At 39.2% G+C, this 72,089-nt stretch overlaps 1 protein-coding gene across 10 annotated transcripts; it reads left to right on the top strand.

The window, feature by feature from the left end:
• Window positions 1-11,837: 11,837 nt before the first annotated feature.
• LOC128809601 (anoctamin-5-like) lies at window positions 11,838-70,430 on the top strand. Of its 10 annotated transcripts, XM_053981708.1 has the most exons (23): window positions 11,838-12,026; window positions 21,836-21,880; window positions 24,150-24,214; window positions 30,696-30,743; window positions 36,271-36,315; window positions 37,340-37,453; window positions 43,684-43,752; window positions 44,727-45,011; window positions 45,353-45,466; window positions 47,002-47,117; window positions 48,450-48,584; window positions 49,814-49,919; window positions 50,009-50,069; window positions 52,056-52,207; window positions 54,940-55,014; window positions 55,667-55,889; window positions 58,256-58,425; window positions 59,016-59,113; window positions 61,764-61,894; window positions 63,475-63,680; window positions 64,524-64,705; window positions 65,763-65,868; window positions 66,704-70,430. In XM_053981708.1, the coding sequence occupies exons 1-23, from the start codon at window positions 11,966-11,968 to the stop codon at window positions 66,923-66,925; spliced, it is 2,829 nt and encodes a 942-aa protein (XP_053837683.1). In that variant the 5' UTR covers window positions 11,838-11,965; the 3' UTR covers window positions 66,926-70,430. The 10 variants fall into 10 exon arrangements, with proteins under 10 accessions (XP_053837683.1, XP_053837673.1, XP_053837674.1 ...); XM_053981698.1 differs by lacking the exon at window positions 36,271-36,315; XM_053981699.1 differs by lacking the exons at window positions 21,836-21,880; window positions 36,271-36,315.
• Window positions 70,431-72,089: the final 1,659 nt, after the last annotated feature.

Below are 72,089 nucleotides of genomic sequence, written 5' to 3'. Positions count from 1 at the left end.
AGTGTGAGACTGTAACAGGAAATGGGCAAAATAAAAGCTGTAAAGTATGAAGGAAAGCAGAGAGAGAACTTGTTTTTCTCAGATCATATTTTTACATACAGAGAGGAAAACATTTTCATTCTGAAATATTAAGAAAAACAATAAGAAAAAAAGTCTCAGAGGAAACTTTTGGATTAATACCTTGTTCTGTGGTCTGTCTTTCCTGTCCCCTTTCATTTTCCAACTACACTTTCAACATCTAAATGCGTCTTTTAGACATATATGTCTAACGAGCCCTAGCTATTGAGTGTGCCCATCACATATAAGAATCACTACCTTGGTAGATACCTCTGGTATCTAAGTCTCGTTCAGGCTCTGTACTGGAAGATATTTTTATTTAAGCCTCTTGCCATCAGAAGAAAAGTCTTACTTCTTGTCACATCAACGACACAGCAGCACAGCTGGAAGGTAGTCTAGAACCAAAGCTGCTAAAGACCAAGGCTGACTAGACCACATCAAAGCAGTGCCTTTTGAATTCACAAGAGTGAAAAATTAGAAGAGAATTAGCAGGAGAACAGGTTAGGTTGTTATAACTGGATGACATTTACTTGTACATGAGGTAGTTCAGGATAAGAAAGTACAAATGAAGGTAGGAAAGAAAAACTAAGTTAAGGTCAGGTTACTCTGACAGGAGTTAAATACATCATTATTAGGGACTGTAACATTAAGGCAATTGTGATCCCCTTCCTGTTCATGGTTCCTGCTGGTTATTTTGATTTTGAAACAGCCAGGGTCCTAGCCAAGCCATTTGTTTGGATTTGGCTCAGATATGTCTACACACTGCTGAACCAACTTATTTCCCTGGCAAAATGATAGCATCTTGAAATGTATCACTGGAAACAATTTGTTGCACAAAGCCAAGCTCACTTGGCCAAGTTCACAACATGTAATAAAACTGAGGACAGTCTCTGCACATTTTTCATGCAACTCACCCTAAACCCTATTTCATGACAATCCTTGCCTGCTAGATAAGCAACTGCTGAGGTGTATACAGTAAAAACACGGGGTAATATTCCTGTTGTTAATAATTTTATAATTGAGACTTGAATTGATAGATTATCATTAGACGGTTTCAATCAAATTAATTATGAGTGTTGACCAGGGGAACTGTTCTGGAAGAGTAGTTGATGACAATGCTTATTCTATCACTGTCTGGGCCTGTTTTTTTACCTGTTTTAAAACCAACCAGTGTTAGGAATCCACACAGGTAAAGTTTCAAATCCAGCTGCTCACACAGCATGCAGTCATGGTCACTGCTCTTGATTCAACATATTAACACAGTGAGGAATATTAACTGTGTGTCAAGAGTTTCTTGTGAGAGAAAATCAATAGAAAGAATTACTAAATCCCAAGCTCTAAAAACAATGAATGACACTAACAAGAAAAAAAAGTAGTGGAAGAATACAGGAGATATGAAATGGGTTTCTCAAAATGTATAAAAAGTGCCCATGAAGCAGCATAGGAGACTGACCATGCTTCAGGAAAGGACTGTATTAAAGTTTCTGGTCTTTGGAGGAGGAAGCTCTCTTCTATAGTTCAGTAATATGTACCACAGTAAAAAAATAGTAATAATCAATTCTCCACTACCTGATAAGACTGCTAAAAGGATCAGTGTTAAGGAAGATTGATTAAAGCACATGCTGCAACTGCTGTTAACCCTGAAAACATGCAGTTGCACTGTATTAGAGAATATGAGGCCCAATTTAGCAGCAAAGCAGGATCTTGGAAATTAGTTCAGAACAAAGATTATCAGATGTCTACAAAAAGCATTATAGCAGAAGAAGGAAAAAAAGATTTTAAAGGTAAGTTCTGGGGCATGCAGATAGAAAAACAATGATGGATTCACAGACCATTAGCATTTAAGGGCTGTAGTATGGAGATACTAAAACATAGTTAGAAATATTATTTTAAAATAACATGGATGGTCATAAATACAAGGTAGAAGAGAAATGCTCTGCCTGTTTCAGCTTTCATTTGAGCATGACAGGAAATGTGTTGGGAGGATATCAATTTTACAAATAGAAACAGAGGGATGAAGCTTAAGAATGTCATTACTTTTTGAAAGTACAAAGGAAATGAAGAAAAAAAGGCAAAATTAGGCAGGCCAAGGCAAAGTTAGCTGATGAAGATGGTGCCTCGCTGGCTAATGATTGGTAACAGCAGCAATTACTGACAGTTCTAAAAAATGTCATTTCATTTTAGTTCTCAATGTGTCAGACTCAGGAAAATTAAATCACATCAGAAGCCACAGACTTATTACTGAAAGGTCAACTTTCATTAAACTTTTCCTTAAAAGTTTTAGTGAAGAGATTAAATAAACCTACTCCATTAACTTGAGTCAGACAAGTTTTAGAGGAACATCAGAAAAAAATGGGCTAAGAACTATTGTACTTAGAGACACTAAGAGACATAAGGCTTTGCCTCTATTTCTAAAGATTGCTTGTAAATCAAAATGTAAATGGCCTTGAATATTCATATAATTCAAGACTCATATCAAAACACACAGGTGTGCTTTAAACTGAAAAATGAAGTAGCATCATTTGCCTTAATTCATGTAGGAATGGTTCAGGAAAGCCAGTGTTATCCCTCCTATGTAACATCACATTGACTCCTGTAATGCACCCTTTGGAACAGATGGAGCAGGGGATGAGCGAATTCAGAGCCAGAATCAGCCCACCACACTAGCAAATCTTGATATTGTAGCTTCTTCAGTAACTCACAGAAGAGCATGGAGAAAAAGATGATCACTGATTTTTTGTGCAACTGACTGGTTTTAAAAGCCCAGCCAAAAAGTGCTGTCTGTTTTATACTAGCTCATTTCTTGATCCATGCAGTTTAAAAGTGTGAAGCCCAGACTATGTCTCTGAGAAGCTGTATATGATTGTGCTGGAGAACAGTGAGAAAACTGAGGTTTGATCCAAAAAAAAAAAACAATGACGACTAGACTTAAAGGCCTAGCTTGGGGAAACAACCAACAGTTCTTGAAAAATAGACCTACTAACATACTTGCAGTACCGCAGTTTGCTTATCAGATTATACAAATATCACTTTCTCTCCTTTACAATACATTGGGCTATCAACAAGTACCTGTCTGTTCATCTTTTATGTTCAAAGATGGGCATAAGCCCAGTAAACTCAAACATTTGACAGGTGCACCAATGCCAGTTATTTTAGCAGACTGACTTACCTGAAGCTATAACTCAAAGGAAACCATCCAAAAGTATAGGATAAGTAACTAATTCAGCAGTCAGGAAAAATCTTCAACAATTAACACAGAAAGACTCGAGGATTTCAGAATTTTGGAAATTATCCAATTTGCCTCTTTTCACCTTTGAACTGGTATGAAACAGTAGAACTTTTAAAATGAGAGAAACAAAAAATGACAAATGAGACTCTTCCTCATATATTACACAATTGAATGGATATCCAAGAGGAAATAGTTAGAAGGCCCAACTAGTTTGTCTTCTGCTAAACAATGCAATTTACAATTCATGAAAAGAACTGTATTATGGACAGTAGCAATGACCTCAAGAAAAGATATTTGACTCTTATTAGAAATACATAGCTCCTGTAATGTATTCAGACAACTGACAGGAAAGGAGAATTAAGATTCTGAGAGGCAGCCACACAAAAAATGTTCCAATGGCAAATTGGCTCTACAGATACTACAGAATTATGTGCTGGCCTCTTTGTGTTACACTCTGGCTTTCCTACCTGAAGTCAGAGGTAAACAGCAAAAAAAGAAATGTTATTGATGCCACTGGTAGGCCTCTTTGAAAGGAGATGAATCACCTTGCATTTTGAGGGCTTTTAGGTATTCCCCTGAAATTTTAAATTAACATTTTAATTTAATATTACATTTTTCTTATTTATTGCTTCCATTCTTTTTCACTCCATTCCTCACAGACTCTGCTTTTTCTGTTTAGAATCTGTACATAAATTATTAGGTTATATTGATTTCATCCTACTATTCATACTTCTGATCTTAAAGTACTGATTTTTAGATAATTTTTTTTTAATTTGCCACCTTGCTTTTTGCTCAATGCTTCCAATTCTGTTTGATGTGGCTGAGGGTGCCTATGTGTTTAATGACTCCTGCTGCTCCTGGATGCTAATCATGCTTGCAGAGCTCACTCAACTGATCTGTACACCCAGCTGAGCTCTGTACAAGACGGACAGGCCAGCTGGAGCAGCCCTGACAACTCTGTCTAAGGGCCCCCTTGGGTGGGGAAATAAGTGCTGCATTACTCAGACAGGATCTGGAATAGATTTCAGCTATGGCTAGGGACTGGGAAAAGGCTGGAAACCATACAGGCTCTGTACCTCACACAGTTGCATGGTGAAATTGCAAAAAATGAGAAGGAAACTGAAGGGCTGCAGCAACCAAGAGCTTGCACTCCTGTTTTATTAGAATGAGAAACAAGACTTGTATTGAGTAGTACTGGATCAAGGCTGACATCATTCATCATCATATTTAATTTACCTCCTATGCTGCCTTCCAGCATATATCAGCATTTTGACATCCATTGGGATACAGGCCAGCACAGGCCAGACAACAGCTCCTTGAAGCATGCAGCTGTGTTAGGAGATGGTATCAGCCAGTGAACACCCCCAAGATGCTGCTGCAAACCTAGGGTAGGGTAGGGTATTGCAGAAACACCTTAGTCACCTTCCTTTTTCTCTATAACCATCCAACAGGCTTCCCCAAGACAGACAGCCCTGCACACCTTCATCTTGCTTGCTCATAGAAATGTTATTTTTCTCCTTGTCTCTAATCTCCATAGAAAATTGCACTTTTTTTCCCTGACCCATCTATCGTCACTAATTTCTGATTAGAAGTGCTACCTGTAAACCTATGACTAGACCACTCCATAAGATAGAGGCTGTTGCAGCTTCATGTCTCTGCTTTTGCATGGGACAAGGAGAATGGGACTGATGGCAAAAAAAGGTCAGATTTGGAAGCTGCATGAGTTTTTAAAGGATGAAAACCTTCAACCAAGGCATTGGAGCTAAACTGCAGAGTCTACTGAAGAAAATGAGCTGAAAAGAGGTATGTAGCTTAATAATTTGATATCCAGGAAGCCAACATGGAAAGGATGCTTCCTTCTTTTTTGTTGTTTATAGGAGTGCTATATATGTGCACTGCAATGAATGGAAGCTTTGAAAACCAAATTGATTATTGACCAATTTATATTGTCTATCAAATATACATAATTTAACAGTCATGTATAACAGCAAATGTGAAATATGTTCTTAAAGCTTATATTAGAACTACTGCTATAACTTTCATCTCTTCATGGAGAATGTTAAAAACAGCAGAGAAGAACAGGGTCACTCAATACTGTCCTTATGAATAGACAATCACTTGTACAATTATTTCTATTATTATCAACAACCTGCCAGCTACATAAGTTGTGCTTGAATATTGCAGAAAGTAACTTACTAATATGCATACTGAGGGGTTTACATTTTTCTATAAATTCTTACCAAAAAGCTGATCTCCTGATATAATTTAATACACTTTGTAATAAAGTGTAAAGTTGTAAAAAATATGTAATCAAGGACTGTTTAAAATGGGCATTTATGAGAGATGTACAAGTCATTAAAAGCTGCGTACAAGAAATTGTGGTTAAAAAATTTACTCGTGATGACAGAATTTTGTGTGTATCTCTTACGTAACTGTAGGGTTTTCATTCTCTTGTACTTTTATGGAATCTTTATCATTCAGTTCTACTCTACTGTCTAAGGTATTAATGCACACTGAACTAAACTGATTTTGTTAATATATTTGCTAGAGCTATTGAGCTCCCTGCATCATTTCAACGCTCTGACTTTCACATGTCGGACTCAGTGACTTACTCTATAATCCTCTGTGTTAAAAAATACTGTAATTTGACTTTATTCAAACTAGTTATCACATTGGGATAATCAACAGACAACAGATAAAAAGCCAAAATGAAGCACTAAGTGCCAGCATCCCTAGCGTCACAAGAGAAAAGACTATCATCAGACTATCACCAGAGGGCACTAAACCCTGAGAAACCAAATTGACTATAAAAGGACAAGTGCAAATATTCATGATTTCACCAGAACGACACAGGAATTTAGTAAGATGATGCAATTTCTTGTCTTAACATTGCAATTTAAGAGCCAAAACTGATGGAGTGGCCTTCTCCCAACCCCACCCTATTCGGTGATCTGTTCTGTGAGTATACCTACATCAGTGCACGACCCATCACAATTAAACACCAAAGTTCACTTAGGTTGTTTAGGAGCAGTTTAGCAAAATCAATGGAACTATGTCCATGACAACATGACGAGAGCGAAGTATGAAGCTTCACATTTTGTTACTGAGCAGTTTTTGTACATATTCAACCATCCTTAAGAATCTCTCTACCAGCAAGAAAGAGATTCATTCTCTCCACTCCCCAAAACACATGAAAGCAATTTTTTCTCGTAGGGTTGGGGGTTTTTGCTTGTTTTGGTGGGTTTTGTTTGTTTGTTTGTTTTTGTTTGTTTTATTGCTTGTTTGTTTAGGGTTTGTTTGTTGGGGGTTGGGGTTTTGTTTGTTTCTGTTTGTTTTGTTATATTTTGGGGTTTTTTTTGGGGTTTTGGGGGGGTTGGTTTGTTTTTGGGTTTTGGGGTTTGGTTTTTGAGGGGAGTTGTGGGGTTTTTTTCAGAGGGTTGTTTGGTTTTGGTTTTGGTTTTTTTTTGTTGTTGTTGTTGTTTGGATTTCTTTGAGCGGTGGGCTGGGGGGGGCGTCCGGGGTGATGGGGGTGGGTGGGGGGGGTGGAGGGTGAGATGGTTTCTTTGAACTATCTCTTTAGGAAGGCTTTGATGGCAGATGTAAACCGGGCAATCCAGTTAAGCGAGTGTAACTGCGAGATTACAGAACTAAAACGTCTGTCTGTTCCCGAAAGGGGATCCAGGCTGCCGGTAAGGTCTCCTGATCTCCAGCAGCCCCCTCTGGGCCGCTGCTGCTCACGCAGAGGGCACAGAGCGGTGCCCGCGTCTCAGCATTTGCTCCTCCCGCAGTCGGCGCGGCTGGGCTGACCTGGGACCACGCCCGCGCGCTTTTCTTCCCCTGGAGACACTGCACACCGACTACTTGGTTTTAGTTCTGCTATTGTCAGTGTGTAGCAACTCTGGCCAAGAAAAACACGTATCTTTAAAGTATCTGGCCAAGAAAAACACGTATCTGTTTGTTTAGACACTATAAGTGTTTATGGCTGTCTGCGCTGCATTCTGCAATTTCAGCTGACTGAAAAGTGATGACGTAGAAAAAAAATGCAGTGACTAATGATGAACTTCTTGCATACTTTGTAAAATTTTTACTTCCCTTGAGAAGCGTTGGCACTCTGCTGCGTCTCACCACAGCTCTTAATGACACTCCCTTTCCGTTTCCTGATAGATTTAGGGCTGTGTGGTAGCAGGCACAAAGAAATAGCTGTCTCTCGATACACAAATTCACATGCCCATCAGCAAGCCTTGCTGTGTTTCTGAGCCCCTGACCATGGTGTTCAAGTAGCTGGGTTTCCCCGAGGAACTGCGTGTAACAGGAAACAAGAGAGGGATCTCAAACAGCCACTGAGTAATGTGGAAGGAAGAGTTTGTGGAGCACAGACAGAAACACTTACAAGCTGCGAATTCCCTTGGGCTTTCCCTTTCGACAAATTACATTCTTTCCTTTGCAGTGGCAAGCTCCAAGGCGAGCACAGGGTACCTCATCCATCCCTGCCTCCTGCCTAGCTGGCTGCTCCCTCTCCACACCGACAGCAGCCCTGGCTGGTGTGGCAGCCTGACACCAGGAGAGGCTGATCCCCTCCACTCACAGTAGCTGTCCTGTGATCTCCCACGCTTAGACGTGTTGAAACTTTAACAGGTGTTATTGCCTAGGTGTGTTGATTTGCACAGCCTGGGTTTTGGTAGCATGGGGGGCACAGAGGTGGCTCCTGTGAGAAGCTGCTGGAAGCTCCCACCATGTCCAGCAGAGCCAATGGCTGATGGCTCTGAAGATGGACATGCTGCTGGACAAGACTGGGACAACTAGAGAGGCTGGTAACATCTCTGTGATGACATATTTAAGAAGCAAATCACAAGAAAGTGGGGCACGCACAGTGTTTTTCTAGCCAGAGAAAAGGAGTAGGTGAGAACATGTGAGGGATACAACATGGAGACACCAAGGTCAGTGGGGAAGAAGGGGGAGGAGGTGCTCCAGGTGCCAGAGCTCCTCTGCAGACCGTGGTGATGACCATGGTGAAGCAGCTGTGCCCACGCAGCCCATGGGGATCCAGGGGGATGCAGAGATCCACCCACAGCCCGAGGGAGGTGCCCAGGCTGGAGCAGGGATGCCTGGAGGAGGCTGCGATCCAGTGGGAGACCCAGTAGAGAGAGGGGCCCTGCTTCCAGGCTGGAGCAGCCTGTCCTTGGAGGACTGCACTCCGTGGAAGACAGACCCATGTCACAGCAGTTTTGGGAGGAATGTGTGCCTGTGGGGGGAATTCAGGTTGCAGCAGGTGCGGTAGGGCTGCTGCTTGTGAGAGCATTGGAGAAGTTCTCAGAGAACTGTCTCCTGTGGGAGGGATCCCACAGTCTCACAGGGGAAGGACTCCTCTCCCTGAGCAGCAGAAGAAAATCTTGGTGATGAACTACCAAAACCCTCATTGCCTGTCTCCCTGCACTGTTGGTGGGAAAGGGGGAGGGGCTAGGGGGGAAGAACAGGTGTTTTAAAGGCTTATTTTACTTCTCATCCTGCTCTGATTTTGTTAATAATAAATCCACTTTGTACCTCTAAGTTGAGGCTGTTTTGCCCTTGGAGTATTTTCTTCTGGTCCTTACCTCAACTCATGAAGCCTGCATTAAATTTTTTTCTTTCCTCTGCCCAGCTGTGGCAGGGAGGGCAACTGAGCAACTTTTGTGAGTGCCTGGCATTTGGCCAGCATCAAACCATGAGAGTTTCTTGGTGGAGAATGTGGGCATTGATTCCGCTACCTCTCACAAAAAACTCAGGTTATATTTTCAGAGATGCTTCAGTGCCAAAAGTTTTAGATAATCCTCTGAGTGGAATTTTTAAAGTTGGCATCTCACAACAATAGGCACTGAGATATCTGTGAAATCTTGTTCTCTTGTTCTGCAATCCCACCAATTTTCTGTGTTTAAATTTTTTTGTGGTTTTGTTTGTTTGTTTGTTTTTTTGTTGTTTTCTTTTTTGGTAAATGTGAAGGCCTAAAAGTCAGTTGCATGGTTTGGAAAAGGCCAAATAATGGAAAGGAAGACTTTATAAGAGATACAAACTACCTGTTCTCCTTTAGCACAAATAAAGAACCCTTTGCCACTGAATATATTCACTGTAGTGTATTCACTGCCAGCAATTTTGGTGAGGCTTGCTACCTTTACCCACAGCTTTCTAGGTATTTTATTATTTTTTGGTTTATGTATGCACTGTATTAGAAATAGTGTTTGAACTCCAAAAGCAGAAATATTATGGTGTACCTGGCTACTGTATTAATATTTTAGGAATAAAATCGTGTGGTTTGCCATCTCTTCCTTTATTTTGGCCTTACCTGTTGCTTGCAGTGATTTGCAAGAACTGAAAGCCCCCCCAAAACCCCAAACCAATAACATGATTATTTGGTTTAATAGGTTGACATAAGTCATGCATCACCTTATCAGCATTCCTTATTCAGAGTGAAACTGGAAGGTGGGAGGGAAAAAAGGTGTGTGCCCTTGGAAGGAAGTGTGGTCCTAGATCACTTGGGCAAGCTGTGAAACCACTGAGTCAGGCAATGGCTGGTTCAACTCTGAATATGCAAGAAAATTCAACACTGGGTATTGCATAGACCTCCTGTGTGCCTCCACAGATTCCTCATTCTGGAGGAGCATCCTTCTGTCCCATCCCTACCACAGGCTACTGTGTAATTTGCACAAAGTCAGTGCTCAACACACCATCAGCCTGTGCAATTACAAGGGTCATTAAAATCTTCTTTGGCATTCTGGCTGAGGCACTTACACAGCTTTAGGTATGGTTGGGTTTGCTGCTGGGTGGAGCTGGGAACAGTGACCGTGCAATTAGGAGGAAAACTGAGCAATGACCATGGCAGTTCTTGCTCTTTCTGGCTCTTGTTGAATAGCAACTCTAATTGCATCTTCTGCGGGCATAAAAGCATTTATCCAAGATATGTAGTGCTAGGAGGAAATTAAAGGCTTAGAAGTACAGCTCTTAAACAGAGCCTTGTGATCTGGTGTACTATATGCAGTCACAAGCTGTTTCAGGGCACCCTTTGGTACACCAAGCCCATCCTCTTTGTTCCCACCATCCTGCACTGGGACATTAAAACCCCAACTAAACATCTTGGGCTTTGGAGAGCAACCAGATACATTTTTAGGTCTTGCTCCTGACTAAAATAATACTCCTTGAAGCAGTTATGTTGCACAAATAAAGGCTTAGTACTGTGTATAGATCTGAAAACAAGCCCAGCAACTCAACTGACTCGATTAACTTTTTATTAAGAATTCCATTACTTCTTATTGGTCATGAAAGCGCTGTTGTGTTACAGTTGCCGAAGTAACAAAACTCCCTGTCAGTTTGGTGTGTAAAACGGTTACTCAGGTAGTAGAAGATGAATATACAAAAAGTTCCTTTGAAAGAAGGCCTGAGCTTATGTTAATGAACAAAAAATGTATTAAATAAATGGTGAAAAATGCCAATCACTTGTTTTTAGAATTTTTAAAAGTTTAATAATAATAAAATGGTTATAAAAATAGTAATACAATTAGAGTAATAAAAATTTAGAGTTAGGACAATTACAAGACAATAAAAAGCAAAGAATTACGGAAGTCCAGATATTTTTGGACACTAAGCTGCCAAAAACATGCCTTGTGAACAAAGCAATAACCCTTAAAAGCAGTAACCTGTTGCATATTCATATATCTCATACATGATGCATAAATTCCTTGCAAATTAAGAAGTTTTCTGGTTTTTGTCAACTTCTTCCCTTTAATCCTGGTGGTTCCATAAAGAGGGAGAGAAGGTGGAAGAATGTTTGTCTTTTCTGATAAGGAGGCAGTAACTCTTTATGAGTCCTTTTGCTGTTATCTCAGTGCGAAGAATTTCTTGATTATCTCATCTCTTTCTTGAGCTAGTTAAAAAGTATCTTACATAGCCTAGTTTCTATTTTAACATTGTGTTATAACCTAGAAATAAATATATTTAACACACTACTTAAAAAAATTAATACAGCATAACTTTCTAACATTACACATATAATATTCATTTTAATATTCGCAAAAGCCCATCATAAAATATGCATTTTTCACATACATATAATGAACAAAGACTGTTTGAAACTGTCTCAGATGACTGAAAGAAGGAATAAGAAGCTAGGGCTGCTAGACATGGCAATGGTAGCAGCTCCAGGATCAGGGACAGCAGCTGTGAACGGAGCTTCATGAGTTAAGAGTTAAATTTCTTCATAGCAACTTTTACGGGTCTAAGTTTTGGGTTTGTGATAAGAGCAGCGTTGATAACAGAGGGCTGTTTTAGACACCGCTGAGCAAGAAACGCTTGCGCTGCGTCCAGGCGCCTTCTGCTCCTGGGGGTGCACAAGCAGCTTGGAAGGGGACACAGGCGGGACAGCTGAACCCATATCACACATATCACAGACCTTGCTCTCAGGCACACTGCCTAATTTTTGGGGTTGTTCAGGCCAGGACAGCCCTCACGCCGCCGCCCTTCCGCCCGGAGGCACGGCCCCGCTCGGGCCCCGAGCTCCGCGCCCGCCCGGCGGCGGCTCCCGCCGCTCCCCGCCCGGCGCGGAGCCGCTCCGCCCCCGCGGGCAGTGCGCATGCATGGGGCGGCCGCGCCGCCCTGAGTCACCGCTCCGCTCCTCGGCCGCTCCCCGGCAGCGGCAGCGGCAAGGCGGCCACCATGAACCGCTTGGGGAAAAAAGCAAATGAGACCCTCATCGAGATGGCTCTGTCGGCGGACGGTAGGAGAGCGCGGGGAGGCGGGGGGGGGATCGTGGTTCTGTTCCGCCCTCGTCCCCCGGGGGACGAGGAATGGAGGTGAGCGTAGTGTGAGGGGTCTGGGGGGCTCTGGTTCCTCCCCAGGGTCTGTAGGCCGGCGTCTGTGAGATGGGGCTGATCTCGGGTGAATCCTGACCTCTCCCGCATCGAGTCTTTAATCCTTCGGCTTTCACTTGAGAAGAACAAAACCACTTTTCCATGGGCGTGATCGAGCTATGATTCGATCTTTGTAATCCGCAAATGAACCTAGAAAATGAAGGTTCTCGTATCAGCACCCTGCCAAGAACAAAAACTAGAGAATCCGCTTGATTTTTATCTGAAGAGACAGAGCAGATACAAAGGTCCCTCTGCCGGACAGCAAACTTTCAGCCTCCCTCGGAGCACCAGCTGGGATGGGGCGCTGGCTCCCAGGAGCTGAGCTCCCTTACAAGGAGGCTCCGAGCAGCCCGGGTCACCTCACTTCGGAAGGTGCGAGCAGCCTTCTTCCCCCTCGCCCCATCCCAGATGCGCTGGCACCCGTCAGCTTCGGATAGACCCTGCGGCAGGGGATGTGCAGCCAGCGGATTTGTGTCGAGGCCTTGCTTTTTAGCTGTAGCCATGGTACAGTTTCCAGTTCATGTCAGTGTGGTATGTCATTACTTATAATAAATGTGGTCCTATTAGGATTTTGTGAAATAACATGACGCAAGTGTGTGTTTATCAGCACCTCACCTGGCAACGTGAATCAACAGTCAGAAGTAAGAGAGCATGTTGATATTTTCAGAATGAGACTGTATAGGTTTTTTTTTTAAAAAAGGAAAATGGTGATCTAGAAAAATTTCTTTTTTTGGGAATAATGCCTTGTCATCAGTCCTAGAAGTGAAAATCTTAAAGCAGGAAAGAACCACTAAGTCCCAGTGTTGGCTTCTTGGGTTATCTGTTCTCCTTTACACTCCTTGACTGCACTGTCTCTTTTAGAAAAACATATATAGTGCCATTTTAAACACCTCGAGCACTAGCGGAAAATCATGATTTTCAAAATATTTGTCAGTCTTGTTTCAGAGAGGTATGATGGCAATATTGACTGTGAAATTATCCAAAAGAAGCTCTTTGTAGTGGCAGCAAGGAGGAGTGTCCAGCTGTGGGGAGGCAGGCGTTCACAGCAAGTGTCAGACGAAGGTTTGCCCTCTCTGGAAAGGCCTGATGGAGCTGGCAGGCTCCTTAGGAACCCGAGCAGATGGATATTACAGCCTCTTGGCCAGCGATTCTGTTCCAAAGGGGATGTGAGAGGCCTGAGTCATTGCCCATCCCACTGCCTGGGAGTGATGAAAAGTGCTAGGACTGAGCTGCTCTCTCCATGGGTTATTCTTCTGAAGTAGCTTGAGACTAAAAAATATTTACAGAACACACAAAATATTCCTATTTAGGGAATGATTCTATGAAGTCAGATTTGTGAACTTCATTCCACATTATTCAGTTTTCCCATGAGCTTTGTGGGTTTTTTTATAGTCTTAAATCGTGACTATAAGGAGATTTGAGGGTTTTCAGTGTTCAAGGATGGTTAAGAAGGATTTGGCATATAGTAGCACATAACTCTCCATACAAAATCATATTCTAATTCAGTTCAATTTTGTTAATTAACCACTTTTCTTAAAGAGAAACAAATTGAATATGGGGTGAAGTGAGTAGGCTTTTTAAAAGTTATGTTAATTTGTTGCCCAAAAGTCTCTCAAGGTTAAAAAGCCCCCAGAAAATTCCTTAAATTATTGTCTAGAAAAACTGACGGTACAGATATACTGCCAGTAGGACTTCTACATCTAAACATATGCTTTGTGCCTTTTAGGAAAAGCTTCTTAAGGCTCTGGGTGTCTGATGTGTACAGGAAGGGCCTGTGTAAGTCAATAGGAACAAGGCAGGAGAGAAAACATCTGTTACTTGTTTTCTTTAAAGACATGTTTGTATTTGGATAGTATGTGTGTATTTCCTTCTGGTTTACTACTGGTTTTCATTAAACTTGAATTCTGGGGAACAGATTATGGGGTGCAAAACTCTACCAGCAACAGAAAGTTGAACTTGCCTGTTTAGAGCTTGTATGCCAAAACTTTTACCTTGAAGGAAGCATCCTGGCTTCCTGCTGAATTACATCTGTGTGAGGTAAAAAATTCCAATTTTGTGTGTGTGATTTTGCTTCCTGTTGGAAGGTGTGTGTCATTTATCCGAAATATGAAAGTCTAAGAAAACTGAACTTGCACAATTGGAATGTAAGTATTAGAGGAAGAAGACTGTAATATATTGCTAGGATTATTTATGTTTACATTCACTTTCAGTAGCTTTTTTTTTCCCCAGCATGTTAAGGCTGCAGTAGCTGTGTTGTGGGATATATCCCAAGTCTGCCAGTTTTCTGGAAGTTTGCTGCTGGCTCCATGCCATGCTTTGAAGTATGCTGCCTGTATATGCATGTCTCCTCTTCCAGAACTTCCAGGAGCCTGGTTTGCGCTCAAAACGCTCTAAGTGATCTTAATTGAAATGCTTACTTAGGTTGGTTGTCATCTTGCTTGTTTCCCTCTGCAAAAGGTGGAAAAACATTGGTGAAAGCCAATGGTGCTTGTGCCACAACAGTGCTTGTGCCAGTGTGTTGGCATCTTGCATTCAGGGCCAAATCCTGCTGTTATTTAATAAAATGATACTGAACTTATTTGATCAGAATTCATACCAGTAACATAAAATACAGGCCTCCGTTCAAAACCAGATCTGTCTCTAATTACTGTCACAGTGCATGTAGTAATTTCTGATCTATTTGTGGAAACGTTGAATGGGATATCGTGTTCCCACAGGCTTAAACCAAAGGGTTTGTTAAGAGGAAAGCTGTTTGGTAGTTTATTCCTAGGTAAGGAAATAAAAGCTCCAGGAAATTTAGACGTAGTTCATAATATAAAAGGCAGGGGAGAAAATATTCTCTCAGCCCAACCAATGTCTGGTTTCTGAGTGGAATTTCTTTACTGGCTGCCATGCGTCACTGCAGGGGCGCAGTGTAAATACAGGTTGTTTATTGGAAGCTAAACCTTTTTATAACAGAAAACCCCTGTTTATAGTAGGAAAACCTGCTTTTGGGAACTCATCTCAACAACTTGTATCATATCACTGTATAGCTGTGGTGCTTTTAATGCAAAAAGGAAAATGTCAAGCCCATTCCACTGCAGCTGTTAAATATGGATTTTTCTCCAAAGATTGTGTTAGTTTAAAAAAAAAATTGCTCTTGGACAGCATTTTCATTTTAGGTGAGCACCCTGCATATGAGATTAAACTCACTGTCTGCAGTTCAGTGAATAGCAAAGGAAGGATTTAAATGCCATTTAAATCCAGTAGCAATTATGTGGGATATTCAGGCCACATTTTGGGAAGCTGGGAAAAACAGCTGGATTCATAGAATCGTTAAGGTTGAAAAAGACCTCTAAGATCCCTCAGGTGCTGAAGTGAGTGATGGTCCTGCCATCACAGGTGAAAGCATTTTAGTCTCTTTGTAACAATTTCACCTTCTCACTCAGAATATGAAAGAAAATGCTCTGCAGCTGTCTCTCCCTCACAATAGTTCCTGGAGGAATGGTTTGGTTCAGCGGGGGGCAGAGATTCCAGATTGTGAATGCCAAATAAACACCAAGAAAGCCACTAGCATCTCCTGGTGAAGGGCAGAGTGATGTTCTCTCAGTGATTCCCTCTCTATCAGTTTGCTGCTGAGGCATTGTCTGGTGTGCTGTGCTGTTCTGAGGTGTTCCCTACAGAAATAAACTGATAACTGTATTATCAAATGGAAATACACTTTAACCTTTATGTACAAAGACTTAATAATTATTGTGATACAAGGATAAGATACTAGGATAAGATAAAAGGCATTGAAGAAAATATCCTTCAAAAATTGTGCTTGTGAACTGTTGGCATATAATTTGTAAAAAAACCCCAAACAAGCGAACAAACAAAACCACCAAGAAACCAAATACCATGTCTTCATATTTTATATCTTTAAACCAATGAGTTGTATATGCACATGGAGGAGACAAATAGTCACCTAACCTAAACATGTCATCAGGAAGGTATAGGTAATGTGAAAGTGTGATTAGATGTTAAGAGGCGAGGTAATAATGCAGTGAACTTTTGCACTAGTTTTTATTGTGATCTGGGGATTGAACCAAAGAGCAGTGTAATTACCAGGTTGTATTTTTTATCTAGCAGTAATTTTATTATATTTGGTGATAGCTTTCTGTGTGCATATGTGTATAAATGCAGAAAGGGGAAGGAAGGTTCTTGTGTTGTATTGCTAGGGAGAGTTCTTGCAGTTATAACAATAGTTATGGAGGGATTTACTGTTATTTGCTGTGTGCTAAAGCTGAATAACATGTCAGAAATTATTTATAGATGAAAATTTGTGTGTAGATACACATTGTGTAGCATTGTGTATTTTGTTGTAACAACTATAACATTTTGTGTTAGATTAAACACTGTGTGGGGGAGGAGGTGAGTCTATTGGGATTTGTTTACTTGAATTTTACTATATAGATATATGTTTTTTATTGAAACCTAGAGCTGTTAAAACTGTGGTGTTCATGCCTTTATTCACCAGTGGCTCTCAGTGAGGACCAGTAGACATGGTGAAGTTCCAAACACATTTTTTTAGGAAGTGAGTATATCTTTGCATGAAGGGCAATCTTCTAACTGGAAATCCCAAGGCATTCTCAACTTCTTCACTAGGCTCAAAAGGGTAAATATGAAATTTGAGGCCTTTGGCAAGATAGCAGAACCCCAACAAACCATGTGGGTAGGACTCATGATGCAGATGGTTGTCCTTTCATTTGCTGTACTAGCCCTAAATTAGAAAGGGCCCTGTGGTTTGTTATTCAAAGGAGTTGTCTTAACTGTTGGGTAGGAAATCAGAAAGTCTATGTTTGCACAATTTATAGTGTGCTAGAAATACACCATGCCAACAAGTAATGGCATGCAGATGTGGATTTCAGGCCACTTGGTTCTTCAAACCACTTTGCCTACTTCAATTCTGTTAATTGACTGGTGCTTACATAAAAAAAGTTTAGGCAATGGAAGCCAGGGCCCATTGCCCTGATCATTTTCTTGATTGATAGGAGCAGTTTCTCTTTGGTATCAGTATAGGAATTCCAAAGATGTTCCATCATTTTTAAAGTAATTTGGACAAAAATGCCAATTCTTATAAGTCTTACAAGTCTTGCATTTGTTTATAAAACATCTTCCTCTACTGGTATATTTTTATGTTGTGTAATGTGAGAAAATTAAATACTTGGTGAATACAGTAGCAAAATTTATAATGATGCATTTCATTGGAAGCATAACCAGAAAAGTACTGAGTGAGGTAGAGCATAATGAACCAGAAGGAGCAAAAATTTGCCATTTAAATTGGCGGTTTGAAATTAAATGTCTGGATAACATGAAACTGAGGAATACCACCAGAGGACAGTAAACTTGAGATGATTTTAAAAAAATATATATTGCTATATTTGCATCATTAGTTTCCTAGTTTATGTATCCCTTTTCATTTGCAACATCTATAGAAGATCTCTCATACAAGGGTAGGAATGTAATGTGTGTGCACAGAATGAATAGTTCATTGGGCCCTCCACTAGTTTTGGAGGCTTGTGTATTGCAAACGTGGAAAGAAATTGGAGACTCTGTTGCCTAAGGGTTTACATCAGAGATTGCAGTGGAAGTTGGAGAAATGCATTAATGAATGATGCTGTGAGGTGTTCATTGTGTCTCTGGACACACTAGGAAAGCAAGTTTGTGCCTAACACTTCTTGAAGTGCTGGTGGTTCCATTGGGCTGTGATGAAAAACATTCCTGCAGTTCCTCTTTCTTCATTGTACCTTGAAGGAGAGGCAAGAGCACCTGGCACTTTCACGTATGTGCAAGGCCATTGCTGGAGCTGTTTGCTTGCCTCTGCAGTCAGATAGTGCTGATGAAATCCGGCCCCGAATATATAAATACTCTTAAAGGCAAACAAGCACAGCCCTAGTGCTTCACGATTTGCCAGAGCTCCTGCAGTCTGGTGTTCCTACCATCCTGTTCTGCTGAGACTTATTTGGCATTCTAGTCCCTCATACTTGCATGCATGTAAATGCTGTGCAGTTTAAAAATACCTGACTTGGTCCATCTATTCCTAGTCTGGGCTTTCTTTTTTAACTGCATTTGAACCTGTTAATCAGTTTATGTGTGTCATTCTGCAGAACAATGATACCTGGGAGGTCTGAATGCTCACAGCAGGCTTTGAGTCTTGCCTGTGCTGGTACATAAAATATAGTGATGGTTATTACCTGAACTGCATTCAAATGCCATTCAAGTTCTCTGTTACAACACTATGTGGGTTTTTTTGCTAAAAACAGATTTGCACAACTTCTCTTTTTATTGAATGTATTCCCTTTTTTGCTATCCCAGTGGCTTTTAATCAAAAGGGGAGGTGGTTTTGTGGTTCTTTAAAAGGGAGGCAGCTGAAGGTAAACATCCCATTTTGATTTAAAATACCCAGTTACTATACTAGAGATTAGGACTAGAACTATGTGTTTTTTCCAAATGCTAAATGCGATTTTCTTACTGTTAGGACCAGATTTCCAAGTATTGATGCCTATGTAAAATTCTTTTACTTCTGATGTGTTGATAAATACCTTTTCTCTGGAAGTACTTGTTTAATAATAAGACACATGAAGAAAATGAATATGTCAGTGAAGCAGCCTATACTTGAATACAATCTTCTTCTTTTTAAGGGACTAATAAGATTCTTTTAAAATATTTGCAATAGATTTTCTTGGATTCACTGAGAATGTTCTCATTGTTAAATAGTTTTGAATTTTTAGAAGCATCTCTGTGAGTGCATGCATCACCACTTCAGACATCATCTTAGGATTGAACCTTTGGCTCAGCAGCACAGTTACTACTCTTCAGACAATACCAGCTGGAGTAGTAACCTTATCTTGCTTTCTTACAAGTCAGCTCAGTGGGTTTCCAGTTCCCAGTGGCAACTCCATCCAGCTCTGGAGGATGTGATCAGTATGTGCATAAGTTTAGTTGATAAGTCATTGTCAAGCTGCTTTCCTTATATATGGAAGCACTTGCAATTCATTATGATGCTCACTTGGAGGAAGTGACTCATTTCTCTTTCATGTTGGCCAGGCCCGGTCATCGAATAATGTCAGGGGGTTTATTAAGATGGTAACTTCAAGACATCTAGGAAAAACATTTTCTTTCATAGCATGTTAAAGATGAATGTTGGGAATTTTCTTCATAGTACAAAGTAGCTACTTCATAACAACTGCAGTGTAAGTTTCAGGATTTGTTAGGATTTTTCTTGGTTTGTTTGTTTTCATTTTACCTGGACCATCAAAACTTTGCTCTAGGGATAGGCATGTGTATAAACTAATATGCCAGTGTGTCAGACATATGTCGAGCAGTGCCCATGGTCTGAAAGCTCCTTGCTTGGTTTTGTTGGCTGAAAAGGCTGCTGTTATTGTGTCTAAGAAAATTGTGGAAATGATTGAAAGCAGAATTTTGGAAACAATACTGAAGTAGCAGAATCAATAGTAATACTGTCTTACTGCTGCAAAACAATGCAGCTTATCAACACCTGCATGAGATTCCTGTCTGTGGCTTTTCCTTTGCTCTATCACAGGTCTTAAATGTGCAAATGCAGATGATTTTCTAGTTTTGGTAGCAAAACAAATTTTGATCCCTAAAAATGTCTCTTCATCTGCCACCTGATTTTGGAAGCACGATTTACATATGTAAATGTTTTTAGTGGTATAAACAAATCTGTTAAGAGCTGTACTTGGTGCAGATGAATCAGGGTTATAGAAGTTGGAAGAAAGGAAAACGTAAAAGCCTTCTCTTGCTCTGTTTTCTGATGCAGAGTTGCTGTGAACTGTGCCAGACAGCAGCATCTGCACACCAGCTGCACCATGCCCAGCTGTACCTCAAGTGCAGCATCATCAGCCAAGTTTTTTTCTTTGCCATCTCCCAGCAGACTTGGACTTACTGAGGGTGCTGAAGTAAAAGGATTGTCATCTTCCAGGGAAATTGCAGGTTAGGTACAGTTAAAGGGGCTGGAGCATCCATGGCTGTGACTGTGCTAGTTATTATAAAAGCCAAGGATTTTTTCATTGGCTTTCGGAAGTGAGTGGCGCAGTCCAGCCACACCTGTATGGCTAAAATCCCTTCTCTCCCTAGCAAGGCATATTTCCCCATAATACTGTTTTGGTGACCAGACTCCAGTATCCTCCAGAGTGTGCTTCTTCTCCGTCTAGGAGAGTGCTGGAAGCTGAAAACGTTCTTCAAAGCTGAAACCATTCTTCAAAGTGCACCAACGGTTGAGTAAGAAGTCCTGTGGTTAGGTCTGTCCTGGGCTTTTACTTGCCTAGTCGAGGCACTACTGTTGTGGCCAGGACATGACCTGTGACAGGTTGCATTTCTCCCGGAGAAATTGCAGTTCCTGCAGCTATTATCAGAAAACAGAGTCTGTGGGAGGCCTTGACTTACAATGCCATTGTTACTTTTTTGCAATAGCGCTGAACACATGTACTTTTACCTTTTCCTAACTCATCAGTTTTGCCATGAAGAAAAACAAAGTGATTTCGGCACCGTGAACAAATTTGAATTATTGTAGAATTTCTGATTGTTTAATTGCACAAGAAGCCATTTTTTTATGCTTGTTACAGAAATCATAAGATTACAGTAATGAAAGGACCTGTTTTGTGAGTAAACTACTTATATTTTAAGAGATTCAATCAATCTTGATTATATTCTTCAGTCTTTAGTGCCAAATGTTCATTTGTGTTATGGGCTACTGTTGTTCTCGTCATTCGGGTCTGTAATTGAAGTAGAAATGGTCTGTAATTCTTATGGGTGGCATACCAAAAGTTTCTAAGTCGGTTGCCCTGCAGTTGGGTGTAGTTTGGGACAGCATATGTTGCCTCATACCGCAGAATTATAGGCCATAGGAAGGTTGCTTATTTACAGTAACGTGCGCACTGCCAAGGCACATGTGTTTAAGGAGTTACACATAATAGCTGTGTGAAGATTTGTAAGGCTGTTGAAGACACCAGTTACACTGGGAAAGAGGCATTTCTTTCGGGCAGGATATGTGCACTCCCATGAAGGCCATTGATTTGAACAAATACTAGAATGCTACATTTCTAAAATAATTTAGTGAGGTTTAATAGTCATGGAGTTGTACTGGAGTTAGTTTTGAACAAAAAATATTTCAAAGAGTTTCTGCTATTTATACAAATTTTATAATAAAGGGCCACTTCATTTAGTAAGTGTCCTTGTTTGTTGTTTTTGGCGTGCAGATATTTCTAGATCTGTTTATATACATAAAAGCATGTAGTGTTGAAGAACAAGGACGTATCCTTAAATACGGAATTTTATCAGAATATTATTGTTTTACTCCCGTTTTTAGATATGAAGCAGTAATTTAATGAAGAATTTCAAAAGCATTTTCTTGACTAGTAGAAGCTGTTATGGTCCTCCCTGCCATTGATAAGGAAAAGTGGCATCCTTGTTTGTGTTGCTGAATAAGGTGCCTGGACAAAAAGGTGAATGTTGGTGTTCCAAGAGGAGCCTGCACCACGCTTTCTGTCTAGGTCACAGTGTCTGGTGTCCAGGGCTTATTCTTTTGCTTTATATAGTGGCTGTATTGTAAAGGATAGAGAAGAATTATGAAATGGGTTCATGTTAAAGTGAATTTTACTTCTGGTTCTTACTGAAGTGTTTTTTCCTTTCAAAGATGACATTGCGATTCTCACCAAGTTCAAGCCGTCACATTCAGAAGGTATTGTACTAACCCGTGTTTTACCTTCCTCCCTTTTTCTGTTTCCTCTATGCTTTTTTTTTTTCCTGCTTGGAGCCCCTTGCAAATCAGACTTCAGTTTATGTGAGTCACTGGTATCACATATGAGCCAGGCCTTTTGCAAGGTGATTTGCAAGTCAGTTGTTGGCTATCTGTTGGCAGCTCTCCTGGTTAAGATGTAATTGTGCATTTAGACTCACGGTGCTTGGTGCAGTTTTGGGATGAGGCCTCTTTACACCTTCCTACATGATTTGGGTGTGCATTGCTTGTGCTGCTCATGTTCAGGAATCTGATTACATGTTTTACAAGGAGTGGACATACTGAGTATGTTGCACTTTTCAGTTAATATATGTTTTGTGTTCTCTTTTCACTTTTACTTTATTGCTTGCTGCCCTAGGGTTATTCATGTTTATTCCACTGGAACAGATTTTTCAAGAGGATTTCCTTCCACAAGTTGCATAAGTAATCAGCTGTGGTACTGGGAAAGTGCTTAAAATGTGGAACTCTCAATTACATTTGTTCTGAGGTTAGACTTTCACAATTACAGAGAGGATAAAATCCAGAACCACCACCCCCTCACCCCCCAAGGCTGTTATAGGCCATTGAATCTGTTCAAGTTCGCTCAGCAGTGTAGAAAATAGAGTTTTCCTGTTTCTGGCCTGGAATAGGAGAGTTGTGTGACAAAATATCTGGGTTTCTGCTCCTGGGCTGGTACCTTTGGCCAAGTCTGCAGTAGCCACCTGCCTCCCAGGGCTTTAGACAGCACAGGTAGCAGAGCGTAGTAGGGATGCTCCCATTCTTTACCCTGGTGTTCAGATTGTATCTCCTAATACAGCTTTTCCAGGTATAGTTTGCTTTAGCAGAATAGCATGCAACAGTGTTAACTGTCTTGGCATTCAGAAACGTATTTGTTGTATTTTGCATACCATTGCTTGGTTTCTCATCATATCATATGTATAGTTAAAAATTGCAGAGACCATTTTCTGTAAGTGAACTTTGAAGGAGAAAAAAAAATGTAGGAAACAAAATGCTCTCAAGCTGTACTTAAGTAGCTTATGATTGTATTTTTGAAGAACCACTTTATATCCTGCCTGGATGCAATTTTGACATCAAATATTTGCAGGTTACAAAAAGAAAAGCAGGCTTGTTTTATTGGCAGAAATAATGTAACTGTAGTTGTCTTGACAGTGGTCCAGTGTAAGTCTGTCCAGTCTAAGCTATACTCATCAATGCTTCCTTAATGGAGAAAGAAGTAAGATGAATCCTCTTTTCTGAAAGAGAGAGACACCATTTTTCGGTATTTCTAGACACGGTCTAGATTTTGATCAGCTATTTTCAAAACTGCTTATCCTTTTCCAGTGGAGTGATTTAGTTGCCTGATTGAAGAGACTGGTCTGCCTAATCAGCAGAGATGGTTGTTTACAAAAACCTTCTTGGAGCAGGAGCCTAGCTTATGGGCTCAGAGTTGTTCTCCATAGGAAACTGGTGACAGTGTAAATTCAGAGGCACAAACCCAGCCAGTGTCTTGATCCAATTTAAGATTATGAAGGTACTGAATAGGATTTTCCCTTTAGCATTAACATTTTAGTAATAGTGTCTTTGGTGAAACGATTGTATTTGTGGGAAAGTCATGTTGGAATTCACTACTGTTGTTAAAATGCAGGCAGGTTTTTTTGTTTAGTTTATTTTATCAGTTGTTGTTTTGGAGCTGGGTTTTTTTTAGGCTTTGTTTGTTTGTTTTTTGAACAAGAAGATAAGTAATAAAGTTCATTTTACTATTCTTGATCCTGTTGTCATACCTTCCTTACACGGGTATTTGTAATCTTGAGGTTATGCATCATTGATTCCTTAGCAGAAAAACACACCCTAATTTGATCTCTAGCAAACACTTCCACAGGTAATTGGACTTGCATAACTAAGGCAGCAAAACTCTGAGTTGAAAGCCTCTTAGACCTAGCAGATATTTGAGGCAAGAAAGGTAAGTGATGAGAACAGATTTTTTTTTTCTGTCACAGTTAAAGATACGTTTCTGTGAATGCAAGGTTACACCAAGGTAGTACAGACTGAGTATATTGTGTCTTGCAGCATTTTTTCTCAAGCATTCTTGAAGATTTTATGTATTATGAGTATTATTTTCCATCCTTTACTTGTTCATAATTCCATGCCTTCAAGGTCCACATCATTTTCAGATACAACAATATTTTTAAAAAAGGGATGTATTTATTTGAATCTCTTTTTCAATGTTCCTTAGGGGAAGAATGCAATGGACCTGAAACTATTTCAACTGCAGGATCAGAAATCCCAAGCAGCTCTGAGGTAAGGTACAGTAGAAATGGTGTTAGTTAACGTCCTACTTGGTGGGAGGGAAGAATAGTTGTTGTGAAAAAGACAATTAGTTTTCAAAACTAATTAGATTGTCTTATACCTCCTTTTTATCCATGTAAACATTTTCTTCCTGTATTGTTTTGAAAGAGCAAAGCCATGAACATGACATGACACTCACTGAGTCTCAGAAGAGACTTACCAGTGTTAGTGCTACAACACAGTATTGGTAGAAAACAGTATGAGCTTAATGGTGTTTCCTGTATCAGTCTTGAAATGCGAATCATATGGTCTTTAAATGTTTTGACAGTTGGAAAAACATACTGTTTCTGCACAAACCAGGTACTTTGTTTTGTGCTGCGTATCACATTGCTGTCTTGCTGGGGAAGTCAAGGCACGCTAGAGTTACATGGCTCTGGGAGCCTTGTGACAGTGCAGCAAGATTCATGAGAAAGCAAAGGAAGATTTGAGTTACTAGAGTACCTTGTTATGTGCAACATGAAAAGCATCATCAGCTATAAATTTTTTCACGATGCCTCATTGGTTAATATGTACAGTACACAGTGTCTTGAAGAGGTATCAGTGTGGCCAGTATTCAGTTGAGAAACTGGTTCAAAATAAATATTGAAAATACGTCATCTTTACATTGGTATTTTACATTCATTCCTATTGTCTGATTTCTTTATTGTTGTTACATGCTTAGAGGAATGTAGGAAGTTTTAGACAGGAAAAGAAACAGCTGTTCTGTTGTCTCATACTGGCCATGAGCACTGATCAAAAATTATGTCCGTTGAATTGAGTGTTGAAAAACTGCAGCTGTTCTGCTGAGCTTCTTAAAAGTAAAACATGTCCTCAGCATCTTCTGAGGACAAAATCTGGAGATGATCACACAAAGACAGAACTCAGAAGGGCTTCCTAGATTACACAGATCTTTGTCTTCTTAGAACATTCAGCCATATCATCCCAATGTTTTAATAAATTTACCAGTTCCATTTTAAAACTTGTTCATATGTTCACCCTATTCCTTTCTGTTGTAGGAGTTGTAATCATCTTTTTCTCCAGGAAGATTTTCAGTGAACGGCCATATCAAATGCTTCACTGAATAATGACCATCATAGCATGATAAGCTGATTCTGAGCTACTTACTAGAGTCTCTGAGTGGATGGAGATGACCTATTTCACCAAAGCTTGGAAAAAGTCAGTTCCTGACTTTTTGACATATGAAAAGGCAGGAAGCATGGGAGAAAGAGTGCAACATGTGTCCTATATGTAGGGAAATGGGATTTGAACCTTGTTTGAAGGATGAAAGATTCATGATGGGGTGGGAAAGGAGGAGGCTTTGATCTTCACATTCATGTCTTGGAAAAATTTATCTGGTTATCCTCTCAAAAATCTCTCCTTGGTAACTTCATGCAGCCTTTTCTCTTATTCTCTACTTACATGTTTCCTTACATAATTATTTTTCTTTATACTTTGTTATTAAAGATCACAAAGTATTGTGATGGTCATTAGTAATATCAGTAAGTAGTTGGTAACTTGGGGGTTTTGTTGTTATCCTTGTTCCCTCTGAGATAGCTTGTTTGGCCTTAGTTTGTTCCTGCAAATCAGGTGGTTATCTGATGTTTGCTTACATTTAAATTAGTACTTTTCTGTGCTTTGCCCTGGCCTACCCAATGAACCCTAACACATTGTCATTTATCCGATTTTTGCTTTCCATGCGTTAGCCTGACATAAAGTTACAGTTACTCTTGATCTTCTTGCCCAGATTCACACTCTTACCAGCCATGAGAGGCTTAGTTCTTGATGATTAATGTCCTAGAATTCAGGTTAAGTCTATATTTAAAAGTTCTTCTATTATTTGCAATAGTAAGATAGCCCCTGATATTTATGGGTTTTTTTTTTCATATAATGCTAATCTTTTGTCTTCGTGTGTTGTTACAGCTTCAGTTGTCTTCTGTTTAAACTGGAAGAATTTCTTTTCATTCAGTTCTTTGCTAGGCTGCCTTTAACCTCCTTGATGCATTCTGTAGGAATTCAGCAGGATCTTCTATCCCAGCATGGTTTCTCCTCCTTTCACCAAGGCCCTTCTGAGCTCAGGTCAATATGCTTTGTTCTTGGCTTGACAGGTAGCACATTTCTCTATTAAATGATTTTACCTCTATGATAGGCTGGTAATTTTCTTGTCACTTAACAATGTTTCTGCAGTTAAAAAACATGAACGTTTGGAATTCGTAAACCAATTTAAGTCAAGAAATTTTAAAACAGAAATGGAATTAATTAAAAAAAGCATTGGGAAAGAGTTACATGAACTTCCATTCAGGTCACTACTTCATTATGCTCAGGCTGTCTTTTCTTTTAGAAGAGAAGAAATATAACATCCAGCAACAGTATGCTTCTGTTCAGCAGCACAGAAAAAAAGCTAAGGCCTCATTGTTGATTTAGCAACAGAGGAGGGGAAAAAAAAATCTAGATTTAATGTGGAGAGCAGAAACATTACCCACCCATAATTCAGTCGTCGGTTGTTTTTTTCTTTCTTTCTTTCTTGTGTAATCTGCAAAGGAATATGTGATTTGGATATAAGGAATGATGCAAGTAAAACAAAAAGTGAAGAACAGTTTGTAGTGAAGCCTGCCAGCATATATACAAAAGTTGGACGAAGTCCAGGACTCAAAAAGCATTGGAGCACTAATAAGTGGTGCATGTGGTCTTTCATGATTTTGCATTCTTGCCTATTTCACCTTGGATTTTTTCCATTTTTTTAAACTGCTTCTTCTTGAGTCTAATTTTTCTTATTCTTAAATCTCCCACAGGACCAAAAGAAATAAGATCACTTGGACTTCATCAGCTTTTCATATTCCAAAACTTACAGCATAAATAATTTCGGGATGCTTTGTCATGCAGGGAGGCAAGGAGATGTTTTCCACAAACAGCAGACTGGAGAAGGGGGAGAAAAAAAAGGATATAATGGGGGTATTTTCAAATAATTGCTGCAATGGGGGCTGCTTCAAATTATGTCCTTGTTAAATCAGTAATACATAGACAGCCACTTCTGTTAGGGATGGGCAACTGTCTTCAGTGAATCCCTGCATAGAATCTACCTGAATCAGTCTTTATGGAGTTCTTATTCCAAGAAATACATGAGTGCCTCTGAAATCCTTTCAAGCAAATTGGAAGATGAATGAAATAAAACCTGAGAAACTTTTTTCCCCTCTGTGCTTTCTATTTGTGCAGAAAGCACACTAGAAAAATATACGATGGTGTGTCTGCTCAGGGATTGTAATTAGTTGTTCAGCTTAATAAGTAAATGAAGATGAAATACACTGACAAAATAGAGTTCCTGTGCCTAAGAGGAAAGAAGATCACTCAGTTATTTCAAGATTGGAGGAAAGGTTAAAAATTTGAATTTACTATTTTCTAATAGTAAAAGTTCAGGCCATTCAGATGGGATAAATGTAAAATTAGTACAGCTTTTGTGCAAAATTGAATCACCAGATTGTAGTTTATCAACATCTGTAGAGGTCCATCTATACAGAGGGCTACTTGTTATTCCAGTTAAGAAGTACAAAGTAATTTGAGATGTTTGCTTGGTATGCATGTGGACTCTGCCTCATACAAGACAGGAGATTGCACTACTGTCTTGAGTAAGACTGCAGGAACGGTGCCCTATTCTACCTGTAAGGAGATAGGAATTGATTTTGCACAGTTATACATTAAATTTTTACCTTTCTATTAACTTCACACCAAGAAAATACTCACTAAAAGTTCCTGTTAATCAGGATTTTCCATAATGTAACTAGATCATGAGAAAATCCGTGAACAAGCTGTCTTTATTTAAGCCAGGTTAGCAGAAGTAAATTAGTAAATTTATTAAAGCAGTGCATTTTTACCACAATTACTGCTTGACTCATAGGTTGTCTTTTTTTCAGAGCAGCTGGTGCTGCAGGTGTTCCAAATTAATTGGTTGAGGTTTTTTTTCCTGAAGAAACACCGTGACATTGTGCATTACTTTTCATACTTGTTCATTTTTCAATTCAGACTGGTGGATCTTCAAGTAGAGAAACATAAAATACCATTGTTAATATTGCAAAGATGGACCAAATTGGTTTCAAAATCTAGAAAGAAGTAAAAAAATACTTCTTCCAAGTCTAACAGAAACACATGAGGGTTATTTTGGGGAGAGCCAGAGTGCATTAAAGACTTAAGAGAGTGGATTCCAGAGTGAGAGGGACCAGCCCAACACTGCTGCCACCACTGCCAACCTTCTCCGTTTTCATCTCAACAAAGTTGGATTATTTGGGTTGATTCTTGTTTTGCATTTCATGTGTTACCAATGCTGGAGCTCCTTTGTGCTGTACACAGACTTTGGCATATCATGAAAAAGCAGTGTGTTTCTATTAGAGTGCTTGAAATGTGCAGGAGCAGGTATGAGCACCAGTTTAAAAATAGTTAATCCTAATTACTTGAGCTAATTAATTTCTGACTGTTATACTGAGCAGGGTAAGATCCCATGACTAACAGGAAAGCATTTAAGAGAATGCATAGGAAAGTACAAAGGCCTTTGCCAGCTGTGTGTCTTCACCTTACAGCTTTGTGTTTCACTAGATGTAGTAAAATTATGTCTGTGAGTGAAGCAGTGTGGGCAGTAAGGACCTGTGGGTGGCTAAAGCCTGTATTTCCATCTATCCATGGAGGAGGTGGTGAGCAGTGGGTGGGAGGAGTAGGGGATGGAGAGGCTGGGTAAAAGCAGATGGAAGGGTACCAGGGTGGATGGAGGGGAATGTGTGCAGTGGAGAGGTCAGGAGCTGTAGGGCAGCATTGAAAAGCAAGGCTGTGCTTTCATTGGTGTTAAGTTTGTACAGTGCTTTCCATGGCAAGTATTTATGGTGTATAATTGGAGAAAATCTTCCCACTGAAGTGTCTCAGCCCTTAGTTCTCTACTAGAGTGCAAATTTTTCCAGTAGCATCAGTGACAGGAGGATTAGACCTGTAAACCCAGTTCAGACTATCTTACGGTAAGAGCACAGTGCAGCTATTTATAGTTGCACTATTTCTCGGGGGATTCCTTGCCAAAAACCAGATCAATCTTTCTGTTTATTTTACTGCATTCTGAAGAGGACATTTTTGACTTAATTAGATAAGCAAATACCCAGACATGGCATCATTCAAAAAGAATGTAAAGATGTGTGTATGTATTACTTGATGTGTAACCAGGACAGGAATGGACCTTAGTGATTTCTTGCAAGAAAAATTGTAATAAAAGTGAAAAATATTATTTAAAAAATTATAGAGAGTAATTTATGAAAATTGGATTTGGGGTAATAAACTTTCTGAAATTTTACAACTCTAAACCAGTAAATGGTTAAACAATAATAATAAAATGCTGTTAGTATTCTGCTTCTATTGAAAGTTAATTTAATTCCACAGAGAGCTATTGGCGTTTTCATAATGGACTTGCAGTGTTTGGTTGCACTATTTAAATGTGTCTGTGGTTTATATTCAAAGCACACAAAAGCAAGACAGAAGTGTGGTAAGATATTGACTAACAGAATTAGATACAGAGAAACTGCTGAGGTATTCTAAGCCATTATTCATTCCAATAGCAGCAGCTGATCTCAAAACCCATCACTGCTGCAAGGCCACAGTGGTGGGCCAGGACCCCAGAGAGCTGATGGCCATGTGTGTAGGATGGCTGTGCTCTGCAGAGGATCTGCTCTTGGTGTTCCTGTCTGTCACACCTGTGTGGAGTCTGGCCTGAGGATGTTGCAGCAACCTCCACATTAACATACAGGAAAACAATGAGCCCCCAGCTCTTGTGCAATTAAAATTAGGGTAGGGCCTCACTGGGTGCGGATCAGAACTGGAAGCTGGGAAGCCCTTACTGGTCTCATTAGGTATAACTGCAATTACTGGTACCAATTTACCTTGTGTACACTGTGAGATTAAGGATTTCTCTCACTGCATTTGTTTCCTTTCAGTGTACACTGTATAATTGCAGTTTGTAGTTAAAAAATAGCCAAGTAAGGGGCAGCACTTTTTTTTTTTTTTTGAATGCCCAGTCGTCTATGCTGTGTACATTTTCTCTCTTTGGGATCAAAATAAATAAGAGTACTATTAACAGTTGTTCTTCAGTTTATAAATGGTAATCTGTACCAACTTGTTTAGCCTGTATTTTTTCTAATGGAAATTATGAGAAACACTGCTTAACTCTTATCAAAAATTGCAATTATTACTGCTTAAAAATCAGTATGGACCATGTAAAAGTTGGTACTGTAGGCTAGAGACCAACCTGCCCTGCAGAACAGAGGTTGGTTTAAGCTCTATCTCGACTGAAAGCACGCGTATCACTTAGAAGAGCTTTTCAGCAACTTACACCAGGAACCACACTGTTTCTTCTGAATTAGCCTTGACTTTTAAATCTGAATTAGCCTTTGCATCATTGCTAACGACATTGTTTTTCCCGTGATGCCACTGGCAGGGCCTAAACAGCACTGAGACTACTTTACTCATCCCTGAACATCAAGTGGTAAGCAGTAAGAAGTATTCATGCTTCCTTGCATGAATTTGTGTGGTGTCTTCTCTTACAGTATGCCAAAACGTCCCTCACCAGAAAATTTTCCAGTTTCAAGGATGCCATCCTTCTAAAACCAGTTTTTTCTAGTTGATAAAAATGAACGTGGTTTTGCTTTTATTCCTAGAGATGACTTAAGAGATAAATTCAAATAAATCAGAAGGATAATAGACAAAATTGAAAAGTTGAGATTGGTGGAGAAAACTGGAAAGTTTGCTTTTTTTATCATTGTTTTGGTTTGATGGGATATAGGATGTATTCTGACTCTGGTGTTATTAACAAACGTGGGATTCCTTTTTATCATGATGGCCTGAGGGTTCTGTGAGTCAGCATGATACTTTAAAATGTTTTAAAGAGCAAGAAACAAACATTGACATCATTTGAAATATATTGCCTCTCTTTTTTATTGTAGTAAATAATAAGGAAAGGCTCAGGATAGCCACTTACTGAAATTCACAGACAAGATAACTATATAAATTCTCAAATATATCAGAAAACTTAAAATAATCTTTATTGTTTTATGGAGAAAAAGTAAAAAAGTTGTTTAAAATAACTGAAGAAGTACATGCTGAGGTGTATTAAAACTGTCTGCTTGCTCACTTTGGGCTCTGGTGTCTTCCATTAACACGTACGCTCTCCTAGCTTACTTTTTATTTTTCTTGGTTCTGTTCTTGTTTAATGTATTCTTTTATCCTGAGAGGCTTTTTATGTGCATTTATATTTCAGTGCAAATACCTTGGTGTCTTAAAGTGCTTTGAAATGCATGTTTTCAAGCTTTCAGATTTTAATGTGGTTCAGAATTGAAACATGAGTGAAGGTGAAAAAAGCATCATGTAGCAAGTTTTAGCTACAAGAAATACATGGGATTTTGTGTTTCTTTGAATGGGAAAGGCTATAGTTTTGTACTCAACCTTATAGCCTGCATGAAGTATAACTGGAAATTGGGATGGGTGGTGTTAAGAGTGTTAATACATGTCTTCAAAGTGAGTAAGCTCTTCAGTTGCATAGATTCCTTCAAGGAAGAATAATGATGAGGACTTCATGGGAAGGGTCTCTGGTAAAGTGGGAACAGAAATATGCCATTTTGATTTTCAGGAGAGTTACCTGTATATTTGTGTATGTTCTGTAAATGTATTTCCAGGAACATTTTACTTTTGGAAATATATTTCTATTACTTAGATATATATTTATAAAGTTATGTTTAAGTTCATATATTTGTATAAATATATATATTAATATTCAGCATAGCAGCACTTAAAGCCATGTGTTTTTCCTGTAGCATGTTTTAATTCAGTGAAAAGGAGGAGTATAGAAATATTCCATGCAAACTGGGGATCTAAGTGAAGGTGATAACTTTGTTTTTAAGTCATTGAATGTTTCCTACCCTTTCAGTTATGGAGACATTTCTTGTATTTTGATTCAGCTTTCAAGCCTTATATTTTTGTCCATTTTTGTATTCTGAAAGTTTTTCTACCATAGATTGCTAATTCATAAATTACCTAGTTGTGTTTTAATGTAGTTCTTTGGGGTTTTTACACTGTCTGTTTTACATCTAACTTGCTGTGTGATTATCAAAGGTATGCAGTTAATAAAATAAATATTTTGTTTGCAGACTGTGTCTTTTAAGCCAGCAAAATGTTATAAATCAGTTTAATGCTGTAGTTTCAGGTAGTTTTTTTGCCTGGTAATGTACAACTATGATAATGTAATTCCTTGATATGCTGATGGGGGATCATAAAAACCATTCCATGGTATTAATATAACATTTAGTCTTTCTTGTTAGTCACAGCCAGAGGTGCTTCCCTGTGCTGCAATTAATGGAACTAATGGGTTCCTTCATCTCTACTTGGTATTGGTTACTGCTTTGTTACTGAAAATGCTGCTCTAAGCCACCTTCCCACAAAAAAGATACAAGATACAAAAGCAGAAGGGGAAGGGTGCTCTGGTCAACCTGCAGTCCCCGCTCTGTGGGGTTGGACACTTGGGAAACCTTAAGGTCCGAGGCACTGGATTTGGGAAGGGTGTTTCTGAACATAAGGAACTTGCAGTTTTCTGGCTGAATAATAATGCGAAAAGTATTGTTCTAGGACAAGTTTCCCTGTCTTTGAGGTGTGTGCATAGAGCGGGCTGGGATATTTAGTAGCAGAGTGTATTTGGAGGAAGCTCCTGCCAAGGTGAGGGCTGTGCTAAGTGACCTGAAAGGATACATTTCCTGTTGGATGGATAACCAGAAATAGAAATCCCTCAAAGTCCTATAAAAACACACCGGATTAAATAATTCAGGTATAATCTGCAAAGCATCTTTGTGTTTTGGGTTCTGTAATATCACTAACCCATCATGGGTCGCTGCGCACACTGCCCAAGGCCCACTGTCAGTGTGCCAGGGGGGCAAGTGAGGCCACAGAGGCATTTAGAACGGTGCCTGTGGCTCAGCTTCAGCCCGCAGTCGTTCCTCTGAAGCACTCTCTGTGCCAGTGTTGGTGGTTACTGCCACTTCCAGCAGCTGCTTTACCTCTCCAGCTCCCTGTGCCCGACTGTTTGCCTTGGCCCTGGAGAAGTGTCTCAGAGGCACCTGTGGAGTGGGGCGGCCAAGGACTCCTCAGCAAGCATTCAGCAGCGCTGAATGGCAAGTCTAGGTGGATCTGGATGTCATGTGGGGTTGCCAGCCAGCATTTACACACCGTGCCCAAGCCAGTCTGGGCAGAACGGACCATGGGCTCTTACATTCTTACTTCATCTTGAGCTGTGCTTTGTTTCCTTGCTGACATCTTGGTCTCTCCTGTCACCTGTCCTGTTGAGTCAGGGTTTCCTACTGCAGGGCTTTGGATTGTGTCTGAGGTGAGTATTGCAAGCCTAGGTACTTGGAGGGTTGTTTGGTTGGACATGGTCCAATACTCCAGCCTCTACTGGGTGTCTAGAGAGAAAGCATCAAATATAGAATAACTATAACTCTTGATAGAATACCATATGAATCCTGTTAGTTTGCACTTAAGCCACATGAAAAAAAAAAGTTATCTCTTCATGATAGACCATTACAGCATTCAATTAGCACATGTGTCTGCAAGCTGAGTGGTCACAGTTCTTAGAGAGATAACTAGACTAATGAGTCTGGAAAGCTATTACAGGATAACAGGAGGGCATTGTTTGTGTTTTGAACAGGTGGGTTTTGGAACTTGCTTTGTAGTTGATGGATTTATTTGACATTTTGAAAGCCGTGGTAAATGCTGAATGTTTGCAGTAATGTGATTGCATAGGATCCTACAGTGAACTTGGATTGGAGGGGACCTCTGGATGGCTGACCTCCTACTCAAGGCAGTGCTGGCTTCAAACGTAGATCAGGTTGCACAGTCAGTGCAGATCAGTCCTGGCCTAGCATAATCAGGCTGTGTTATCTCTGAGGATGGAGATTAGCAGTACACTCTGTTGTACCCATCCCCACTCAACCACAGCCTCTCATCCAGTAGGAATTTCTCCTGTTATGACTTGTGGTTGTTGCTTCTGGAGTTTTCACCATATGCCTCAGGGCCCCATCTCTTCTGTAGTTCCGCACTGGGTGTAACTTAATGAGTAAAAAGCTTCAGCTTGCTATCTGTACTGTTTTGGGAAGTTTTAATTTGGTTACTTGTATTGCAGGAAGAAGACATTTCAGAATGTTTTCTGTGATGAGGTGTACCTTCATTTAATGAGTGCAGGTTGTTGAGGATCACTAACTGCATTTATGCTGTTCTTGAAAGAGCTGTTAAGAAATAAGATGTACAGATGTTTAATGATTCACTGATAGAATCAATGCAAATTACAAACTTTTTATATACATTAAATTTGTAGGCACACATGTATGCACAAACTTTCGTGAATGTGCAAGACTGATCTTGTTCTCCTTGTGAAATCCAAATGCAGCAAAATGGAAAGGAATAATTTATGGGTTAATAAGCAGGCCTGTCACTATCCACAATGAATAATCCTATGTCTCAAAGGATAATCCCCAGAAAGAGAAAGAAGTGATAAGTATTCCCCTTCTAAAAGGAGATCTGACAATGACTACTGCATCTTTTTAAATTGGTAGTCAGACCTTTAATTGCTGAGGATTCTGATACATCTTAGAAAACGACCAAATTTTGATGGCAGTAAAGATAAAATACTTCTTCAGTTGTATTGAATAATCTAATTATAACTATGCAACCCAAACAATTTGGGGTGCTCTTTTGGCAGGAGCTTTTTTTTTTTTTTTTTTGAAGTAAATATTGCTTATTGTTTTATTTCTTCTTTGTGTATATGAATTTAGTGCACTAGAACAATTTCTGTGCTTGTGAAGTCACTGTCTTTTTTAAATCAGTGGTTGGGACAATTGCTAACATTGTAAGTTGTTAGAATGCACTTTGGGGTTTACTTATTGTAATGCTGAATAATTACAGTACTGTTGATTCTATACAGATGTTAGCGTGGTTCTATGCACTGTTTTAACTTGATTAACTTAGTATCTGAACTTGCAGTTTGCATGTAGTTGCAATTATATTTGCAAAGAAAGACCTAAACCTCTAAGTAAAAATAGAATAGAAAAATGCTTTTTCTTTTTGGCTTTTGGATTCCATGATTTTTGTGAACCATTTAATCATGAAAGATGATGTTCTGCATTTGGAAGCAAAAGCATTTCTGAGGTAGCTGTCCTGATTTCAGCCATACAAAGTAGTCTAATTGATCTGCTGTAGCTATTTCTCAAGAAATATATTAAAACCTTAACAGAATTGCTGAAGAGGAAAGGCAAAGAACAGATGGCAGCATTTTCAGGAAATAATTTCTTTTAGCTTTTTTTGTGCTGCATTGATTTGTAACGGAGTTTTGTACCTCCCCAAGGGCTAGGATCAGAACACAGGAGTTCTCGATAATGCATGGCTGCTTCAAGTGTCTAATTTCAGCAGTTACTAGTGTGTCTAATGAAGATGCATAAAGTTGTGCACCAATAGGATTTTCAATTATTTTTATTTATTTTCAGCCTATTTAAAGATAAACACATGAATTATGTGGCTATTATTGCTTGTAATTTTGTCAGCTCTGGAATTACATGCTTGCCATTTGTTGTTTTATGTCCCAGTTGGTCCAACCAAACACGAGCATTACAGAAACATGCGTGCACTATGCATGAGCCAGTGTTTTGGTACCTTTGCTCTACACTCAAAACCACTTTCTGACTACTCTTTTTAAAATCTGCTGAAGTATCCAAATGATAGCAAGTAGTATTATAGAAATCATTGTCTTAAAACATTTTTACTGTCCAAATGGGTTTCCAACCCAGCTTTGCCTTTAATAAAAAAGACATGATAGTCATATTATTTGTGGATGCTTGTGTTTTTCTGATGTTTGGAGGCTTTTCCTAGCTTTAAAGGACATGGATTTCTTGCTCACTGTAGTTGGGGTGTACGTGCTTGAAGCAGTTCGTTCTTGGAGAGAAACAGTGGGCCTGCTAACTACTTGTTGGTTATTCCAGCAGAGTGGAAGGAAGTATAATCTGTTCCTGAAGCGACGTCTCAGGGTAAAGCAGTGATCAGTGCTATTGCAAGTGGTTTGGATGCTGCAGTAATAACATGCTTCACTGTGTGGCGCCTTCTGTTAACTGGTAGCAAGGTTCACAGTTACAAATAAATATCCTGTGCTTTCTCAGGGAACACATGCTTCCTTGCATGGTATGAGAGGGAAAAAATAGAGACATAATACTCTGTTTTGTTCCTACTCGAATAAAATAAAACCCCAATTCAGCCCTATACAAATACACTTTTGCTGATAGGTTGAAAAAGTAACAACAACCTTCCTCAGCACAGAGATACATTTAAACTAGAATATTCACTTCCTTGGAAAGCACTTTGCTGTATGTCTTGTATGTGATTTGATAGAGCTGAATATTGGTATGATAACAAACAATATTACCTAATGAGTTAACTTCCCTAGGAGAGTGGGGTCACAGGCTTTTATTTGCCTAACATTAATTACTGTGGCCTGCTAGTGAAAAAGGTGGATGTTGTTACTAGGACATTCTAGCATGTTGGGAAATTAAAATATGACCTTTAATAGATCAATTGGAATACTAATTACCCTGTTACATTGATATCTTTTATTAGGTGTATTTTTCCCCATGAAAGTAAATACTCAATGTTGAAACATCACCTCTGTATTTTTGTGAGCTATATTTATGTATGGTCATTGCTGGGACATATGTCTCTGTGGTGATTGATGTAGTGAATGTTGTTATGTAGAGGAAAATGCATGGAGTTTACATTTTGCTACCTGCTTCAAGTATTCACAAGTATTGCTACACTAACATATATATATATTTATTTTTCCTGTACCAGTTATTTACATGTAATGCTTGTGGACATATGCAGTTAATTTTGAAATTACTTAAACTAGATGTAGCCCTTGGTAAAACATGCCCAAATACATCTTCAGCTGTAAAGAAACTGAAGAACTGTGTTAATATGGGGGAACTTCTTTGCCTTTTGTGATATTTTAGAGAAGCAGCAGTGCTTTTTCTTTTATTCATATGCTTGTATTTTCTACAGATTGATAAAAGACATCAAAGCAAAGATTCTATTTTCTTCAGGGATGGTGTCAGGAGAATTGATTTTGTTCTCTCCTATGTGGATGATCTTAATAAGGAATGGGAAAAAAAGTTGGTAAGTGTGTCTTTTTGAAGCCCTCTTAATTTTTATTTATAATAAGATGAATATCAGTTACTAACCCTTTCAGATCACTAGACTCATCTGGAATAGAATTTGCCAAAAAAATCTATAGCAATTCCATATATGAACATTTCTGTGTAATTTACTGTTGTTTGTCAGGATCCATTTTATTAGATTCTTGTGTCTATGTTTATTGAATTGATCACTCTTCATTACTTATGCTGAGCAATATATTATACAGTGGAGCAAAGCAATCCAAATTATTTTGCTTCTTCATTTAACAGTCTAGCTAAGACTTTGGAGAAATATTTGTAAATACTCGCACCTGTAAATACTTTCAAATGAAGGAGGATTATTCTTCTAAATAAGCAGATGTCATCCAAACAAGATTTAGCAATGACTAATTTTTCATACCCTTTGACTGTAGTTAGAGGAGAAATAGATTCTTAGCTCCAAGACTCAATGCAGTTTTCCTTTCATACTTTTGAGACTCTTTTCTTAAAATATACTCTGAGTAACACGAACACAGCATGTTTTCCTGGAGCTTTTCCCTGTGTTTGACCCACTGTCTACATATGCATGTTCATTCTTCTAGAAGAATATTTAAAGTGGCTTTGAGAAGACTCCTCCTGTGTAACAGAGCACAAAAACAAACTTTCTCTAAAATTCCAGTTAGTGATTATCCTTGAACTTGCCAGCAAGACCCAGTTGCCTGAATGGTAATAATAGGTCAGATGGAATCAGTTAATGACACCTGTTTGTTAAATGCTCACACTGACACATGAGGTCTCACTTGGCTAACATAAATTCAAGCTATATAAAAAATCCAGTGCAATGAGAGGCAATCAAGACAACAAATTTTATATAAAGCACAATATTTAAAAAAATAAGGATTTAAATTTGTTTTTTTCTCTGTATTCGCTACCTTCTTTCAGAGTCAGAAGAGGTTACATTTACAAACTAGTCTCTCCAATATATAATTCCAAAGTATATTCATGATCAAAAAAAAATGTAAAAAGGAGAGAGACACTAAAAAATTACATTCTCAAGTAATCTTATTATTCTGAAAAATAAGGATATCTGAAAAAAACTAATTACACCAATGCTTATGACAAAATCATGATCAAAACTATTGGTCTTTGAAGCAAAGAACAGTTACAATCTTTATCTTGTAATATTGAAGTATTTCATAATTAAAAATTCAAATTTTCTTTGGAAAAATACTGCGAGATTAGGCTGTTAAAAAAATTGCATATTGCTTTCATTCTTTTATGAAGAAAATACTGTTTTCATTAAGAACTTCTGCTGCCTGTCCTTGCATCCAAATACAATCCAACATAGAACACAGCCCCTCTATACTACTCCTATTACGTTAAAAAAATCCAAAAATTTGTCATGTCTCTGTTTGATGCTTTTCCCAGATTAAGCATCTCAGTCAGCTTTGCTCAGCTAGCCACATTGCAAGGATTTTCTTGGGAGACCAGGTTATTTGATAACTGTGATACCATAGGTTTATATACAAGCATACTTTTTCAAACTCACCCTGACTCTTTGTCAGGCTGTAGTCCTTGCTAGATGCCTTCTTCTCCCCTGAAGCAAAATGCATTTCAAAAAGGAAGAGAAGGCCACTCAATGTAGGGAGAAGAAAGATACCCATACAAAATTTGTCAAAGCAACTCTTAAACTTTCCCATTAGTCATACTTGAATTATTTAAAATGAGGGAAGAAATGCATACTATTTAGGTTATGTTTCGGGTGGGAAGGAAAATGAGTCAGATGATCAGTCTAGGCACTCACTCATGTTGTGTGCAGCAGTTTCTTTCTCATTGATTTATGGCTCATTAGGAGGTTGTAGGAATCTTTGCCAGACCAGAGTCCATGTCCATGGGTGTCATTATTGACTGAAGGATTCACATGGGAAAAAGCCCATGTGTTAGTAGCTAATATTGCCCTTCCTCTTTGACATAAAAATGCACTTCCTAGGAGAATATCTCAGTCTTTCAGAAGGCCTAAACATCCACATTAAGTCTTGTGATATTTAATTCTGTGTATGTCTGTTTTTTGCAAAGGAGTTTATGGCCTCATGGAGGAAGGTCAGTGGCCCTGTAGATAAACTCTGTGGTCACTGGACAAACAGTCATGGAGATACCAATTTCTTTACACAGTTCATGGGGCATCTGCATATGCCCTACAATTATGTTCACCATAGATCTTTATGCAATTAGTATGTCCATAAATTAGTGCAGACTTCTTAGCATACAAGTTCTGTGCTATTGTCTTTGTGGTAACAAGATTTAAATATTGATGAACTGCAGCCTCTGGAATTTGTCTGATATACACTGTACTTGCTATTGTACAGTTACCATAGAAAGAAATGTTTCTTTTATGGTAGTACAAAGATGCAGTAAAATGGAACAGCTAAGAATAGAAGTGTTTATATGAGGAGAATAACAGTTGTGACAAATGGTTTTGTTTCCCAGTCTCAAGGAAACACCTTTATTCTGCATTTCTAAGAATGGGATAAATATCTTCTTTGTGTGTTTCAGCATATCCCTGATACAGATGTAAGAGACAGAGTTTTCATCTTCTCCCTTAGTTTCACGCAGAACGACTTTTAACTTTTTGTTATTCCCAGATACATTCCAGTTTCAACTGGAATGCTGTTCTGAACTTGCCTTCAGCTGTTTTGAACTTGCCTTCTATAAGCTACATGAATAGATCCAAACCACAAAGGTCTCTGAATAAAAATTAGGATTCCAACTTTTTGAGACAATATTATTCCTTAAAGCCTCCAGCAGATGTGGAAATATTTTACCACCATATGAAATGTATGTGAACACGAAAAAATAATAGAATTTATAAAAATATCTAACAAAGTATTGATGTATGACCACAACATAGTCTTTATTGTCCATAAGTATATTTTTTCACAAGAACTACAGAGCATTAGGACTCCTAGATCTCTGTGCAAAGTAACTCCACTCCTGTGCTGACTGGAAGCAAAGTCTCTCTGTCCCCAGTGGGGTACAGAGATAAAGAAGGAAATTTTATTGAGTTCCTTTCCCAGTTTTCATCATCGCCAACAGAATCTTCTGCTTTCTTAGAGGTACCAGCCAGGCCAGAGTTAGGGAGCCACAGGCAGCAAGTATCAGATGCTTGTTGCTGCTGTTAGCCCTGTTAGCAGCTGCACCCACAGGTCTGCAGGAGTGGCTGAAGGCTGGGCTCAGTCTGAGCTCAGACCACACCACACAGCTTTGCAGAAGTTTGGCTGGTAGTTGCAGAAGGAATCACAACATATCCTGCGTTGGAAGGGACCCACAACAAGCAAGTTCAATGAGTCAGCAGTGCCCTGGCAGCCAGGAGGGCCAGCCCGGTCTTAGGGGGGGCATCAGGCACAGCATCACCAGCCAGGCAAGGGAGGGATTGTCCTGCTCTGCTCTGAGCTGGGGCAGTGTCACCTTGAGTTCTGTGTGTGATTTTGGGCACCACAATATAAAAAGAGACTGAGGTTGAGAGACTGTCCAAAAGAGGGCCATGGGGCTGGTGAGGGGCCTTGAGGGGAAGCTTATGAGAGGCAGCTGAGGGCATTTGGTTTGTTCAGCCTGGAGGAGAGGAGACTGAGGGGAACCTCATCACAGTGTGCAATTTTCTTGTGAGGGGAAGAGGAGGGAGAACTACCAGTCTCTTCTCTCTGAGACCAGTGAGTGACAGGACTCAAATGAATGGCATGAAGCTGAGTCAGGGGAGGTTTAGGTTGGGTGTTAGGAACTAAAGGTTTTTTACCCAGGGGCACTGGAACAGGCTCCCCAGGGCACTGGTCACAGCACCAAGCCTGACAGGGTTCAAGAAGCATTTGCACAACACTTTTAGGCACACAGTGTGACTCTTGGAGTGTCTTGTGCAGAGCCAGGAATTCATAGAGTTAAAGAATCACAGAATGTGCTGAGTCAGAATGGACCCACCAAGACTTGGACCTGCATTGTTACCAGTTGTTGTAACAGCATTGTTATCACAATTGAGTTTGTAGAAGTTATCTCTCTTCCCTAGGTACCTGATTATGCAGTGTTTATAATAGTATTGCTGGGCATAATAGTACTGCTGGACTTTGGACTTTAATCTTAGTTGGGATGGTTCATTGCAGCCCAACACGTTAGATGATAATGCTTATCCCACATTATGTGAGATATACACATAATATGGTGGATGCGATGACTTACAGAGCTTCCCTCGTGCCTCTTTGACTGCAGATTGGCATCTAAAGCAGAGTCAGAAATATATGCACCAGGGATAGTTTATTAGGTTTGGGGCAGTAAGCTTAAAATTCTAAGTGCACATTAAAAACAACCAGCTCTGGTCCAAGGATGCATTTTGTCCATTTTAAGCCTTTGATGGTGACAGGAAGAAATCCAGCATTTGACAAGAAAAGGGAGAGGATTTTTTTTTTCCCAGCAGATTGATTTCCTTTTAAAAATGTTTTTCCCATTAACTGGAAAGTATAGTATATTGCATGGGTTTCAGGAGGGGGCTTGTGGGAGAAAAGCAAGGTGGTAAAAAGAGCATAATTTCTATTACAGCACTGCAGTTCGTCACACTTCAGTGTATTGTAAGGAAAGATAATTAAGATGGAGCCAGACCCTTTGGCTCTGTCCGCTCTGGAGCTGCACAGCTGGAGAGAAACTGGCTGGTGTCTGGTGGCAGAGAAGCCTCTGATGTGACTTGCTTGGCTCTCTTCCAGTGTTTGCTGGAGAAAGAATACACACCAGTGTGCTTTGGTAGGAGAAAAGGTAATCCAGAGTAGCATATAGCTTTGGATACTAGGCTTGAATGTCAGCTTTTCTGTAGCATCTTAACATACATTCTTAGATCACCTTTTATTTGTGTTGTTCTCTGATTGTCATGTCAGCAGCCCAGAGTTCTCTGACATGTTTATACAGTTGCATTTAGGCAGGTTTGTAGGAAAAATAGTGCATGGAATTGCTTTTGCCCCCAGCAGGTGCTAGAACTCAGGAGTTATCCTATTTGTAAGTTTATATAGTCCAGTGTCTAATTTAATATCTAGTAATATTTGGCAAAATCAGATGTGACACATAAAAATGAGTGGCCACTAACAAGGAAAACATCTGAGGGCTATGAAAGCTATTCTTCAATCTGCATTCATTTGTCTGAGTAGGTTATGCAAACTGAATGCAGAAGTGGTGGTCTACTCCTCACTGACATGCAGGAAAAGAAAACTGGCTGAAAATTATCATGTTTTGGGGTTTTTTAAGTATGTTTGAAAACTGTAATTTAAGACTTTTCAGTAGAAGAAACATTAGACAGCATGGCAGGGGTTAGTTAGGAATAAAGTTGTGGTCTAGCTTGTGCATTTTGAAGAGAGTAGAGCTCAATATTTGGCTTAATTTATTGTTATTCTGGCAGTTCTTCAGCAAATTTTATATAATTAAGAGGAAATTAATACAGTCTCACAATAGGAGCAAAAATTATACAGAGAGGGAGAGGAAGAAAATGTTCTTGCCTAAAGACACGACTTAGGAATTACTTTGCAAAAAAAAGAGTTCAAGACGAATATCAAGCTCACACAAGTCATGCAGCCACCAAACAGTGCCATGGGCAGGTTTGTTATCTCTGCATGAAGTCCATGCTGACTTTATGCAAGCTAAGCACATGCAGGGATTTGTTGGTCTTACCAGTGATGTTTGTGAAATACTGTTTGAATTGTCTGTAATCAGTACTTGAATGTCTGTATCGGGCATAATTGTATAAATAAATATGCAAAATAAATAGGTGAGGTAAATAGACAAAGCTGTAAGCACTCAGAAGCTGTAAGCTTCCGGAACCTTTCTTTTCATCTTTCTCTTGGAAATGTAGCTAAACTTGAACACACCCCACACACCAGCCTCCTGAAGTCAGAAGTGCTCAAGACACAAGACATCAGTTGCTTCTCTGATGACCCAGATAGCCCAGAACAAGCCTTTTCCTACCCAGTGGGTGCCCTGTGGCTAGTCAGTGCAGTTCCTGTTGGGTTCCCATCACAAAGCTGGCCCTCACTAGAAAGTGGCCTCTGTGTATTGGCTGGTTTTTGTCGGCTTGCTTTGAGAAGGTCACATAGCCTTAAGGGGTTGTCATCAGGGCAGCTGAGAGAAGTGAAACCCAGTGAGTCATTGGTGAGTGACCAATTAGTTGCTAACTTCATCAGTTACTAAAGTGTCTTTGTTTCTTTTCAGGAAAGGAGAAAAGAATTTGAGAGCAACCTGCAAAAGGCTGGTTTGGAGCTAGAAACAGAAGACAAGAAGGTAAAAAAAAAAAAAAAAAAAAAAACCAAAAAAAACCAAAAAACAAACATAGGACCTGGAAATCAATAAACCACTTTCTTTCTCTGAGAAAAATTATAAATTAAACTCGTGGATTTCAGTGGAGTGTGACTAATTTAGGGGAAACAAGGTTAATTTGAGTGCTTTTTCCAGATCCATTGATAAGAATTGTGGAAGCAGAATAATTTTGATTCAAGAGGAAGCTTTTGGTTTTGCTTTTGCTTTCATAACAAGAAGGCAAAATAGCTGCGATTGGGTTTATAGCCACATAAATGGGAAGTATGCTTACAGCTGATTTTAATCCAACCTAACAGTGCGTAACAAGTTTGGAAGGCAGAGATTGGATTAGTTATGCCCACTGGATGATTCCTCCTAATTATGAGGAAGGACCCTGTAACCTTGAGGATGTTTGATTAGTGGTACTGTTTGCGGTAATAACTGGAGGACGTGCGATTTTGATTGATGGAGTCAGCATGCCAGAGGCTGAGTTGAGTAAAATAACTGTTGATGAAGTTCAGGCTCTGTAACATCCAGAGGTAGGGAATTCATGGAGCAATATTAAAAACCCTTCTGATTGCCAACTTCTACTGTGAATGCAGAGCAGCACTAGAAGAACGTAGATGTTACATGAGGCCTATGACAAGATTATTCTTCATGTTTCCAGTGTAATTAGAATTTTCATGCTTCAGTGTATGAGATTAATATAGTTTGAAAAGCCTTTGTGAGCTTGTAGTAATGCAAAGGTTATTTTTATGAACAGCCAACCACTCAGATAAGCTTCTCAGTAAATATACATATATATACACACACAGAAGATCCTTCTATTCCCTCCTACTTTGTTTTTAAATCCTTTAAAAATATGTAAAAGGCAATACATTTTATATGAAAAATATTCCCATAAATCTTGCAGTAAAACACAGTTTGGTCAAATGTCTGATTTAACTTTTCTGGAGCAGGAATCTGAAGATGGCAAGATTTTTTTTGTGAAGATCCATGCACCGTGGGAGGTTCTGATCACATATGCAGAAGTGCTGAACATTAAAGTTCCCATCAGGGAAAATGACATTCCCCCCATGGTAGAGAACCCCCTGGACTGTGTGCTTTTCCCACTGAGGCTGCCCGAGAAGGTGATGCACCCTGAACCGGATTATTTCACAGCACCATTCAGCAAGGACAAGCAGGAGCTGTACCTCATTAATGATGAGAGCACTTTCTTCTCACCATCCATGAGAAACAGAATAGTACGTATGTGAATTTGGCTACTTATGTTTATATGTAGATTTACACGGCCTCATTGGAATATTCATTGTAAGGAAGGAGTACAGAAACCACGGTAACTGAGGTACAGAGAGGCCTGAGTACCTGTGCATCTTTCTTAGAAATATAGAATAATTGTTGGAACTGATCTTCTGGATGTCTACAAGGCAACTGTGCCCCCAGTATTCTTATATGTTATAAGGTCTTCTGAAGAAATACCTTTTTGCATGTTCTTGCAGATTATACACAGTGCACATCTAATATAGATTTCTATTAAATGGCCTTAGAATAGGAAAGGTCTGAAATTCTCATTCTTGAATCTCAGGTTAATTATATTCTTACACGTTGCCCATATGGAACAGAAGAAGGGAAGAAAAAATTTGGGATTAAGAGACTGCTAAACAATGGCACCTATACAGCTGCATATCCTCTTCATGATGTAAGTATTTTGGCTTTCTGCTCCCTTGAGCATTTCCCAGTGTTTGCACTCTTTTATCTACTGTGACATTTGCTGTTCCAGGAGATACGAAAATATACTCAAACTTTTCAATTGGTCCCAGTAATTGATTCTGTTTTATAACACGCAAGACATACCTGTCAGTCCTACTATTTGGCTTTTATGTGCTGAAATGAGTTTTTAGAGTATGTCAGTCACGTCATTTCTTTAGAGACTTATTCCATGACATTCCTGTAATGTTGATGGCACGGACCACGCAGTAGTACCTTAGGAATGAATCTCTACTGCAGATGCATACATTCAGCAATGTGTGTGCATAGGGTGTGCACACACACATGCTGTAGTTGCACAGTACTGTGCACTACCTGCAGTTAGAGAAAAACTCTTGGGATCATAGCATTTTGGGACTGAAGTCAGATAGGTTGCTTGAACCCTGCCAGTTGAGTGTGGGATGGTGACTTGTCCATCTCCCAGTGACCTTTGGGTGCAAATACTGAATACTGCAAATGTGGTAAGGATAGTAAAATACTATGTTTACTTTTGCTGTAAGGTCTGCAGTTTTTAATATGACATGTGTGGGTTTAGTCCTGAAATTACATGGAGAAAACAAGAGAGAGATGGGTTACAGTATTTTACATGGGTTTTTTAGCTTTAAATTTTTTCCTCCTAAATGTTGTGTTTAATTTTTAACTTAAATCTTAAATTCTCTCTGTGTTTTTAAAGGTTATTTCAGATGTCACTATGCTTTAGTGAACTTAAGTTGCTTATTTATATCTCTGGATTCTACCATAAGACATTATTAAATACTGTATATAGATTTATATTTTTAAATGTTTGAAAATATTTTATTTTCCTTAGAAAAAGAAATAATTGAGCAAATAGACATTCCTTAGGTTTTCAGGAGGAAAGTTTGGCTGATTAGGATCTAGAATGCTAGTGTAGGCTGGGAGGTACTTTATACTGTTGGGATTACCAAAACTACAGACAGTAAAAGGCAAGAATCTCTTCTATACAACTACAACCAACTTTAAATGCTAAGAAATCTTATGAAAAAATTCTAAAACTTGTGAGACAGACTCAGAAATCTTTGTCTAAAAATAATTATGTAATCTCTCAAAATATTTTCAAAATGCAAACTTTAGGTTACTTAAACTTCTATTGGTTTATTTAGAAACCAATTTTCATGCTTTTCTTTGTGATGGAGAGACATTCAGAAAAAAGGAAAACCAAGATCACGAGGTGAATAATTGACATAGCCAAATATTTCTAGAAGTGGAGTTCTGTGGCACAAAATAAAATTGCAAAAGCTGTCAGAAACTGTGGTTATTTTGCACTGTTTAATTTCTAGGAAGGTGATGAAGTTCCAAAATTTTCATAGTATTTGGCAGTTAAGATACCTGATAATGACCAACACCACAGTCTTCAGAGGGGTGCATCATCGTTCCTGTTTGTCTCTTACAATGTAGTATTTGGGCCTGTTGCTGAGGTGTTTCCCCCTTCCTCTGATTTGCTCACAGTGCCAGTACTGGAAGAAGGCAAGCGACCCGAACTGTGACAGCGAGAGGTACACGCTCTACATGGAGTGGGCCCGCTTCCTGCGCTTCTACAAAGAGCAGCCTTTGGTCCTTATCAGGTGAGGTACTGCCTGGGGGTTGTTAATGTTTCCTTGCTTTTCACTGGAATGCAGTGTATATTCATCTGTAACTTGATCCTGCTAGGAATGATGCCTTGAGAAGGCTGACATAGAACAGAAGCTACCCAGAGTTAAAGAATAAAGCAGGTATTTCTTAAAAGACCTTGGGCAGCACAAGAGCCCAGCCAGGGCTGCACCCAAGATGAACCAAAATGGTCACAAAATGGACGACCGGTCACAAGGTCTCACACTTGTATAAGTTTTGGTCCTTTAGCATATTGGAGTTAATTGTCCAATTATAGATTTAGGTTATGAAGTCCTATCCTTCTTGTTTTCTCTCTTTAGTCCACATTGTTTATGCTCTTGGGCCTGAAACTTGCATAGGCTGTCCTTGGTCCCCAGCTAGAAGAGGATTGTTTTATCTACCTGCTCTGTGAAGAGAGCTTACCATCACTTAATCGGCAGCTCAGAGCTACACACTAAAGCAGCACAGAATCTGAAATATATAAAACTTAAGGCATCAGGAAATCTTTGCCTCTTTTAATATCCAGTGAGAACTGGATATTAATTGGGCACTATGTCCTGGGAGAACATGACAGAGCTTTCTACTGAGAAGTGGAAAAATGCTTTGTCTCAAATCAAGCCTCTTTCCAGTCCTCCTGGGGTCAGGTATATCACAGATAATTCAGCTGTTAAAGAAACACCTACATAGAATACCTCAGATTTTTTAAACAATCTCTGCAAAAAATGTTAAAGGTTTATTTGAAATGTTAAAATTTCACCACAGACTTGAAAAAATATGGATAAAATCAGTTTGGAAGCTTGGCTCTTAGTTCTAACCCCAAATTTAAACTCACTTAAGATCTCTTTATTTCAGCTGACGTGATACAACAGAATGTTGCTTTGTTCACAGGTTACACTTCCTTGTTTGTAACACAAGTGGTTGTATTTCTGTGGATTACCTGTTTTAACCATATGGTCAGAACTGTTGTGCTGTTTCATTTGTGTAACTCCTTGGAAAAATCAGAAAGTAAATCTTCACTTACACTATTCTGTTGAAAAGAGGAAAGAGCGATTTTTATGTTAGTTTCTGCTAGGAGGAAAAAAGGGACAAAAGAGGCCGTATTTCCTGATCATTCACCTTGTTCGTACAGCTTGAGTAACTTCTTGTGGCCAGTTTCAGCCCTCATTTTCCACAGTACCTCAGTGCATTTGCTCTTCTGTTAAAGGAGAGTTTTGCCAAGTATTTCGCTTTTACTCTGGCCAGTTTGCTCTACTACTGTTTTAAATTTTGCTTTGTGTTCCTATTAATTGCTTTTTTTTTGTATTCAGAAAGTACTATGGTGAGAAGATTGGAATCTATTTTGCCTGGCTGGGATTTTACACCGAGATGTTATTCCTTGCAGCAGTTGTTGGCTTAATCTGTTTTCTTTATGGCTTGTTTACAATGGATGAAAATATGAGCAGGTAAGTATAACACTGAAAATCTTCTAGGCAAAAGCTAAGCAATGTGAAAATTTTATTCCTGTAAAAAAATTGTATTCTTGTTGTTACTCAACAAGTAACAAGCTTTTAAAGCTTGTCAGAGCAGACAAATTTGGTCTTCAGCTGTCTTTACTGACTGTAAAGGTGGTGGACCACTAATGCAGAACTTGTGACTGTCAATTAGTAAGACTCAACTTGTAGGTGAAAAGCAATATTTTGTTGGCCATAGCTTTCTGTATTGGAGAAGCTGCAATATATGAAGACCTGAGAGTACCCCTTAGATCTCTCAAAATTGTTTGAGTGTTTATTGTTGCCTTAAGTTCGTCTATTTAATCTATCTTGCAGAGCAGTCTGACCTTTTTGTGTAGGTCCTCATTTGTACTAACCAAAAGCATGAGTAAAACAGATCAGCAGTGTTCTCCCATAAAAGAGGGATCCAATATCTTAGAAGCCACAGTTTGGTGGGGTTTTTTTAAGTAAGCATAGTATTTGTTTTATCAGAAGTCCAAAGATTTATTATATTCAGGGATTGGGGGTGGGGAGAGGAAAAGAGGGTTGACTTCTCATTGCTCACTGTTTTCTGTAAGAAGGCGTTCATAAAATTTTGAGTTTTAACTATAAAAGATGACTAACAAGGTAAAATTCTCATCTATTCTGTTGAATAATATAATTTTGAGACTTGTATTTTAGCTAGGTTAAGAATTCATCTGGGAATACTGTTATACATACTGAGATTTCTCTGGATACCAAAGGACTATCATAGAATTCTAAATTTTACCCACTGTCATTGAATTGAAGTAGCAAATTTTACTGCAGATATCAAAGCTGAAGTGGTCTCTCTGCCTTTAGAAAAGGTGTTTTGATGTCATTGCTAACGCAATGAGAAATAACATGGTTTATATCTTGCCCGAAAGCAGTGCATGTACAGTACAGCTCCTGACAGACTCCTGATTCATTGCTGGTAGAGTCAAAAAGCCCATATCAAGGGAATTATTAATTCTACTCCTTGTAGCAGTTGCTTCATTCTTGATTTGCCCTGACCAGCCACTGGTTAATACCAGTGAAAGTGACAAGATGTGGCATCTTTGCTATGAAGCTGCAAATGTTGAGCTTTGAATAAATGAAGGTCCTCTTTATTTTTTAAATAAATTTCATATAACGTCTTTTAAGATGCTGTGGAAGCAGATACTTGACAATGTTTTCCTGCTTAGCAAAGAAATCTGTGACCCTGCAATTGGAGGAGAGATCATCATGTGCCCACTTTGTGACCGAGACTGTGAATACTGGAGACTAAACACCACCTGCGAGGCCTCACAGGTGTGTATCTGGTTCTGCAGCCACCGGTCATTTTTGTTCATCCTGAAAACTGTCTTGGTACTGACCTGTTCCTGGGTGTTCTCTTGCAGTATTCCCATTTGTTTGACAACGTGGCAACTCTTTTTTTTGCCATTTTCATGGGTATATGGGGTGAGTACCTTTGATAAGTTTTATGTCAAGCAATAGGGAGATCTTGGCCAAGCTGCTGAGGGACACGGGAAGTGGGAAGAAGGGGAATAATGGCTTCACTTTAGTATCCTGCCTCAGGTACAGAAGTGATGAATGAGTGAAAATAATTTAAAGTTACAGAGGAATTAAGACTTAAAAAAACCCAAGCAGGCATCTAGGATACCATAAGAATAACATAAACATTGTGTACTCTTAACTACTAAAATTTGATTATTTCCTTATTAACCAGAAGGGTCCAACCTTACATAGCCCAGATGAGAGTTCTCTCTGCTCAGTCCTTCACATCATCAGTGTCTCAGTGAGGGAGTGGGGAGTTTTGTGCCCTTTCACTGGATGGATGGTGGTCCATCACTGCTGCTGTTTTAGCTGTACTTCTGGGATGAGAAAATTCGTTGGGATCTACCCCAGTGAACTTCATACACTGTAGTATGTTTTGATGACGTAGAAATAGGTGGATTTCTGGCCTCTATAATCATAGTTTCACACCAATGATACCTCTTCAGACTTCTAATAACATTGTGTTGAATACATGTTCTTTTCTTCAACTCTATGAAGGTTTATAAATGCCGGATAGCAAAGTCACTACTTCTTATTTCCTTAAATACAATTCTCTTGTTTCATACTGTTTGTATGAAATGTCATCATTAAATGTTCAACTTGTATATAGATATTTCATTAACTCACAAAGATTCTTGTTGCTAATAGAAAACCTGTGAAATTTTAACAGTGGATCTAATATCTCACTTTCATATAGAATTATTATTTAAAATATAACAAGATTTTTGTTGTATGGCTGTTTTACTAAATTTTTCTTGGTTTCTAAGAACTAGCATTGTGTGACATGGATTAGTCATTTAGGAAGTACCAGTCAAAGAGTTTAGAACTGCAGAAGATAAGCTTTCCTGTTTTTGTCTAAACCATAAAACTTCCTCAGTTCAGATAAGAACAATCAGATTACAAAATGTTTACATTTTAAAGTAATTTACAAAGGGCTCTTAAAATGTTACATAGTATTATAAATTCTATAGTTGTTTATATATGAAATCAATTCCCTCTAATGTCTTAAAAAATTCTTAGGCCAGCCCAACCCTTGATTGTATGAAAATCATCGGATGTTCACTGTCTTTAAAATGACCATGTGTCCTGGTTTAGGGCAAATTTGGGATGAAACCTCCGAATGGGTCAAGTGGCCCCCTCCCAGTTCAGGAGACATAAATCTCCTTTGAGAAAATTGGAAAAAACTGTTTATTTAACAAACAAAGTATTCACAAGCATAAAAAATGAATAATATTAAACAATGGAAGCTCTCATTGTTCTGAAGAGGTGGCAAATTCAGAGAGTCCTTTTCAGGGGCTGTAGCTCAGCTCTCTCTGTCTCTTATCAGTCCCTCCTGCGCTGGAAATGCTGCATCCCAGGCCCCAGTGGGCCACAGGCATGAGCTCCAGGTATTTTTCTGGGTTTTCAGTCCAGAGCAGGTTCAAACAGTTCCAAGAAGAAGAAAAGCCGTAGTCTGGGGAACTTTTCTACCTCAGCTAGCTAAAAAAAACTAATTAAAAGCAAAGGAGAGTTTTGTCCTGCTCCTTGTCCATGATGCAGACAACATGGTCTGTGAGAGAGAGAGAGCTGAAGCTCTTATCACTATGTTTTGAATACAGCTGTGAAAAAAATTCCACCCCTTTTCCTTCTCTCCCACTTTGCTCTCGGATCTAGTTTTAAAGGCACAAATCTTCCTTGTCATCCATTTCTGGAATTCAGTTAGCTAATAAATCACTGGATCCGTATTGTGGTCTTATCTGTGAACTATAGTTGGTAGTCAGTAAAAATAAGTGAGTCACACTGTAAGGATAAATAATAAACCACAGAAAAGAAGCCAGTGCAGATGTTTAACTTAGTTGATGAACATGTTCACTTCTTCCTTAACTCTATTTTAACATTTGCAAATTGTAGTTACACTTTTCTTGGAGTTTTGGAAGAGGCGGCAAGCAAGACTGAAATATGAATGGGATTTGGTTGATTTTGAAGAGGAACAGCAACAGCTCCAGCTGAGGCCTGAGTACGAGGCAAAATGTACCCAAAAGAAGAAGAATCCCGTAACTCAGGTATGAACACGCTGTGTTGACATGTGTGCAAATCCAGTTGTGGATTTGTAACATGGAAATTGATATATTAAATCAGGAAAATAAGGGCAAAGTTTATAGCTTTTATGTGTTTTTACAGCATCTTTCACAATTCAGGGTACCAGTCTCTGAAACTTTCATGCCTTTAAAACCACTCATTCTTATCCCTACACAACATATGAAGAAACAGTCACTGTGATCTAAAGTGATAAGTTGGTCTAGCTGTGGTTTAGCTTCTGATACACAACTACTTTGTTGGGGGAACACCAGAGGGATGAAGGTGGCCAACGTCCTTTCTCTGAAATGTAATTGAGATACAATTGTAGTATCCTAGTAGTGACCCTACTTTACTCTGTTAAACACTCCGTATAAATATTAAATGTTAATTGTTTTCATCTAAATTTATTTTAGGTAGGAGTTACTTGACAAATTTTGGGTTCAGCTGGTTGCATTCCAACACAGTATCTACCACACCCATTCAATGTATTTTTAAATCATCTTTTCCCTTTCACAGAATTGCATATAGATGGCTTATTGTCGCTAGTCCTAAGTATAATTAGATAACACAGTCTTCAGAGAAAAATGGAAGCTTAGCCAGAATGTGGGAAGAGTCTTTGTTCTAAAAACAGTAGCCTTGTCTTTCAGGGCTCGTTTCCTTAATCATTACAAAATACATATACTAATCTCACTTCTCAGGAGAGAGAGTTTTTCCCCCTCCACATACACAGCATTAATTCTGCTGTTGCAACTAGTGCTATGTACCTTGCACAGAGCTCTTTGATAACAGTGCATTATGTTTAAGAGTATAGCTCTGCTGAAGCGTTACTTTCTGCATGTTCAAGAAAACAGGTTCAGGTAAATACATTTTCATTAGTTAGCTCTACTAGTTGAAAACACATGCCTGCCAGTTATGTATTATTTGCTGGTTTGCATCCCTGTGTATGCTCAGGCTCAAACCCCCTGCCTCCCCTTCCATGGGTGCACAGGGCTCAAACTCTGCCAGACTGTGGTGGTTGTGCTGCAGCTGAGGGAAACAGCAGGAGTTCTGTCCAGCAGGCAGGTGCTGGCCCTTGTGTGCTCAGCAGGAGAGGCTGATCGTGTTAGGACAGGCAGGAATGGGCTGACTGGTTAGCAGTGGTTGTGTACAGCATGGACCAAAACCTGTAGCCTGATGAGGTGAATCAGCTGTACCAGAGCACAGCCAAAGGCTTAGGTGTGCTTGTATACTGTCCTGAGGGAGAAGATGTCTCTTTAAATTAATCCAAATCCCTTAGGTGAGATAGGGTTTTGTGAACTTTATTTAGGAAGTAGAAATGGACTGTAATACTCTGATCTCAGTGTGAGATACTGCACTCCTCTGTACTTTCTAAGTATGCATTAACAATTGCCATAAAAATTCAATGACTATACAAGCCTTTATATTATGACATTTCAATTTACTGTCTCAGTGGTTTTTCAGAGGCTTTTTTGCAGAAGGGTTTATCAGTGATCCTTATCAGTACCCAATTAATTATAGGCTAACTTGTACAGGTAATAGTAATTTCCTTCTGTTAGAGCATGTCCTATAGTGAACACATGCAAGGCTAGTGCTCTCAAATGAGTTATTTCTGCAGGAACCAACAAGGTTATGTGTGTACAGGAGAGTTACTTTGTGTCCCACAGCTGGTTTTGCACTCAGAAAATTATTTCATCATTATTCGTGATTCAAAGTTTTAAGTGCACTGAAACCAAAATTGCTGATCTTGAGGCTGTCATTAACATACCTGTTCATGGTACTAAACTGTCTAACTAGATCATAGCTAAAATCTGGGTTTGCTGATCACAATAGAATTGTAATCTACGTAAATAATGAAACATTTGATTCAAACTTAGGTTCTGTCATTCCACATTACTGCCTATATTACATTTGGGATTGCAGCTTCTTTAGTACACAGTGCCACTTTATAGTACACAGTGCCACTTTGCTGAAGAGGAGTCTAAGCATTCTACAGTGCCTTGTCCTACAGATTTATCAAATTCAGGGTATTTTCACTATATCTTCTTCCACTGGCATTAGTTCTTAAAGAGAAGATTCTTTCACAGAACATATACTCTGATATTTTAAGAACTAGAATTGGTTGCGCAAGCTACATGAGCATTGAAAATTGTTCATGTGTTGTCTGGGGATACTGGCATGATCCAGTGGCCTGGTGCTGCAGCAGAGCTTGGCAGCTACATTCACAGCCATTACTTCAACTAAAAAACCAAATAAAATTGAAGGAGTAGAGAAAAACACTGTCTGACTGGCACATCCAAATGACAAGTTTTAAGGAATCTCGGCATGAAGAATTCATAAAATTGGAGTCCTGTTGTGGACTCAGAGATGTTTGACAGCTAACCTAGCATTACAGTAATAGTTGTGGCCTGCTTTTCTCGGGAAGTTGGTCTTTTTCCTTTGGCTGCTGATTGATTTTGTAAAAGTTTAACCATTCTTTCCAGGTACTGTCTTGTAGCAGTTTTATGGCAGCTTCTGTCCTGATCTTTTTGCCCTACCTCTGCCCCCCCACCCCCAGCACACTCAAAATTATGTTCTGTCTGCCATTTGAGAGGGGCAGGGTTCTGGATGGTTTCCCTTGGATGTGAGCAAGTGTGAGCTGGTGAGAGCTCTGTGTGCTGCTTGATGTTAGAGTAAGATGTGGGAATAACATGACCCATGCTGTACTTGACTGTTTCAGGAGATGGAGCCTTATTTGCCTTTAACTAGCCAGGCTGTGCGATTCTGCATCTCAGGAGCTACAGTGTTGTTCTGGGTGAGCATCTTTTTGAATCATCCTTTTGACACGTATCAGAGATGCTGTTCATTACTAATAATCACATTAACACAAATTAGTTTTAATCATGATGTTAACACATGATTTTATTACTGTTCTGCACATTTCATGCTGTCATTTAAAACGCTTCCATTCTGATTTTTTTTTTTTAAAGGGAGTGGAAATCTGTCATTAATTGGTAATTTGATTGGACATTTTAGCATGGGGATAACTTTCTCTGTGACTTACTTGATATTAACAGACATACCAAAAAAATTGTGGTAAGGCCAACAAAAAAAAGAATTCACAACAATGAATGCAGAATGAGTTTCAGAGCAGACAGTTTAATCTAACTTGTCCTTTCCATCTCCTGCCTATACTTTTCTGCACTTTCTCAGATATGGTATTAGGTTGTCAGCTTTTCTTATGTTAACAAAGTAATTTTGTTGGTTTTAATATATACAATATAACAAAGTATTTTGCCTGTGTACTTTGCATGTCAGTGCTGCTGAACTCATACCCACAAAGAATAAAATTTAAAAAATATAAAGCATGATGGTTTACATCTTGTTTTTAAAGCTGTGTGCGTATAGCTATAGTGTATAGCTATACTAAGCTGCAAGTGTATTTCTAATCTCCCTCCTTTTTGCAGGTGTCCTTGATCATAGCCAGCATGATAGCTGTGATTGTGTATCGCCTTGCAGTGTATGCTGCCTTTGCCAGCCTCATGGAGAACACTCAGACGCTGCAGCCCATCAGCGGCTTACTGACCCCTCAGCTGGCAACCTCAGTCACAGCCTCTTGCCTCAATTTTGTCATCATCATGATACTGAATTTCTTTTATGAGAGAATAGCCATCTGGATTACTGATATGGGTAAGCACGGGTACTTGAAGGCAAAACTTGGAAAGAATCATTGAAGATTCCATTGCACACCATCAAGGTGTTCCATGATGTTGTTCTCAACTCAGGCACAGTGGGAACTCTATAGCTCACAGTAGCTTGCAGCAATGACTCAGGAGTATCCACGACGATTCTGAACATTCTTCCTGCATTTCAGTAGTTCTCATAACCTAGTTTCTCTTCATATAGTGCTTGTTTATATTAGAACTAGTCTACAGAGACAGTCACAGACCTGAACATAGTTAAAAATTATCTTGAGTCATCAAAGCAAGATCCGGCTGTCTTGAACTAGGAGTATTTCAGTTTGAAATCCTGCAAATATATTTGAAAAAATAAATCATAGCTATCTTCACAAGAAAAAAAGACTAATAATGACTCTTAGTCTGGGGGAAAAGGTGGGATGGGATAATTCATTTTCCATGTTTTTCTGAGCATTGTTTCCTTTAGCTCTGGCTGTACAGATTTGGAGTTACAAAGATGGAAGGCAGAGGTTGAGCAGGATGAGAAGCTGTGCCCAAGATGTGCTATTGTGGCAGTAGCTATTGATAGCAGTACCCCTGCTTCAGAGCTGGAGGCCCAGAAAGAGTGCCTGCTTTTGTAGTGTATTTTATGTTTGACTTCTGCTTGCATGCTGGAAATACCATTCCTGAGAGCCTTTCTTAGACATTTTTTTAAAATCTTATTTCATTTTATTTGTCCTTAATGGTTTAGAGATAGAAGTCCCTGAAGGTGTTTAATAGGAAGAAATAATTGCAGAATACATTCAGCTTGGGGAGGGAAGCTGAAAATATTAGGTACTTGCAGTTTGTGCACTTATCATAAAAACAGTTGGTTGATCTTTTTTTTTTGTGAGATCTTGTCAAGTCAAGAGTTGAAAGGTGTTCCTTGCAGAATCTTAAAGGGATGTTGCATTTGGTGGATTTTGATATACCATGGGCCATCTCTGAGATCTGTATTGCTTATCTCTCTTGGCCAAATCAGACCAAACTGAAACAGAACAAGTAGTAACTAAAATTGCCCCTAACGAACACAGAAACAAACAGAAATCATAATTTTTTAAATATTTCTTTCTTGAGGAGCAGGAATTGTAAGCATGAAGGCTCAGCGGTATTATTTTGCTGATTTGCAAGTGTGGATGAATAATTTCTCAAGTGGCAGCACTTCCTGGGGCTGTGGGTCACAGGGGGAGCATAACAGTTCACTGGTGTGAGGAGGACTGCTGCCCTCCTCGGGTGGCCTGGGCTGTCAAGTGTCTGCCCAGACTTTATTCATTCTTGAACTCCTTGAAAGGATTAGACCAGATATGGTGTTCAGACAAGCAGGTATAACCTGCCTCTGGTGCTCTGAACACTGTGTGCCTCACATCCATGTTTTAACAACACACTGAAAATAAAAATATTTTAGGGAGCTGCAAGCTAGGCAGACTGCCTCACCTGAGAGCTGCCTCTTCTGTCCTACACTCTGATGTCAGGTTCCCAGTAAATACCTCATGTTCTTCTGGCATGCAAACTTACACCAAACTTGGAAACAGTTTATTCAGTTATATGAAACAACTTTACAATAAGGCAGATAAGTTCCACACATCTGCCTCACCAATTCAGAGGGACTTGAATGTTTGTGGTATATTTTCTTATAGTACTTCCCAAATTGAATTGGTTATATGTTATCATTTAACAGGACATTTGACAATAATATGCTTAGGGCTTCCTGCTGCCTTCAGAAATATAAATGTGATAGACAATGAGCAGCAAAAGGCAGCAAAACCCTAAGCAAAAGTTTGGTGATGTACAGTAGCTCCAAGATGCCCATATTCTTCTATTCTGCCCTGTTCTTCTGCTCTTTATGAGCCTCGTCTTTCAGAGGCACATGGGCCATGCAGTTTCTGCTGATTTTAATGATATGCACATACAGTATGTTGGGGAAAAATATTGTAACATACTTCTCTACCACAAAGAAAAAAAATAATCATGTGTTGCTAACAGGGAAATCTTCATACTACAGGAGAACCTTCTAGTTACTGTTGGAGATTCATCTCAAATCTCCTAAAACAGTGTAACATTTGGGGATGGACAAGTGCTAATGAACAGGACAAAGAAGGGGAAATTAAATTTTATAGAGGTTTTAAATATGAATTTCCTTTGACTGCCTGCATCAAACGTTGCATTGTAAAGTAAGGGTAGGGTGTCTGAAAGCAGGAACTCCCATCTGCTGAAGTGTTTGTAGGTGTTATCCTTTTCTTTTTTTTCCTTTAAGGTCACTGTGCATGATGAATATTTGTGAATCTGTATCCTTTTAAAGGGAATAAAGGAACATAAAATTATTGTTTTCTGGTTTCACAGAGATCCCCAGAACTCACATGGAGTATGAGAACAGGCTTACTATGAAAATGTTTTTGTTCCAGTTTGTCAACTACTATTCATCCTGCTTCTATGTGGCCTTCTTCAAAGGGAAGTTTGTTGGTTACCCAGGTGCCTACACATATATGTTTAATCGCTGGCGAAATGAAGAGGTAAGATTTTCTTAATTAAGGTGAATAGGTGAATTGTTCCCTTAAGTCTGCACAGTCGTAAATTTCCAGCTGCAGGCTTGGTCTGAACTGAGCTGGACCTCAGCTGGCTATCTAAAAGTTGATGCTTCCAATGACTCTTCCTGCTGTTGCTAGTCAGGGCAACACCAGCAGTGAAAATCTGTCAGTCACAAGAGTGTAAAATCGTAAAGCTTTTCTTGGCCCCAGTTCTCCTGAAATACCAGTGGATCTCACCATGGGTCTTAAAAAAATATCATGCTGAGAGCTTATTGAGTGCAAAAGGTTCACCTTGCTAAGGCTGAGGGGTGTGTGCTGCACACAGATCCTGCTGAAGCATCTCTGAATTACTCTGTCTTCATATGGTTGCTATGTTTTGGTATGTGTTTTGTCTCACACGAAACACTTAAAGCCCTTCCTGAGAGAGTGGCTTAGCTGGCAGTCCATGTGGAAATTGAGTATTGTCCTTACACATTTTAAGATCTCCTTTCTTGCCTTTATACAGTAGTAGAATATAGTTTATCTGGGTGATACCCATTATTCATGTCCATTGACACTCAGTTTGTCTCCACCAGTGTGATCCTGCAGGCTGTTTGATAGAACTGACGACACAGCTCACCATAGTCATGGCTGGCAAACAGATCTGGGGAAATATCCAAGAGGCTATTGTTCCGTAAGTTCTCTCTGACACTGAGCTGCCCATCTTATAGCCAGAGGAAATTCTTGGGAGGATGATTGCCATGTGAGGAAGATAAGAATTCTGTAAATTAAGTGCAAATTCTGACGCTTATTTCATAAAGGCTTTTAATCTCTTTTGTGAAAGCCATGTTTGTAAAAGCATGTTGTATTAAGAAGTTTGCTCAAATAAGGGGAGGGACTGTGTTAGACTTGTTTGCAAATAGAGATGGGCTGGTGGGAGATGTGGTGGTTTGAGACCACTTGGGGCATAGTGATCATGAAATTATAGAGTTCTCGATATTTCGGGAAATCAGGAGGAACATCAGTAAGACTTTTACTTACGGAAGGCAGACTTTGGTCTATTTAGGAGACTTATTCAGAGTTCCTTGGGAAGCAGCTCTTAAAAACAAAGGAGTCCAAGGAAGGTGGGCATGCTTCAAAATAGAGATCTTGAGGGCACAGGAACAGACTGTCCCTGTGTGCCAAAAGACGAGTCAACAAGACAAACGTCCAGCCTGGATGGGCAACGAGGTTTTGAAGGAACTTAGGAATGAAAAGAGGATCTATCATCTTTGGAAGGAGGGTCAGGTCTCTCAGGCAGGGGTTGCTAGGGCATGTAGGAAAAAATTAGGGGGGCCCAAGCTCCGTTCGAACTAAGTTTGGCAGAGTTTGTAAAGGATAATAAAAAATGTTTTTACAAATATATTAATGGCAAAAGGCAGGGTAAGACCAACCTTTGTTCTCTGCTGGATGCAGGAGGGAACTTAATAACTGCAGATGAGGAGACGGTGAAGGTGCTTAATGCCTTCTTTGCCTCAGTCTTTAGTGGGAAGACACCTTGTCCTCAGGATAACTGTCCTCCTGGGTTGGTACATGGTGTCAGGGAGCAGGATGGGTCCCCCTGTCATCCAGGAGGAGGCAGTCAGAGAACTGCTGAGCTGCTTGGATGTTCATAAATCTATGGGACCAGATGGGATCCGTCCCAGGGTGATGAGGGAGCTGGCAGACGAGCTTGCGAAACCACTCTCCATCATTTACCAGCAGTCCTGGCTCACTGGTGAGGTTCTGGATGACTGGAAACTGGTCAGTGTGACACCCATTCACAACAAGGGTGGGAAGGAAGATCCTGGTAATTATAGGCCACTTGGCCTGACCTCAGTACCCAGTAAAGTTATAGAACAGTTTATACTGAGTGTCATCACACAGCACTTACAGGATGGCCAGGGTATCAGACCCAGCCAGCAGGGGTTTAGGAGGAGTAGGTCATTATTTGACCAACCTCATCTCTTTTTATGACCAGGTAGATGCGGGAAAGGCTGTGCATGTTGTCTATTTGGACTCCAGCAAGGCCTTTGACACTGTCTCCCACAGCATACTCCTGGAAAATCTGCAGCCCACGGCTTGGACAGGAGCACTCTTTGCTGGGTTCAGAACTGGCTGAATGGCTGGGCCCAGAGAGTGATGGTGAATGGTGCTGCATCCCACTGGCAGCCAGTCACCAGTGATGTCCCCCAGGGCTCTGTGCTGGGGCCAGTTCTGTTCAATATTGTTATTGATGACATGGATGAGGGCATTGAGTCTTTCATTAGTAAATTTGCAGGCAATACTAAGCTGGAAGCGTGTGTCAATCTGTTGGAAGGGAGAAGGGCTTTGCAGAGAGACTTGAAACAGTTGGATGGATGGGCAGAATCCAATAGGATGAAGTTTAATGAGTCCAAGGGCCAAGTCCTGCATTTTGGCCACAATAACCCCCTGCAATGTTATAGGCTGGGGATGGTGTGGCTAGACAGTGCCCAGGCAGAAAGGGACCTGGGGGTACTGGTCAACAGCTGACTGAACAGGAGCCGGCAGTCTGCCCTGGTGGCCAAGAAGGCCAAGATGCTGTATGAGGAATAGTGTGACCAGCAGGACCAGGGAGGTCATTCTTCCCCTGTACTCAGCACTGGTGAGGCAACACTTCGAGTGCTGTGTCCAGTTCTGGCCCCTCAGTTTGGGAAGGATGTTGAGACGCTCAAGCGCATCCAGAGGAGGCAACGAGGCTGGTGAGGGGCTTGGAATACCAGCCCTGTGAGGAATGACTAAGGGAGCTGGGGTTATTTAGCCTGGAGAAAAGGAGACTCAGAGGTGACCTTTATCACTCTCTACAACTTCCTGAAAGGTGGTTGTAGTCAGGTGGGGGTTGGTCTCTTTCTCAGGCAGCAACTGGCAGAACAAGAGGACACAGTTTTAAGCTGCATCAAGGGAAATATAGTCTGGATATTAGGAAAAAGTTTTTTACAGAAAGGGTGATAAAGTACTGGAATGGTCTGCCCAGGGAGGCGGTGCAGTCACTATCCCTGGATGTGCTTAAAAAAAGACTGGATGTGGCACTTGGTGTCATGGTTTAGTTGAGGTGCTGGGGCACGGTTTGGACTCAATGATTTTGAAGGTCTCTTCCAACCTAGTCATTCTGTGATTCTGACTTCACAGAATATTCTGAGTTGGAAGGGACCCACAAGGATTGAGTCCAGCTCTTAATTGAATGGCCTGTACAGGGAGTAAACCCACAAGCTTGTAATAATCAAGGTGCTAATAACACCATGCTCTAACCAAGTGAGCCAATCTCACCTGCTTCTCTCATTGTTAACGTTTTTCTGCATATACAGCTGGATTTGTAACTGGTGGGGTCGTCGGAAAGCCAGAAATAATCCTGAAAATTTGTACAGTCGCTGGGAGCAAGACCATGATCTGCAGACATTTGGAGCCTTAGGCCTGTTCTATGAATATTTAGAAATGGGTAAGTTTAAAATTACACATTTGGAATTGAGGACAGGACACCTTGTACTGACACTTCCAAAAGAACATTTTCTCAATTAATTGTTGTGGATTGATGCCACCACTTTCTTCTGCATAGCAGGAGGATTAACTGTTGGAAGTCATTAAATAGGTCAGCCCAATTTAAAAAAAAGCTGTCTTTGCATCTTAAACTGCTGGGAGTTTCACAGAAACACTGCAGACTTGTTTTCCTCATTTGAATGGGGAGCATTATTCTCAGTGCAGCCAGCTGCCTCTGTGTCTGTTCTTTTGTTGTTCCAAAGCATATTCTTAGCTGATGTCAGTGGAAATTTTAAGTATGGAATGAGTGCCAAATGCGCTGTAAGGATGGGTACTGCAGGCATGAGATCTACGAACTGGCTAGAGGAGAATCCCTCCAGATTTAGTCTTGCACTGATCAGTGCTTGCCTTCAGTCCGTTAGACCAGCAGAGGGAGTGTGGGCAAGGGAATATGGATTTTCAAAGATAACGTGAACATGTCAGCTTATAACAGTAAAAGCCTGAGAAACTGAAACTAAAACTGAAGCCAAGCTAAATCTAAAGGATACTTTAAAGAAGTTAATATTTGATTATTACAAGGATACCTTTTGTTGAAAAATGAACCTTTGTACTGTTTGATTTCTGCAGAAATAGTTTGAAGTGTTCTAGAGATGCGTAGTGTTATTATTATCACTTTAATTTGACACAGGGCTGTGGTCATGTGAAACTAATACACTCAGAATACACTGTTGCAAGCCATGTCCTTGCTCTTCCAGAATCAGAGCTATGCTCCAGGATTGTGCAAAGGCTGCTAAGCTAGCAGGAATTTTGTTGCTTATCTGAGGTGAAGAACTTACCACTGAAATCATGGAAGAGTGAATGACTGGTATATGGGAATTTATTTTATATACTACGTAAACCATAAAAAATGTTCTATTTCCTTCATTTGAAACATAGTGGCAGTATTGGCTGTGTATTGAGGATTATCACAGTATCTACTGAGAAACTTAATTTCGGTAACAACTGAAAGGATCATTTGTATATTCTATTCGCAATTCTTAAACTAATGTCAACACTCCCCAATGGAACTATTGCATATAGGACTGTTATGAATGTTTTGATTAAATCAGTAACAATAGGTGGAGATAAGGTTGTGAGGTGTGTAGTTGACAAGTAAAAGAAGAACAAGAAGGTACAAACTGCAAGAGAACAAAACTGGCCTGATAACAATTGAGAAATTTGGTGGATGAATACATCCCAATTCCCCTATACTCATTCATATGAGAACTGCAGCACCCTTAAAGGATTGATATCCAGCACTGCTGGCAGCATCATTTCACAGGATCCAAGTGCCCATTTCTATGGGTGCTGCTGAATGGCATCCTGAAGGGACTGGAGAAGTCTTGGGATTGGGGCTGATTGTCGCTTAGCTCAGGCCAGGGCTGAAGATGACTTGTGTAGCCTGGCAGAAGTTTGCCATTTGTCTGCTAGTTGTAAACCCCCATCACTCTGAGGATACTTCAGGAAGGGCAGATTTTGACATACTGTTTTTCTCTCTTGCAGTCATTCAGTTTGGATTCATTACTCTCTTTGTGGCATCCTTTCCCCTGGCTCCCCTTCTTGCTCTGATGAATAATATCCTGGAGATTCGCGTAGACTCCTGGAAATTAACCACTCAGTACAGAAGACCTGTGGCTGCAAAAGCACATAGCATTGGAGTATGGCAGGAAATCCTCAATGGGATGGCCATCCTGTCTGTTGTCACCAATGTAAGTATGTTAATACTTACTTAGGTACGTGATGTGTTAGCTGGGAAATCTCAAGTTGGAGAACCAAAACCACTGTGTTGTGCTACATCAACACTGATTCTTCCATTTACTCAAAATGTGAAGAATTAAAAACCAGCCGATGCTTTTTCTCCTTCATCAACACTGTATCATGTTAACCTACAAAGATACCATCAAACCATTTAAGTTTGATGTCCATATGTTGGCAGTGTGCAGCTCCCTATCCACATTTTACTGGCCATAATCTTTCATTCAGTTGTCCATGTTTTCCAGCCTTTTGGAATGGCATAAGCCAGTATGAAGCTTAGTCTGATGAAGCACACTGATTGCCCAGAGGGAACTGTAGGGGACAGGAAAGGTGGATGAATCCTGTGGATCAGACGCATTTTTGTTCTTTTTGCTATGAGGCCTGTTCTGTGGAAATTCTGCTTCTCTTCTGGATGCCCCTGTGGGACCAGTGGCTCCAAGCAGTTTTTATAAACTGGTAACTAAATGCTATGCCAGTATTTCATTGGAAACATACTGTAAAGCATCCTACTGAGCACAAGAGGTGCCTCTTTTTATTGTATCTCAGGCAACACCCACTTGCAGGTACTGCCATAGTAGCACAATACCTCAGCACCTTAAGTATCTCAGGTTTCCAGGAAAAATGTGCTGAGGCTGCAGTCAGCATCTTTTACCAAGGTGAAGTCCCCAGTCATGCTTCTCACCCTTTCTTAAAAGATTCTGGGTAACGCTAGAGTCACAGAACCACAACACCATTATAAATCTGCTCACTAATTTTGTGTGCTACTTTCCTTATTTCTTTTTCCAATTTCTTTTCAGGCTTTTATTGTTGCATTCACATCAGATATGATTCCTCGTTTAGTTTACTACTATGCTTATTCTGAAAATGAAGACTCGCCAATGTCTGGATACATAAACAACAGTTTGTCAGTGTTTCAAATCTCAGATTTTCCTGAGAGAAATGAACCTAAAGAGAATCCAGAAAACTTTGTCATATGCAGGTTGGTGTCACTTTGTATAGAATACAGCATAAAAATCAATTAAGATCTAAGTTGTCCATTCGAAAATAAATTATGTCATTCTCATCCTTCTAAAGTGTAGGAGGTAATATTTAGACTATTGATAAGGTAATGGTTGAGGTGGTAAGAGATCAAGCCAATAAGAAAAACAATCACCTCAAAAAAATTCACCACTAAAAGTCTCATTGCTAACTTGCATTTTGCTTTTTCTTCATTATATTTTTGTTTACTTAATTACAGTATTGATTTTTGAGTGAGGAAGGAAATTTATGTCCCTGAAGTTGCAAACTTCAGCCTATATTTTCAAAGATTTTTAGGCTGAGTAAGTGGACAAGAAAGCAGAATAAAGGAGATGTTTAGATCTCAAAGCTGAAAATGAGATATGGTATTTAAAATCTATCCTTATTTTGCTTGATCAGATCAAAAGTCAGACCTATCCTCTTTTCATTTAAAAAGTAGTTTTTTCTTGCTAGCGGAAGCATTGGAGATTCTAGAATAATTGCAAAAGAACTTTGGAAATGGTAAAATAAAAGTATTGATTGGATGAAAAAAAATCTCAAAGCAAACAAAAACACCCCCAAATCAACCACCCCAGCACTTCTGGAAACAGCTACATTTGTTTGGCGGTGTAGAATATGCACTTAAGTTTGTCCTTTCATGAAACCCTGCATCTGTCCAGTCCATAATCTGCTCATGTGTGTCACATTTATTCAATACATGTCCATTACCCTGTGATACATCCCATCACCCTGTCCTGTATTATTTGTTCATTGCCTGAAAAACAAGTAACCTGTGTACCAAATTTCACGTCACACATCCTCATCTCTGCTCTGTTGCTGTGTGTGTGAGGGTGTTTAAGCAAACACAAAGATAGGAACAAATTGAGAGGCAACCTTTTTCTGCAAAAGGAAACAGACCGTTTAAAACAAGAAAAGGTTCCTTAAGTGACAACTGTACTTGCTTGTAAGTGTCACTAAGCTTGTAATCTGTCCCAAGCTGAATGTGACATTTCACCTTTGCATGTCTGTCATTCCTACAGGTACAGAGACTATCGATATCCTCCAGATCATGAGAGGAAATACTTACACACTATGCAGTTCTGGCACATTCTTGCTGCAAAACTGGCCTTTATAATTATTATGGAGGTATGTTCCCTACAAAATTTCCTTATGACATTGGTACCTTGTGGTTTGTTTAGATAGTCACTAATGTTACAGAAAACAGAATTGCTGGGAGTATAAAATAATTTGTTCCCAAGACAATGCCAAGTATTTGTGTCCTAAAAGATTACTGTTACTGGGCCTTTTAACTTCAGTGAGCTCACCTCAGAGTAGAAAAAGTGAAAATGGCTGAGGAGACTGAAAATGTTGATCAAAATAATCAGAAAAATAAAAAAAGTCTTTATGCCAGATAAAAAAAGCCACCAGGACTAGCACTTCCATTCCTCTTGCTTTCATTAAGGAGCTATATGTGAGATGACTGTGTTCAAAATCCAGACAGCATTTTGCAGTGATGTATATTGGTTAAAAACAGCTAAACCAATAGTTTTGATTGGGACATCAGTGTTAAGCTACTGCTTTGCAAGTTATGAAGGGAAAAGGGAGTAAGTAGTTCAAGTGCTCATCTCATCACTTTTCCTGCTATGTTTCATCAACTCTCAATAGCTAAGTGTTATCAGCACAGCTGTGTGAACTTTCTAACAAACCACACAGAGGAGTTAAAAAGTGATGGTTGAGATTCAGGCCCTGACACTTTCCTCTTGGGTTTGCTAAGTCATTAATGGTTTGGAATTAAAATTTCTGCATAAGAAGATGGGTTTTAATCTTCATACACATCTTAGATACACATTAATTCAGTGTGTATTGTTCCAGGACAGCCAAATGAAATGTATTTTATTGTGAACAAAAGTGACCTATTTGGTGTCAGATAAAACAGGAGGTGCTTCTTTTGGTAATGAATTGTTTTTTTGGTTTTTTTTAGCATGTTGTATTCATCGTCAAATTCTTTGTAGCATGGATGATCCCTGATGTTCCTGCAGATGTGAAAGCCAAAATAAAACGTGAAAAGTATTTAACACAAAAAATCCTACATGAGTATGAACTTGAAAAACTGAAGGAGAGACTGTGCCAAGGTGATAAACGAGCCACAGAAAAAGAGTTCATTGCCACGGAAGGGAGAATGGAGCTATCCAGAGCAATGTAACCAAAAACCCAGCTGTTTGGGGATTTAGCTTATTCTAGCTTTTTTATCTGTGGTTTGCTCAGCATGCATCATGTTGAAAGCTGTAGGAGAGTTCAACCCTTCTCTTTCAGTCCAAAGATTTTAGAGTTTTCTTTAAGTTTTACCGAGCTTTCAAAGTTTAGGAAATCTACTTAACTGTATGATTTCAGCACTGGTTTTTATTTACCCATGACTTTGAATAGTAAATGTAATCTTGTAATCCTAGAATTTGGACTCCTGGTGTAGGGACTGTTAACCTCAAAGGGCTCACAGGACATGATAAGGTCATTTACCACCAAGCCCTCTCCCTGTTGCTAATTGCAACATTCCAGGCTGTATCCCAGCTGACTGAAAAGGATACCACAGAGGACCACTGCTGTGGAAAATGCTGAAAATTATTATTTTTATTATGTCGTAATTTAAATAGAACACTCCTGATACAAGGATTAAGGTTTGAGGCTTTTTTTAATATTCACTACGTCTTATGAAGCATTGGTTTGAACTTCTCTACGTTTTGTAGAAAGAATTGATTTTTAAAGATACATTGGCTTAATTCCACTTGGAATTATTTATAGGCCAAAATTCAGTTAATACAATAGTGAAGGGAATAAAAAAAATAGTGAAGGGAAAAAAAGCCATAATTTATTTTCATAAAGATAAAGATTTACTCTCTAAATGCAGATATTGTGGAATCACCTAATTGCAGTGGGTTTTGAAAATATGTATGTGATTTGGAGAATAACAGTTCTTTAATTTCTTATTCTCAAAACATACCATTGGAAGATTGTTTGACTTTTCTTTGGGGCTAAAGCTGCTTGTTTATTTATTTCTTTTGTTTGGATTCTCAATGAATGCCAGCAAAGGGCTAAAGCTGTGTGTCTGTCCTCGATGCATACTATGGAGTGTGCCTGCACTCCATGGCAGTGTATTGGGAGCTGGACCACCATACCAGTTGATTTAGCTGAATGGTTTCATCTTGGATTTTTATCCAAAAGATTTTAAGCATGCCAAATAATCTATGTTTATGCTGTTATTTTCCTTATATGTAGTATCCTGAGGCTTGGGAGTTGTTCTGTTGTTGTTGTTTTTTTTTTTTTTTCCCCTTCTCTTGAATCTTTGGGAAGGATTTTTTTCTTTTCTTTTTTGTTAAGAGGCTTTTCTACAAAGTTACTGAGTTTATAAATATGTAATAACTATTGTGCAAAGTAGCTTCCAGCTGTTTAAGAATGTGCCCTCATTTTCTAGTTTGAAGCAGGTAGGCATTTTTGTGATTTTACTGTATATTTAAAACATATCAACGCTTCCATGCTTAGTGCCTTGTTTCTTTGCATTTGGCAAGAGATGTGAAAATGATCTCTGCAGGGCAGTGCCTATTTCCAAAATGTGCTTGCAGGCATTAGCATACTATGAACCTGCAGACACTGAACCTGCAGTTCAGTGTTAGGAAGCCATGCCTGCCTTGGCACACTTCTGTTTCAGTGCCACGTGGACTGTTGGAGAGCAGTTCGTGCCTAGACTGCAGACTGTTGTAACACCAGATTATTGAGTTCTCTGATGCTGAATACACAATGTAGACAAGATTAGAAAATTTTGCTGTATTTGCACTTTGAAAGTTATACTTCCTTGCAAGTATACACATAAAAATTGAGATTTGTATTCCATATCAGCTGAATGATGTACTGTTTACTAGTACCACAACTTAGGGTATTTAGTTTTAGCAAACCTTGCCTGTGTCATGTAGTACTTAATGTTGTAACAGTTTTAAATCAATGTCTTGAGTGGAGCTGTTGTTATTAGCAAAAGGATTAAGTGCCTACCTCGAGCACACATCACACAGTTTGGCTGCCAGTCAAGGAGTTGATGCCGATGTACATTTCTCGTTACTGTAAGTTATTCACCTTCATTCTCTAAGGCTGCTTGATCAATCAAGCATGTTGGCAATTTATGTTCCTGATGAACTGATCATGTTCTTGAATATTCATATATATTTGAAGTGATGGATCTGTTGAAGGAGTACATGTGTAAATAAATTAGCTCTGCTGCTTAATGTATAAGCCAAAGAAGAGCATCAGCTGTCAGTTGTAATCACATATCAAACTCCACAATTTGCACAATGAAAGCACTGTGCTGCATCTTGCACATATACTGTTAATTAAATCCTTAATTTAGATGTTGTGGGTTTGTTAACTGTTTGCAAGGCAGACAGATGCTTCAAACAGAAAGATGATGAGATGCAAAAGGGTATTTCTGTGCAAAATGTACAACCTGACTGAAGCTGAAAACAGATTTGGAAATTCAGTGTTAGATGCACTATATCTGCTTATGGAAGATTAGTTTCTTCAAGTAATAAAGTGTCCTAATATACTACCCTTAAAAAGATAACAGCAAAATAGGTGTGTTGTGAATGAACAATGCCATTTAAGAGCAAGATGGAGGAAAATAAGGAAATACATGTGTTTGGGACACAGCATTGATATGCAGACCCTGAATTTGAATTGATTTTTTGATTCCTACTTTGTGCTTCTTACAAACTTATTTTTTAAGATCACTTGCTATTTAATGCAGTACAGATGTTTTGTATATGTTGTATCATACAATAGAAAGTGGAAAAGCCCTGGGATCAGCTTATTTAGAAAGAAATATGTATCTTAAAAACAAGTCATTACACTTGATAGCATTATACAGAAACTGTTGAAAAGAGAATCTGTTGTCATACTAAAAGCTAGTATCACATAAAAATTTAATCTTGACACCTTTTTACATAATAATTTGCCATTACTTGCCATTAAGCAGTATTTTGACTAAAGGTATCGCTATGGTTGGGTTTACAATGGTTCACATAAGTTTCCTGAAGTATTCTTGAAAAGTGAGAAAGGTAAGGAAGGCCTGGTCAATTTGGAGATGTGCTGATTCTTACTGTTGGAATAATTTATTTTGATGTGATTCAGTATCTAAAAGTGTCCTTTAACCAAAGTGAATAAAGTTCTGTGTTGCAATTACTGTAATTTAAGCAACAATAGACTGCCTTGTTAGAATTAGTTACACGAAACAAAATTGACCTTTCAGGTGTAATACAATCAGGGATTTTTTTATTTTTTTGCAATTAAAATTTAGGTTGCTTACCTTGGGAAGGTTTAGTGTGGTATGTTCTAAGCAAAGGACTGCAAAAGAAGAGAGATACTATGAGACACTATCGTATTTTTTCTAGATTTTTTTTTTTTACTATGCTTTTACTTCTTTATGTAGTGCTGTCAATTTGAGGCAACAGAATGGAGTGAAAATAGATGGAGTTTCTGACTATTCTACATGTACCACTTGTTTGACTTGTACTGTCGTGTAATCTGAGTGGCATTTTTGTCTGCTATGTATGTTGCTGATATATAAGATACACTAATGTCAGAATAAATTCTTTAAACATTCTGCTAACATTTAATATCCACATTTAATAAGAACTAAATCTAGCAAATAAAGCTGTGTTCATTTTTAATGTGCTGTCAACTTGTGTGTGAAAATTCTAAGAATTGAGAGAGGAGCCGAAGTACTAAAAGTCAGATACCTGGAGCACCTCCTGGAAGAGAATATTCATACAGATTTCTGCAACTCACAATGTATGTTGTGTTCATACAGATCCATTTTCAGCTTTCAGGCTGCTTTTCCCTGCCTTATCTGGATACAGTTTTTATTCCTGCAATGCCAGGACCTGAGGTGACTTCTCAAGTTCTCAGTCACACATGCAGTTTCCACACGCAGCACAAGTAGTTCACATACATGCATTTTAAATAGCTTTGAGTACATATACTGGAAAAGATGGCAGCGCTGAAGCTTTCCCATGGGACTGGTCAAGTCTTACAATATGTATTTTAATCTTTCTTAAAAGTCACTTCTGGGACAGTGAAGGGCATTGAATTAAATCACAGGGAATCTGGCTTGAAGTTTCTGACTTGCTCTCAATAGATGTTTTTATCGCAGCATGTCACCTCTCCTGTTGTATCACCTTGTCAGGATTCTGGGAACAGGGTCACCTGCCACATTTGGTAGGTCATTTCCTTTGTAACTTTGAAATTACAAACTAAGACACATGCAATTTAAACAAATTAAAGAAAGGCATAAGATGAATAAAAGAATCTTCTCTAAAAAATGAGAGAAAAAAAAAATACCAAAACAAGCAAGGAGTAATTATATAATATGGTACCACTACTGTGCTCACTACTGAGGTGAGATAGGGTATTTAATTAAGTATGAAAACGAAAAAAAAACATTAAAAGTAGAAGAAATTGGTAGCAAAAGAAAGAGAGGAGGGGGAAAAAAGATGAAGGAAGGTGCTGTTGATATGCAGGATATAGGGGACATTTATATATTAAGTTGTGAGTTTTCAGGTGCATTCAAGTTTTGCTCATGGAGGTTAAACCTTGCCTCGACCAAGGCCTGTAGTAAATGGGTCATTTAAATTTAAAGTTTAATTGGGGGAACAATGTCAGCCAAAGCCAAGTATATTTTATTAAAAAGTAGCATGGTAGCTCATGAGAAGACATTCACAAATTGTGGTACAAACCTGGCTCTCCACATTATTAGAAATTGTAGCTACCCTTCAGTGGTCTTAATTCCTTCATTAAACTTGTGCACCACAATTCAGTGGTTCTACTTTCTGAATCAGGAAAAAAGGTAAGGCATCTACGTGATTATTCAGCTTAAAGAGTATTTCTAAAAAAATACTAAAAAATCAGTCCAAGTTTATTCTATACAAAGAAAAAAAATTATAGGGAGCACTGAAATAAAAGACATTTTTCCAACATTTGCATCTCAAATGGTGTAAAATACGTTGTCTTACAGGAGTAGAAAAATAAGTAACCCATTTCATAATCAGTGGATTAGTGGGAAAGAACAGCAAGATGTGGGAGAAACAATATGCCAGCATCTGAAGTCTGCAATTTGTTTGAGATGTGTAGGCTGGGAAACAAATAAAGTCTTGTCTAATATTCCTCAAAATGTTCAAAATTTATTAAAAAACTGTTTCTGAAAATACTGTCTTAAATGTTTAGGACACACTGCTGGGAGGCACAGAGGAGGGGTCGGGGGTCCTAACACCTGGTGTGGAGAGATTGTATCCAGAGAGGGTTAAGAGACCCCTCACAAAGGACTTCTTTTA

Source organism: Vidua macroura, chromosome 6 (assembly GCF_024509145.1).
Source record: "Vidua macroura isolate BioBank_ID:100142 chromosome 6, ASM2450914v1, whole genome shotgun sequence".
NCBI lineage: Eukaryota > Metazoa > Chordata > Aves > Passeriformes > Viduidae > Vidua > Vidua macroura.
Note: the sequence above shows the minus strand (reverse complement) of the source record. Positions and strands in the feature narration are given on the sequence as shown.

Coding starts and splice junctions, on each gene's coding strand:
- LOC128809601 (XM_053981708.1), top strand. CDS start 11,966: ATGAACCGCTTGGGGAAAAAAGCAAATGAGACCCTCATCGAGATGGCT. Junction 48,585..49,813: donor ATGGATGAAAATATGAGCAG/GTAAGTATAACA, acceptor TTTCCTGCTTAG/CAAAGAAATCTGTGACCCTG. Junction 55,015..55,666: donor GAGCTACAGTGTTGTTCTGG/GTGAGCATCTTT, acceptor TCCTTTTTGCAG/GTGTCCTTGATCATAGCCAG.